General features: G+C 38.7%; 4 protein-coding genes across 39 annotated transcripts; 1 reads left to right on the forward strand and 3 right to left on the reverse strand.

The window, feature by feature from the left end:
* Nucleotides 1-2,244: 2,244 nt before the first annotated feature.
* On the reverse strand, nt 2,245-17,137 carry LOC309491395 (uncharacterized protein). 26 transcript variants are annotated; one of them, XM_082190445.1, is made up of 23 exons: nt 16,105-16,228; nt 14,986-15,031; nt 13,375-14,713; nt 13,022-13,228; nt 12,772-12,915; nt 11,014-12,637; nt 10,725-10,832; nt 10,417-10,503; nt 10,064-10,304; nt 9,764-9,984; nt 9,179-9,341; nt 8,979-9,080; nt 8,568-8,649; nt 7,265-7,448; nt 6,763-6,929; nt 6,564-6,643; nt 6,371-6,466; nt 6,192-6,236; nt 5,735-6,077; nt 4,841-5,664; nt 3,905-4,677; nt 3,717-3,805; nt 2,245-3,377 (listed from the first exon to the last, which is right to left on the reverse strand). In XM_082190445.1, exons 10-13 carry the CDS (start codon nt 9,808-9,810, stop codon nt 8,590-8,592), a joined length of 372 nt encoding a protein of 123 aa, XP_082046571.1. In that variant the 5' UTR covers nt 9,811-9,984; nt 10,064-10,304; nt 10,417-10,503; nt 10,725-10,832; nt 11,014-12,637; nt 12,772-12,915; nt 13,022-13,228; nt 13,375-14,713; nt 14,986-15,031; nt 16,105-16,228; the 3' UTR covers nt 2,245-3,377; nt 3,717-3,805; nt 3,905-4,677; nt 4,841-5,664; nt 5,735-6,077; nt 6,192-6,236; nt 6,371-6,466; nt 6,564-6,643; nt 6,763-6,929; nt 7,265-7,448; nt 8,568-8,589. The 26 variants fall into 26 exon arrangements, 25 of the variants coding, with proteins under 25 accessions (XP_082046571.1, XP_082046574.1, XP_082046564.1 ...); XM_082190448.1 differs by having other exon boundaries at nt 4,841-5,046; nt 5,249-5,294; nt 5,583-5,664; nt 5,735-6,466; XR_014203099.1 differs by adding an exon at nt 8,766-8,876 and having other exon boundaries at nt 5,735-6,466; nt 8,979-9,052.
* Nucleotides 15,146-31,296, forward strand: LOC309491394 (regulator of telomere elongation helicase 1-like). Of its 8 annotated transcripts, none has more exons than XM_082190431.1 (34): nt 15,146-15,811; nt 16,408-16,494; nt 17,088-17,286; nt 17,502-17,595; nt 18,179-18,260; nt 18,369-18,429; nt 18,574-18,643; nt 18,780-18,864; nt 19,342-19,407; nt 19,498-19,639; nt 19,814-19,852; nt 19,981-20,059; nt 20,213-20,310; nt 20,411-20,466; nt 20,541-20,612; nt 21,195-21,276; nt 21,982-22,114; nt 22,201-22,314; nt 24,120-24,160; nt 24,259-24,344; nt 24,680-24,757; nt 24,863-24,940; nt 25,033-25,179; nt 25,643-25,758; nt 25,844-25,967; nt 26,067-26,238; nt 26,576-26,724; nt 27,301-27,396; nt 27,641-27,830; nt 28,234-28,371; nt 28,477-28,581; nt 28,681-28,902; nt 30,957-31,079; nt 31,176-31,296. In XM_082190431.1, exons 2-34 carry the CDS (start codon nt 16,465-16,467, stop codon nt 31,184-31,186), a joined length of 3,378 nt encoding a protein of 1,125 aa, XP_082046557.1. In that variant the 5' UTR covers nt 15,146-15,811; nt 16,408-16,464; the 3' UTR covers nt 31,187-31,296. The 8 variants fall into 8 exon arrangements, 6 of the variants coding, with proteins under 6 accessions (XP_082046557.1, XP_082046558.1, XP_082046554.1 ...); XM_082190432.1 differs by having other exon boundaries at nt 16,456-16,494; XR_014203098.1 differs by lacking the exon at nt 15,146-15,811 and having other exon boundaries at nt 16,247-16,494; nt 28,681-28,728; nt 28,842-28,902; nt 30,983-31,079; nt 31,176-31,269.
* A 3,178-nt stretch (nt 31,297-34,474) lies between these two features.
* Nucleotides 34,475-39,357, reverse strand: LOC309491393 (uncharacterized protein). 3 transcript variants are annotated; one of them, XM_082190425.1, is made up of 13 exons: nt 38,635-39,357; nt 38,242-38,361; nt 38,054-38,098; nt 37,846-37,964; nt 37,635-37,757; nt 37,495-37,560; nt 37,308-37,396; nt 37,105-37,210; nt 36,679-36,784; nt 36,313-36,391; nt 35,969-36,204; nt 35,379-35,600; nt 34,475-35,195 (listed from the first exon to the last, which is right to left on the reverse strand). In XM_082190425.1, the coding sequence occupies exons 1-13, from the start codon at nt 38,642-38,644 to the stop codon at nt 34,786-34,788; spliced, it is 1,731 nt and encodes a 576-aa protein (XP_082046551.1). In that variant the 5' UTR covers nt 38,645-39,357; the 3' UTR covers nt 34,475-34,785. The 3 variants fall into 3 exon arrangements, with proteins under 3 accessions (XP_082046551.1, XP_082046553.1, XP_082046552.1); XM_082190427.1 differs by having other exon boundaries at nt 38,233-38,361; XM_082190426.1 differs by lacking the exon at nt 38,635-39,357 and having other exon boundaries at nt 37,846-37,876; nt 38,233-38,367.
* A 1,032-nt stretch (nt 39,358-40,389) lies between these two features.
* On the reverse strand, nt 40,390-42,371 carry LOC309491397 (uncharacterized protein). 2 transcript variants are annotated; one of them, XM_082190463.1, is made up of 7 exons: nt 42,324-42,371; nt 41,989-42,190; nt 41,793-41,900; nt 41,546-41,679; nt 41,267-41,440; nt 40,923-41,158; nt 40,390-40,693 (listed from the first exon to the last, which is right to left on the reverse strand). In XM_082190463.1, the coding sequence occupies exons 2-7, from the start codon at nt 42,112-42,114 to the stop codon at nt 40,401-40,403; spliced, it is 1,071 nt and encodes a 356-aa protein (XP_082046589.1). In that variant the 5' UTR covers nt 42,115-42,190; nt 42,324-42,371; the 3' UTR covers nt 40,390-40,400. The 2 variants fall into 2 exon arrangements, with proteins under 2 accessions (XP_082046589.1, XP_082046588.1); XM_082190462.1 differs by lacking the exon at nt 42,324-42,371 and having other exon boundaries at nt 41,989-42,292.
* Nucleotides 42,372-72,089: the final 29,718 nt, after the last annotated feature.

A 72,089-nucleotide genomic window follows, 5' to 3' on the forward strand; every position in this document is an offset into this window, starting at 1 on the left:
CCTTGACATGAAGGATCATTAGTGAATTCCTTTATGTTAACAACAAAACATAGTAAAGAACTATATAAAATAACAAAAGTTATTAAAATAATTAATTAGCCTAAATTTGCCTCTTTCCAGAGGCCCACTGTCAAGCACAGACCACTACTTAGTACCATCTATGTGCCTTTCATTAATCAAGAACGAAAGTCGGAGGTTCGAAGACGATCAGATACCGTCGTAGTTCCGACCGTAAACGATGCCGACCCGCGATCCGGTTGGCGTTATTCCCATGACCCGCCGGGCAGCGTGCGGGAAACCACGAGTCTTTGGGTTCCGGGGGGAGTATGGTTGCAAAGCTGAAACTTAAAGGAATTGACGGAAGGGCACCACCAGGAGTGGAGCCTGCGGCTTAATTTGACTCAACACGGGAAAGCTCACCCGGCCCGGACACGGAAAGGATTGACAGATTGATAGCTCTTTCTCGATTCTGTGGGTGGTGGTGCATGGCCGTTCTTAGTTGGTGGAGCGATTTGTCTGGTTCATTCCGATAACGAACGAGACTCCGGCATGCTAACTAGTTATGCGGCCCCGAGCGGTCGGCGTCCAACTTCTTAGAGGGACAAGTGGCACAATCAAAAGGGCAATTACAAAGGGCAATCAAACTGTATTTTATATCACGAGAAAGCTCGTGTTGTGCAGTTTCACATGAGCCCAGTCTCATTAATGCGCCTTGCTCGAGGCCCGAGAAAACTGGGGTCCTGTCAAATAAGTTACAGGTGGGATGTTTTTGTTAAAGTCCCACCTGTAACTTATTCGACGCGGCCTCTAGGCTGTCTGTTTATGAGGTGAAACCTTCTGTACACCACTCAGGGGACACAGACCCACCCACTGATGTACATTGCAGCCATTAATTATGCATAATTTGCATAAAACTCAACCGTCCACAGACAGCATATAGGAGTCCTGTCAAATAAGTTACAGCTGGGATGTTTTGGATAAAGTCCCGCCTGTAACTTATTTGACAGATTCCCTATATGCTGTCTGTGGACATTACATTAAAAGGTCATATTTCATAAATACAGTGCTTTTATCTGGTGAAACCTACTGTACACCACTCAGGGGACACAGACCCACCCACTGGCCAGATTCGGCCAATCAGATGCCATATATGCTAATGAGGGTGGTTACTAATGAGGGTGAAAGTCGTTTTTACCTCCCTACCTAACCCTAACCCTAACCCTAAAAAAATAAATACAATTATAAATGAAAATTTCTAAAGACAGTTAATCTTACATAGAATATCACAAAAATATTAACAACTTGTTTTTTCAACATCTTCAGTGAAAGTGCACACAGTGAACGTTTCAATGGCAAGAACAAAAACAATCTGTGAATGTCCTATTACAGGCGGAAAGGTACAAAAAAGATGTGAAATCTAGCAAGTGCACACATGATCTATAAACAGTACTAAAATGGAAGTGGTGCCATAAGATCGCTAACGATTTCAGCAGCTTTCAGTCCATAATGGCGGACGCGCCTCCACAGCGCCATCTACAAACTGTTACCCATAACACAACAGAGTTTCGCCTCTTGGGCTTCTCTTTAGCTGTGGTAAAGTATGCAAACACCACGTGAGCGGTCAATACGGGAACCAGAAAGTGTCCGACTTCACGTCTCCGTTTGCAGCTCCTCCCCGCCTGCACGCGGCTACTCTCGCCGATCGGTTACATCCAGCCGCAGCCGATGTCGAACACACCTATTGTGTACTGCAGGCTGTGGGTGGGTATATTTATGCTCCGTCTCAGTTCAGTAATATTAATTTGATTATAATGTAAAATAAGTAGAGTTTTAGAGTATTTTATGTTTGTGATTTGGGTTGGCTAATATTTTGACCATTGCATTAAAATATTAACATATATTTTGTTAGTTATATCACCTTTTGTGAACTTGTGAATTTTGTCTGTTTGAGTTTGATAGATGTGATACAGACTTCGACCTCTCTGAGTTTTTACACTGAAGAAGAGCAGACACTTCACTTCAAACAACAGTGACCAACTTGTTCTGTTGGAGAATGGGGGTAATGAATCACTAGATCTGTACAGCTCATTCACATTTATTCGTACAAGTGTCTGTTCTATGTGTGACAGTTTGTGAGTGTTGGGCAATATTCTGTACACCAGTGAAGTGCAGTGCTTATATGTTGTATTATTTATACCTAATGAAAACACTTGTATTAGTAAAAGAAAAGAATGCAATTAAACAATGAGTTAAGGGACATTTTATTCCGGGGACACGAAAGAACTATACACAACAAAGCACAACATAAAAATGAACAATAAATAAAATGATGTCAACAAGAACAAAACTGATGAACTGCCAGAGACTGTGAAAAAATAAATAAGAAAAATATATCTTCTAGAAAATATTATTGAATGTTTTAGTTATGCAATACCAATATAGTCACATCCTCACCTGGTGGTGTTTTAGTTTTTTTCTTTTTTTTTAAACCAAGGATGAAGCAAATACAGTAATTGATAAAACATGTATTCTTTTTAAATTAAGTAAATTATCCAATTTTTCTTGCTTACAAGAAAACAGTTCCCAACACTGTTGAGGGGCGGATCATAAAAAAAATCACTGTCATTATCCACAACCAAACTATTTTCAAGGCCACCCCTCGACTAGGCCAAATATTTAAGAACCCAGAAACCACAAAATCAATTACATGAGTGAGAGAGAAACACCATAATCAAATTTTAGCTGGGTGTCCACACTGATGTCACAAAGTGCCAAAAGGGTTTGTTGGGATCAGGAATCACATTTAGTCTTATTACTTGCCCTGCAATACCTTTCCTGCCAAAACATCCCCTGAATTCCAAATGATGCTCCCCTTTTGGACCACTTATACTTTCTAATATGAAGCAAGCTTTTCCGTGTGAATCTACAGGCTGAGACGTCACTCAGGACTTTATCTTTAACTCTTCATCACAATCTCAAGCCGCTGATCTGTTAAAGGATTTCCCCATTTATCACACAGCTGCATGACCAATGGTGTGTCAAAGCCATGGCCATTTATGACCTGGAAAGGTATATCTGGCTTCTCCAGCAGAATTATCTTTGCCGGATGTCCCACAGTAACTTCAGTTCGCACAAATTCCTTTATGTCCTGATACTTGAAGCAAAAACTCTTTTGGGCCAAGAGAGAATGGCCAGCCCTGTCCAGGTCTGCTCAGACAGGCACTTCATTATGGCCTCATCTGACTCTGTGGCGAGGTTGGAAGCCGGTTTCCACAACCGTTGAATCTCCTCGGGTTTTGGGTAGTTGGACCTCCACCCCTCCTGCCCAATCAGCCTTGACAACTTTGCGGTCGAAGGCTAGTGGACTTTGAAGTGTGCTGAAAGACAAAATCAAATCACTTTACTCAGACGATCACTTTTTTGACTTCAATTTTGAGTTGGGCTTGCTGCGTTTTGATAGAGAACGTGTACGGTACAAAAAGTTTTTTGGTGTATAGTTTGTATAACTAAAAAAAAAAAAAAAAAAAAAAAAAGTGGTTTTGACCAGAAGATCAAACATTTGGCTAACTGTGTGATGTAGGTGTTTGTTGCTGTGTTAAAGGTTTAGAAAAATTACCATAATCATTGGTAAACGCTTGTTGGCGACAAACAAAAAACACCTGCAGTGTCAAGTTAAAATGAGCGACATTGCTGTATTGGTGGATTCGGAGACTTACACAGAAGATAGTCCTGTCTCTGGGCGTACTTGATATCTACGTATATATCAAGACTATGAAATACTTTTTTTCTTTTTCCACTCTGAATCCTAGATAACAACGAAAAATGGTCACTTACTAATGCATACGTGCTGTAAACATTGCATCATATTGCAAGCGTAGAGTCGTTAAAATAGAGATGTACTTACCGTCAAGGATTCCACAGCTCTTGGGCGCTGCATGTGGGCAAAAACCAAGACAGCCTCGCAGTAGTACCTATGCATGGTCCTTTCTCTGTCCCTGAGTTTTCTGCCCAAAACCAGATCATGAGCCATCCTCTTTACTTCCAGCTTTGCCACTCTTAAGATTGTCTGGCAGTACTGCAAGCCCATAAAGAAAGAACCTGTTAGGACGAAACAAAAAACAAGACAGGTTTACTAAAGATACCGCACTCGAGATGATGTGAGACAAGACGGGCGCACACATGGACCCTAAATGCATTAAAATAAAAAAATATATAAACACAAAATGAATGTCTTGTGTCAGGTTGTGTCTTGTCATCATGGGTCTTGTATGACTTTGTTTCAAACCTGTAAGAATTTCTTTTTTCTGCTGAACACAAAAGAAGATATTTTGAAAAATGTCTGTAACCAAACAGTTGATGGACCCCATTGACTTCCATAGTAGGAAAAAAAAATACTATGGAAGTCAATGGGGTCCATCAACTGTTTGGTTACAGACATTTTTCAAAATATCTTCTTTTGTGTTCAGCAGAAAAAAAATTTTTTTTACAGGTTTGAAACAACTTGAGGGTGAGTAAATGATGACCGAATTTTCATTTTTGGGTGAACTATCCCTTTAAACAAGAAGACACAAATTAAGCAATGCTAATACTTATCTTAACAAATAATAATATGTGGTTGCGCTGCTTCTCTCTCCGCAGAGCATGGGCGGTCTGTATCCACAAGGCCAGAGCATCTCCCTAAAATTGGCAAGACAACAGGAACCAAGTATGTAACCACACAAATACATAAATAGTATGTAACACTCTTTGCCGAATGAAGAATGTAGATTTCTTCATCAGAACTGTGAGTAAGAATGAGCTGGTGAGTTAATTATTTATTTTTTAATAACCTTAAACATGCCTGAAGCATAGCAGTTTGGCTGAGGTCCATCAGGTCCCTGGGCCAGTACCTTTTGGTCAGATCTCCTTCAGTCAGTCCGACTGCTGCACTTTTGTAGAGATGTTGTCCAACAGATCGACCATTAGGTTGTCAACCTCATTGAAAGCCGGTGAAAGTTCACCTCCACCTGTTCACATGTTCAAAGGCCAGAGCATCTCTCTGAAGGCCTTAGGGAGACAATACATTACATTTCTGTGGCTGTGGTCTATCTGGTCGGGTATGAATGAACATATTTCCATGAATTTGAACTTCATCAGAGGCGTGCTGTGTCTGCGTCTCACAGTCAGTGTGTATGTGGCAAAGGTTTGTTCCTGCGTCCAGAGCAAAGCGGTACAGTCTGATGAAGTCTTTATAAAGCGGAGCACATACCAGCCATGGCTCTCCAAATCTCACCGCTCCAGTGAAGAGGAACTCGCTGTAAACAATGAACAAAAATACATTAGCAACATAGTAAAAAGTAAGAATGTACAGCATGTATGTCCTCCCTTGGTCCAGCATCTCAGCGCGCACATGCCAGAAGCGCATGTCAAATCACTGGAAAACAAAAACAAGTCTGTGACCTCTGCTTTTTATAGAGATGCAAGAAAGGATTTTAAGATCTAAATCTGTATCGATTATTATTCACCACTATAGCCGTAGTCATATCTTATGCCGTACATACAAGTGGAAGTGTGTGATTTTTTTATTTTATTTTATGACTCACCTGGCCCTGGACCTGTTGAGATGCATAAACAAATGCTCTCCTGCTGGCTTCTTTGAAGGCCCCGGGGGAGCCTCTGAGACATCTTCAGCATTTTAAAACGTTACTTGTAGAATGAATAAACATATTCAATGTTGAGCAGTGGAGAGACTTACCGAATCCCGAACTAGCACTGAATATAGTTCCAGATGGCTCTACGGAGCATGGAAGTGTCCACACCCTGGTGTCTGGCCATTGTGTTGTGTTGCACTGATGAGGGCGGAGCTGCTGGAGTGGGACTCCCTGTCGGTGGAGACACCGTTCCTGCGGGCTTCTTTTCAGACACCATCTTCTCCGACTCACTGAAAACCAGACATTGTGTTAGAATGAATTGTGTCATTTCTAATGACTCACCTGGATGCTGGATGGGTCGAGGAAGCACTGCTCTCTCCTGGGATCAGTAGTGCTTTAAGCACACGGGCTGGTGCGCCTCCTCTTTCTGCTGTGTGGCTGGCTGAGCTGATGTACAGAGACCCACAGAGAAAGAAATCTAAAACGCTCTTTGCCACTTACATGCAGAATGTAGATTTCATCATCAGAACTGTGAGTCAAAATGAATAAAATTTTAATTACCTGAAGCATGGCAGTTTGGCTGAGATCCGTCAGGCCCCACTTGTCCTTTTATTGAGATTAATTTCTCTATCATTTGAGGTAACAATTTGCATAGTTTTGCATGTCCAATCACTTATTTCCTGTAAGCAGTGACCTTTCAAGAATTTGATGCCTTGGAAACAATAGAACTATATTCATACCTGGTTGTGTGGGCAGACAGCATGTCTGTCCTACGCCCGGTGCATTAGCTGAGACGGTCTCCGAGGGCACGCCATCACTGTGTTCCTCTGAAAGTTCTGCGAATGCAGTTATATGACTGACATTTGAGAATGGCTCTAGCCATAAAATGCCATTTTACATCCAGACTTAAATCCACGCCAAAATCCATCTCACCATCATCTGCTTCATTTGTGCAAAAAGGTCAAAATCTGACACAGCGTCCCTCTGCTCAGCTCCTCAGAGAGCTCCAGAACCTGCTTGGTCAGATCATCTTCAGTCAGAGAGCTGAATTTGTCCATGTCACATGGAGGCATAACGTCGCTAAGTTCCAAACTGTCGTTTATTTTCTTTAACATTTCATATCTCTCCTTACCCTTCACCTGCACGATATATATGTCCCCTGATGCTCAGCTTGGCCTTCTTGCTGTCCTCCTTTGGACCAGGCCTACTCGTCCAGCCATTCCAGGTTCAGGCCCTCTCCCCGGAAAGACTTTCTCTTCACACCATTGTCAAGTTTGCCGGAGACCTATTCCATTATTCCTAGTTGTCAATTAAAAAAAGAGGGAACATCTGTAGCATGTTTTTGCATAATAGGGGTTAAAATGAAAAACTACACAGTGAATGCAATAAAATAAAAACCTTAATTTTAAAATGATAAAATTAGCTTTTGAATGTAACTTAAAGCCACTTTGCTTTCAGTCAAATCTCAAGCTTTCTTTTTGTGTTTTGATTCATATTCAAGGTTAGTATTTGTAGTTTAGTTACTATTGTTTTTTCTGTAGTAAAAGAGAGGTGGTCAAACTGGCCTTGTTTCTTTGAGATGTACAAAGTAGATCTCATCATAATCTAAAAATAACTAAAATAATAAGTCGTACCTGCTTTACCTGGGCAACTGGCTTTTCTGTAGTCTGCCTTCAGGATCTGGCAGCATAGCTGAATTAAAAAACACACTGACGGTCTGTTACCATGGAACACAGCGTGGAGCACAGATGGTCGATGTTACAGTGACGCCAGGATCAGAACTTTAGACTGGATGGTGCGTGGGGACCTAGGGGCCATCTGCATGAACATAAATTTACTAAAATGCCTGTACAAAAACTTTTCTTACCAAACAATATTACCAAAGATTATTTCTGTTAATTTCAGAGTTAATTCAACAGCAGTGATGTAGATTCAACATCATAGTGTAACATTGATTCAACAATATTACCATTGATTATTTTTGTTAATTTCAGAGTTAATTCAACAGCAGTGATGTAGATTCAACATCTTAGTGTAACGTTGATTCAATATTACCATTGATTATTTTAGTTAATTTCAGTATTGATTCAGCATCGGTGATGTAGAATCAATCATAGTGTAATGTTGATTCAGTAGCATAACTATTGATTTGTTGTTCAACAGTTTCAACATTAACTGAGGGTGCAAAAGTTATGTTAATAAAATATCACTTTGTAATGTTGAATAAATACTATTACCGTTGATTTTTGGTTGAAATCTCAACATTGCTTCACCATTTACTGAGGGTGCAAGAGTGATGCAAAAACAACATCACTTTGTAATGTTGAAGCAATATTAACACCATTATTTTGTGGTTGAAATCTGAACATTATTTCAATATTAACCGAGGGTGCAAAAGTGCCTATGCATGGTCCTTTCTCTGTCACCGAGTTTTCTGACCATACCCAGGCCATCCTCTTTACTTCCAGCTTTGCCACTCTTAAGATTGTTTGACAATCTTTGAGTACGGCAAGCCCATAAAGGAAGAACCTGCTAGGACTAAACAAAAAACCAAGACAGGTGTAAGGGATCCGCTGGCAAGTGTTGATGAGAACCCAAGTGCAGTTTGTTAATAAACATACCAAGATCAATCATAAAACAAAAGCACAGCGTGGCATGAACTTGGAACAAACCATGACGCTTAACAAACAGTGAAACAAAACTTGACAAAGACACGTGGCAAACAGAGGGCCTAAATACACACAAGACTAATAACAAGACAAGGGACACCTGTGAACAATGAAACAATTAACTAATGACAACATGACACATCAGACAAGGGAACACATGGGTAGATTTTGGTGGGTGGGTGAGATCCTGCCAAGTCAAAACCACCCAAGTCAAAACCTAACTCGCACTCAAGTTGAACACAAGCCCCACCCAAATCTACCCTCTCACCTTTGTGCTTTCAACGTCTGCTTCATTCTTCTGTGGATGGTACATGGCTTGGGCTTTTGGTGTCTGGGAGTGATTTAGGGACCTAATAATAAAAAATATTTTGGAATATTAATATATAAAAAATATTAATATGTTTTGATTCTATGAAAAAATGTGCAACACAGTGACACGGCATCAAATGTGATTTTCTCAACTCGCCGATTATGCCAAAATTCACCGGGGCCCCACACCCAAACCAAACGAGCTAGAGGCACGGCAGCTTCTCTCTGTACATAGTTATTTAGCTTTTCTCTGCCGTGACCATGGAACCTGAAAAAAAAAGTTATGTTGAACTCACCTGTGATTTTGGTTTAATAGATAAAAGGAGTTAAAAATACCTTGTCAACTCCTTGTTGACCTTTTTCAACATACCAGCTCGTATACTGTCCAAAGGACTGATGAAGTCTCTGCAGTCACTGAAGAGACTTTTGTCTTTGGTGTGGATGCTGTTGGACGAGATAATATTTCATGAACCTTAAAGAGAGAAAGAAATGGCTGTTACAGTCAGAAGACAGCCTATCTGATAATTATCAGTTGACAGTTACATGATGTGTTTGTTACACAGTACTGACCTCTTGAGACTTTTCCAATAATTGAGCACTGTCTGCTTTGAGTTTCGTTTCCGTCAGTACTTTTGTCAGTACATTAAAGTACTCTTGCACCTTATCCACCTCTCTAACAAACAACAGGCTCGGCTCATTGGGGTCCAAGCATGAACCTGAAGACAGATTCCACCTGTAATTATACATTACACATTAAAATCTGCAGGGCTGAATGTAAAATAGGTTAACATGTGACCACAACACACAGTTTATGGATAAGATAACAAAATACAAAGTGGGAAAAAAGCCTTTTATGATGGGCATCAGTTCAGTTCTAGAGCTGCTGAAATTAGATCAGTTTATGTTGATATTCAATAGCGACTGGTATTCACATTGTATACACTAAAGGTGCAATCACATTAGTGCTATTTTGGTAAAATTTCTATGGTTGGTCAGCACCACGTTGCCACGTAACCAACTTAACCATGAGCAAAATCTGCGTTGGAAAACTTTTCCACCCTCATGTCAAACTCCCAAACGTGCAAATTCTTATTGAAATTTCACTAGGCAAAGGTAAATGTGACCGCACCTTAGGCGAATATACTTTACACTCACCTCAGAATAAGTGGGGAGTGGGGGAACTGGAATTGGGGTGCGTTCATGAAAATGGGACTGTCTCCTCCATCATAGTCATCCAACAGAGGTGTGAGAGGTTGATCTAGGCTGCAATCACGTCTAATGTCACAGTAGCTTGGTGGGGCGGATGATGGAATTCGCAGGGACAACCTTGTTCATCCATCCTCTGCTCTCGGCTCGTGGACGCAGCAGACTCATGTCTACAAGATCAATGAATGACTGCTTTGAGTAGCAACATTACAAATAACCATCTTGTTCATTAGACTTCAGATTGCTTACCGTGTTCAGCAATCTGCTCTTTTCTCAGCAGCCATCTCAAAGGCCATCCGGGCGTCACTGCTGGATTGTTGTATCTAGAACACAGGGCAACATTAAAATGCAAAATAACAAGCGGACATTTGCAACATGTGCAGTTGCTGGTTCAGTCTTGCCCTGTGACTCTTGACGGGCCTCCTCCAAAAAGGGCACGCAGATTATGACACAGTCTCCCAGCAGCTTCTCTCTGCCGGAACCATGGAATCTGAGGGGAAAAAAAACAAACAAAAAAACAGCATTGTTGAACTCACCTGCAAATTCGGTTTAATAAATAAAGGAATATATTAGAGTATTACACCGTTAGAGTAACTGCTCACATGTCTTTAACAGAAAATATCTGTGATGGAGCTGCTCACTGACACTTTGCTGATTGTAGGGCTAGATGATCTTGATGGAAGCTCAGTCTGAATCAACATAAATTTACTTGAAGACTGTGCTGTCTAAAATGCCTGTACAAAAACTATTGCATTTTTACAAGCATCTTCACAAGCTTCAGATCATATATACACATATTATATGCACTTCTCTCTGGGCTGTGACTCTGACCTGAATGTCACGACTGCACTGAGTAGTCAGCAAATACAAAAACCTCATCCACCGAACACATGGGGGTTTTCGTACTTGCCTTAAACGCCTGACCGAATCCCGAACTTGCATTGGATCTAGTTCCAGATGGCTTTACGGAGCATGGAAGTGTCCACACCCTGGTGTGTGGCCATTGTGTTGTGTTGCACTGCACAAACATATTCATTTGTATAGAGGTTTTTGCAATAGACAGAAAGAAAATAAAAATACACTGTAATCACATTGACTGTGGTATACTAGAGTTTAGAAATATTGGGAGAACAGACTCCTCCACTTGACAAAAGTCCCAGACCATAATGCGATAATAATTGAACAGTAGAGTTTGATACCGTGCTGTGTGGCCATTTTGTTGTTCGTCAAATTGTGGGGATGGATTCCCAGATGATAGCAGTCCCTGGCGAAATAGTCCCATTTATCGACGTCAATGCCATTTCCTGCGACTGCTGTGGATGCTTTTGTTGAAGCAGTCGTGCACGTTGCTGAGCAGGCGTAGTCAGGCCAAAACTGAAAGTAGAAGACTCTTGAAGTCTTCTTCAAGTCCTGAAATATGGGCACAACAACAAGAACCTCATTCATCAAATACATGTGGTTCTTGAATACTTGCCATAAACGCTTTCGTCAACTTGCTTCTTCTGTTGTTCACATCGCTGTGTTCATCAGGCAGGCAGGAGAGTTGTCTGTTGTCCATCATACGGCCACACCCTGCCGACAATGTTACACCTGTACCTGGAACATACAGGGGAACTACAAAAGGACACGACTGAATAAGTATGAGACTGACTCCACGTAATGTGACTGCCTAATCGCTTCAGCCAGAACCATAGAAATAATTAGGTTACCCTTTTAGGATTTTGAAACATTCTTTGCCACGTACATGTGGGATGTACATTTCGTCTTTAGAATAACTGGAGCATTACACTCATTGGACTCTATGCTAGGAGGATGAGAGACTACAAGAATACTATTAAACACAAACAATACATTCTCTTATTGACAATATATCATTGAACTAAAAATACCCATGTCTGAACAGACACGACACAGACAATAGGCACTGCCTCCTGGTTCAACTCTCTTTAGCCCCTGGATCACTGGCTTAACGTCACGGTGTTCATCAGACGGCAGCCTTGTCCAGTCCATTGTACTTGCAGTGCACTTACCTGGTTTTCCGTTGCCCTTGTAGTGTATTCTGATCCTGCAGATCCGACATCCGGCAGAGCTTCAAAAGCGATGGTTAAATGCATTGTGCATAAGTTAGAATGAGTGACATACAGATAGGATGTAGTGAATGATCGTGTTAGCGCGGCGCCAACATGTTTGTTTTTGTTGCAATGCATTATGGGAAGTGACATTTTTTTGTCCACATTAACAATAGCGTGGTAGAAGCAAAGACGTCATATCCCAGAGTGCTTTGCAACAAAAACTTACATGGCTGCGCTCGTAGCACTAAAGAACTATAATCACAACGCAAATATCTCAGCGAAAACTCAACGGAAACAAAACTCAACAGACCGAGCTCGTTGGAACCGTCTTGACGAACTGAAAAGAACGATATAAGTTTCATGATTTCAGTGGGCGCACGGTGACGTCACGATCTCAGAAGAAAATATGTTCACTTGTCGTTTATCTTCTTCAGCATTTCAAATCTCTCCTTACCCTTCACCTGCACGATATAGAATACAGTTTTTGCATCAGACATGAAGATAAGCCGGCCTTTAAACTGATTTCCTATTGATGTGCTACAGCAAAAGACAATGTGATCTATTGTAGCTGAAATGTCTTTTGCTGTAGCACATCAATAGGAAATCAGTTTAAAGGCCGGCTTATCTTTTAAGATTAACATAAAAATCTGCGTGGCTGCGCTGTCTCTCTCTCCGCAGGGCCTGGGCTGCCTGTATCCAGAAGGCCAGAACATCTCCCTGATCTCCTCCTTGGGGTTAGAATGGCCTCTCCCTAAAATTGGCAAGATGACAGGAACCAATGTAGCAACCACACAAATACATAAATGGTGCATAACACAAAATGGCAATTATTACAAACAACTCAAAAAAAAAACCTGAAGTGCATGTCTGAAGTGCATGTCACACCTGGCAGAAGTCTGTCCAAGTGCTGCAGTCTATGCCTCCACCCTGGGAGACGTCCGTGTGCTCCCAAGCTGCTCATCTTCATCCTCACTTTTGGCAGATAATGCACGGTTGAGAGGGAACACAGTCGTCACTTTCGTCCCCAAGCTGTTAAGCAAAGATTTTTAAATGTCTTAAAAGCATGAAAGAAGTCAAAGTACCGGTATAATTTAAAGTGCACTTCACTTCAATCTTAAAGATTAAGGTGCCATACCTGGTTGCGCTTCCGTACTGGGAGACGTCCGCGTGCTCGTCTTCGCTGCTCATCTTCATCTGGACTTGTGCGCCTCATCTTTCTTCTGTGGGTCTGGGCAACTGGAGTACCATCGAACACAGAGTGGAGCACAGATGGTTCCAAATCGAACCCATCCTCCTGGTACCTCCTCTTACTCCTTCCCAAAGGCCTTGGTTGCAACAACTCCTGTGGTCAAAAAGAAAACATCTCTCATCACAATAAGATTTTAGATAGCATCATTTTAATTTTACCCCCTGTGCCTCCTAATAAAAGAAAAAAATGAAGTTAAACCATAAATAAATCAAATAAAAACTTTAAGTCTTGGTACTTGCCATAAAAGCTTTCGTCAACTTGCTTCATCTGTTGCAAGGCAGAAAAGCCTGGCAGGAGAGTAGTATGAGACCGACTCCCCGTTGTGTGACCGCCTGATAGCTTCAGCCAGGACCCGCTTCTGGTTCGACCCGCTTCAGCCACTGGATCACGGGCTTCACGTCGCTGTGTTCGTCAGTGCCTGCACCAGTCGCTTCTGCATTTGCATGTAGAATTGAGATATCTCTCAACATCATCGATGTTATTCCTGTAGACTACCTCCATCCCAGAAACTACCACAGGCCAGGCCACAGATGTGCATCGTGACATGCCACAACCTCGAACGTCAGCCTTTAAACTGATTTTCTATTGATGTGCCATAGCAGGAGACATTTGGGTATTGGTACTTGCCAAAAACGCTTTCGTCGAATCCCGAACTTGCACTGGATCTAGATCCAGATGGCGCTACGGAGCATGGAAGTGTCCACACCCTGGTGTGTGGCCATTGTGTTGTGTTGCACTGCACAAACATATTCATTCATATAGAGGTTTTTGCCCTAGACAGAAAAAAATTCCCAGATGATAGCAGTCCCTGGCGAAATAGTCCCATTTATCGACGTCAATGCCATTTCCTGCGACTGCTGTGGATGCTTTTGTTGAAGCAGTCGTGCACGTTGCTGAGCAGGCGTAGTCAGGCCAAAACTGAAAGTAGAAGACTCTTGAAGTCTTCTTCAAGTCCTGAAATATGGGCACAACAACAAGAACCTCATTCATCAAATACATGTGGTTCTTGAATACTTGCCATAAACGCTTTCGTCAACTTGCTTCTTCTGTTGTTCACATCGCTGTGTTCATCAGGCAGGCAGGAGAGTTGTCTGTTGTTCATCATACGGCCACACCCTGCCGACAATGTTACACCTGTACCTGGAACATACAGGGGAACTACAAAAGGACACGACTGAATAAGTATGAGACTGACTCCCCGTTATCTGTCCCCCTAATGGCTTCAGCCAGGACAATATAAATAATTAGGTTACATTTTGAAACGTTCTTTGCCACGAACATGTGGGATGTACATCTCATTTTTAGAATAACTGGAGCATTACACTCATTGGACTCTATGCTAGGAGGATGAGAGACTACAAGAATACTATTAAACACAAACAATACATTCTCTTATTGACAATATATCATTGAACTAAAAATACCCATGTCTGAACAGACACGACACAGACAATAGACACTGCCTCCTGGTTCAACTTCTGCAGACCCTGGATCACTGGCTTAACATCACGGTGTTCATCAGGCTTGTCCATTATACTTGCAGTGCACTTACCTGTAGGGGTCACCTGCTACAAACACCTGGAAAAGACAAACACGTGTGAGGCTCTAATAACTACATACAATGAATATATCATAAACAGCCCAAATATTATTTCTCATTTCTTTGGATTGTGAGGTGAAAGGTGATATGAATGGACAGCTGAACATATTTCCATGAACTTGAACTTCATCAGAGGCGTGTTGTGTTGTGTCTGCGCCTCTCAGTCAGTGTGTATGTGGCAAGGGTTTGTTCCTGTGTCCAGAGCAGAGCGGTACAGTCTGATGAAGTCTTTATAAAGTGGAGCACATACCAGCCATGGCTCTCCAAATCTCACCGCTCCAGTGAAGAGGAACTCGCTGTAAACAATGAACAAAAATAAATGAGCAACATGCTAAAAAGTAAGAACTTACATGTCTATCCTCCTCTGGATATCGTGATATCTCCATCACGTGGAGACAGAGACTGTAAGAAATAAAGACAGATTACTTTATGTGTGATATTCTGTACACAAAGGTTTGGTATCTGGTGTGTTTCAAGTATGAATATTGACACAAAGATAAACATATATTTGTACATTGGTGCTCTTTTTCACTTTTTTTTAGCCTACTAAAAATTGTCCTTTGGTGCTGACCTGTGAACTTGACATTTAACACTATATAAATACATAAATTATAAAACAGTGATTTCCAATGGGTGAGAAACTGCTATTATTAGAAAGTAAAATGTTTTTTTCACACATGTTTTGTATGTGAATATATAGTCAAATGTATTTTTTTTTTACTCTGATCTAAGCGAAAATAGTTGTGCTGCTTATTTTTTTAAGATTGTCAGTAAATCGGACAAATCACGTGAGACATTGTAATATAAACAAACATGGCCGCACTCATTTACTTTGAGCGAGTCAATGGCGGCCAACATTTCTAATAGCGGCTGGTGGATTTGGGCTCATTTCTCAGCGAAAACTCAACGAAAACGTCTGGAATATACAGCGGGGAGAGTGTTCATCTATACGGTTCGAACGACTTCAGTGCTGCTCGAAATGGTGGAGATTTTTATTTACCTTTTGAATTGTTTCCTCCCCGGACGCAGAAAGTTTTACCTGCCTATCCAGTTGGACAGCGCCATATTTGTCACAGGTAATGTTTTCAGATGTAAAGGCTTTACGCATTATTTGTGAAAGTTTGTATCATTATTTGACTCTTTTCTTCTTTTCATGTCGCGTCTCACAGACCACGGCCAGATTATTTTGTTTACATTCGTTTCAGTAGAATTAGTTTCTGATGACAATTTAAAGTTCATTAAAGTATATTTTTTAAAGTATAAATTTATTTTTTTATTTTTGTTTTGCTTAAAGTTGCTCTAAGCGTTTTTTAAAACATGTATTGTCACATGCAGCAAACATCTCCTCACTATCCACTAGCTAACTTACCTGTCCCCGGAACACACTGTTAAAAGACGCAGTCTGTGGCCCAAAGAAACAACTAACTGGGCTAACAGGCCCTTTGAAACATAATAACAAATTGTTCCAGAAGCAAGAAGGATTTGGGGGTGGGGTTTGTGAGCGGATGAGGAGGAGGAGGAGGGAGGGTCTAGCTAGCCTCTGTTTTTTTTTGACAATACTTCGAACGTAAACAAGAAGTGACGTCACTTAGAGCACCTTTAAGAGTGTTTTGGTGCTGCTCTTTACATGTGAGCGATCAGTGTCTTTTGGTTGATAATGCCTCTTATTAAGCTAAGAGGAGTCACTGTGGACTTTCCCTTCACTCCATACACGTGTCAGGAGGACTACATGAGAAAAGTAATCGAGTGCCTGCAGAATGTAAGAATCTCAGTCACCACACTGTGTGCAACCCTGCATGCACTGCACTGCAAGCAACATTTATTTATACTCAACACCGGTTAAATGTTCTGCCTTAAATTAATACATTATTAGGTAACTGTAAATGTGTATATGTACATTTCTGAAATGCATAACTGATAACTGAATTGCATGCATTTTCTGCAAAGCTGCTTTGAAATGATATGTATTGTGAAAAGCACTATACAAATACATTGGAATTTAATTTAATTTAAAATAAATACGCTCAAAAACTTTAAAAGATTCACCCTCAAAATTTAAAAAAACTACTTTTACTACTAAGGTTATAGCCAAAAAAGACAAAAGTCTGCCACTTTTTGTTGTTTCCAAAAAGTTAAATCACTTTTTCCATCAGAGGTAAAATGCAATGGCAGAATGACATTCTATCAAAGGTAGAATGAGATTTTGTTTTACTTACCCTTTGATTAGTGTATAATATGAAGGCTGTAGTGCTTTAATCTAATGCAATAAATATTTGAAAGTCTTCCTGTAAGGTCACACATGCTCTATTATTCTTCTATTAATAAGAATGACATGCACTTGTTCTTTTCCAGAAAGTCAATGGTGTTCTTGAAAGTCCCACTGGTACTGGTAAAACACTCTGTCTGCTGTGTTCAGCGCTGGGCTGGAGAGAGAACTTCAAAGACACAATCTCTGACCGCAAGATAGCCGAGAGAATGGGCGGTGCGGAGCTGTTCCCTGACAGACCAATGTCATCGAGGGGAACAGCAGTCACCAACAAAGACACTCCAAGTACTGTCCTTCATTTATTGATTCAAAATTGATATGATTTATTTTCATTAACATTTATAAACATTGCTTGTGTTTTCAAAAGTTACATTGTTGTCGAAATTATAAACCAAATCATAGTGACAGTTGACATTACGGACAACCATAGGAATTATATTTCAAGAACCAAGTTTCATTATCATGAGTTTTGTCTTGTCTTTGTTTTTTTTTTACTTTAGCTTATGACACGGACATCCCTAAGATCATATATGCTTCCAGGACCCATTCCCAGCTAGCACAGGTCATAAATGAGCTCAAGAACACATCCTACAGGTCAGCTATCTGAGTTAACATCACATGTTTAAAGGGGTAGTTCACAGAAAGATGAAAATTCTGTAATTATTTACTCACCCTCAAGTTGTTCCAAACCTGTACAAGTTTCTTTCCTCTGCTGAACACAAATGAAGATATTTTGAAGAATGTTGGTAACCAAACAGTTGAAGACATCTATTGACTTCCATAGTAGAGGAAAGTCAATGGGTGCCGTCAACTGTCTGGTTATCATAAAAATTATAACTGATTATTATAAATAATTATTATGTTATATGCATTCATAGATTATTATGTTTGTAAGTGTCCTTTTTGTGTGTGTGTGTAAAAACAATTGACCACAAACAAATATGCTGATTTGGTGCTCATGAAACATTTCGTTTTATTATCATAATGTTAATATTTGTTGAAATTTTTTTTCTCCAGGATTATTTTATCAATAGAAAAAAGAACAGCATTCATTTGAAATGAAGAAAAAAAAAATGTCTTGACTGTCATTTTTGAGCATTTTAATTCATCTTTGCTGATTAAAAGTATTAATTTATTTACAAATATTATTAACAGATGGTACTGTTCTTTATTATAGGCCAAATATTTGTGTTTTGGGATCTAGAGAACAGCTCTGCATAAACCAGGAAGTGATGCGTCAAGAGAGTAACCACATTAAGGTATGCTGATCAGTATCTCACTGTGAGTATGTGTGACGACAGACAGTTAAAATACCAGAGGCTGTATCTCAACACCAAATTAATGAAGGCATTATGCCTTATTTCAAGGTCCACATGTGCAGAGCAAAAGTGTCGTCCCGCTCCTGTGTCTTCTACAACAATGTTGACGGTATGAGACTAACATTGGTGGCCTGTCAATAGAGATTTGTGATTGTATTAGATACAATTTTTTCAATTATAATGGTTTTAGTTGTTAATGTACGACTCTACGAGAAATAGCTGACTATGTTTTTGGGTTTGGGTCTTTATTTAGAGAAAAGCACAGAAATCATGAATACTATCATGGATGTGGAGGATCTTGTGAAAACATGCAAAAAGCAAAGGTGAGACACTATCATTGCCTTACTGAAGCACTGAAAGAAATAGTGGTGTTCTTCGAACTGCTGGTGCTGCATCTGAATTAATTCCAATTGGAGTGTTTGTAAATAGTGACATTGCTCAGACTGTTTATTCCCACAGAGTTTGTCCATACTACCTGTCACGCTCACTCAAACAACACGCTGATGTCATCTTCATGCCTTACAACTACCTGCTTGACCCAAAGGTGAGACATTTTAAATGAAATATTTTAATACATTTCAAAATATGAATCTTGTGATCAAAGCTGAATTTTCAGCATCATTACTCCAGTCTTCAGTGTCACATGATCCTTCTGAAATCACTCTAATATGATGATCAAGAAACATGTATGATTATTGTCAGTGTTGAAAACAGTTGTGCTGCTTAATATTTTTGTGTAAAGTGTAATACATTTATTTGATGAAATAGAAAGTTCAAAAGAACAGCATTAATTTGAAGTAGAAAATATGTAACATTAAAAAGAAATACTGTCACTTTTTATCAACTTAATGTGTCCTTGTTTAATGAAATTATTTATTTAAATAATTTATTTACTGACATTTTAATGACATTGTACATTTAGTTTATATTTTAATTATTATTATTTTTGATTTGATATGTATAGTTTGAGGATAAAAGTTTTTTATTTTATTCACATTTATGATTTCTGTTAATTTCACAGAGTCGAAGAGCACACAACATAGAGCTGAAAGGAGCTGTGGTTATTTTTGACGAGGCTCATAATATTGTAAGTGTTTTGATTGTTGTTTGAGATATCATAGCCGTTCTATATTTTTGTTTGTTTTATATTCTATCTACTGTTTGTGTACATTTTTAGGAGAAGATGTGTGAAGAGTCCACCTCTTTTGACCTCTCCCCTCACGACCTGATTTCTGCCATTGAAGCCGTGGATCGTCTGCTTCAGGAACATGCCTCAGACATTAGCAAAACAGATTTTAATGTGGAATCACTGAATTCTGGTTAGTTTGGAAAAAACCCGTCGATATTTCTATTTAAAATGTATATTTTAAACATTATATAAATAAGTGGTTTATATATTTGTGTGTGTGTGTATATATATATATATATATATATATATATATATATATATCCAATAAATAACTCCATTATTTTTATCCTTTGTTATTTCACAGGATTAAAACTGGATATCACCACAATTGCAAAAATAAAACGTAGGTTAACTTACACTTCAAAAATGGAAATGTATATATTTGATTACAAAATTGAATTTATGTAGTTATTTGGAATACTTTTTTCAGTAATGAAAATCATTTTTGCTGAGAACTTAATAATCTTACAGAAATTTTGATGGATCTGGGATCTTCCATTAACGGTTTTGAAATGCCAGCAAATAATCAAGGAATCACCAAACCTGCCAGGTGAGTGGAGCCTCACTGAACCTGCGATCTGATTCAGTTTAGTGCTGGCAATGAGTATTAGTGACCTTGATTATATTGACTATAAAATCACCAATTTTAGATGCACAACAGCTAAACTGAACTGGTCATTTTCTGTCTCTTCCTCTTTTGAAGCTTCATATATGACCTTTTTCAAACGGCTAATGTAAACTTTGAGAATAAAACGGCTATAGTGGAAGCCATGGAGCAGATTACAGGATATTTAGCAGGGAGTGAGTATTACTCAACTGATCCTCCAATATAATATCACTTTCTGTTTATCGGTTCAACATTGACCCATTTATGTTTTTTTTTTGTTTTGTTTTTTTGCAGGGCCTGGTGTCTTTCTGAACACCAGCGGACTACAGAAAGTAGCAGATATTATCCAGGTAAGAAGTGTAGACCGTGTTAAAAAGATAAGCTGACAATGTTCCGTATGTTTATTGTGTTTGTCCTGAATTAGTTGGTGTTTGGGGCTAAAGCTACAGAGGACAGCAAGACATCACAGATGGGAAACGGCATGAAGGAATTTAAGGTTTGCTCCGACTGATTTTCACATTCATGGAGTTTTCATTGTTAAATATCTGCAGACATCAGGTTTTAGTTGGAGTAAGTGATAATGTGATGTTGCAAATTTTATAATAAAAAGGAAATTAATTAAAAGGGTACATTTTAAGATGTAAAGACATTTATAATGTTACAAAATATTTTTTATTCAAATAAATGCAATCAAAATCAAAGAATCCTGAAAATGGATTTCCATCCACATATTATTATAATAACTGTTTTAAACATTGATTATAAATCATCATATTAGAATGATTTCAGAAGGATCATGTGACACTGAAGACTGGAGTAATGATGCTGAAAATTCAGCTTTGATCACAGGAATAATTACTGGATTAATGTCTGTTTAAAATAAATACATTGAAATTTGCTGTTCTACTGTGTTTTTTGATCAAATAAATGCAGCCTTGTTGAACAAAAGACTTTTTTCAAATGAAAAACTCTTACTGACCCTAAACTAGTGTATGTCAGACGATAGTTCCTTTAATACTCGTCTTTCATCCACCCCGCCCCACTTGCTTCTGAATTACAAATTTGTGTCTGAGATCAGGTCCACATTCATCCATTCACCAACAACTTCACGACGAAACAGCAGACTGATTTATGGGCTTCCTCTTCTACAAAGAAACAAGGTTTGAGACTCTTATTCAACACTTTGCTACACCTCATGTGTTTTGCTATTCATTGCTATTGACTGGAGCACACATTCTGGGTGTTTTTATGTCATTTTTCAGTCATGGAGAATCTGAAATGTATTCCCCTGGTTTCACAGTCAAGGCTTAAGCCTAATCCCAGACTATAATGCATGTTTGAGCTGTTTTAACTGAAAGCAACTTATGAGTGCTGTTGTTTTGTCTCAAAATGCACACCATATTATATTTAATTATATTTAATTATAATATATTAAATATTTAATTTAAGCAATCAATAATACTATTGATCAGCCTTACCAAACGTGGACGTTTTTCCACTAGAAACAAACCTTGTTGTGTTATTTAGATGTAATACTGTGAAGCTGTTTTGATACAATCTGTATTGTGAAAAGCGCTATACAAATATACTTGACTTGACTTGTCCAATTAGTTTTTTTTTTAGTTTTTTTTATGGCGCGTTTATGAATGCCACTTAAATGTCTTGGCCTAATCATGGCTTAATCTGAGCCCTGTCTGCAAACCCAGGCCAAAATGTGTATTATTGCTTCACTATTATATGTTTTGTTTACCTTGGTGCACATGAAAACCACTTCCACAGTGAAATCCTGAAAAAAAGTGATATTGCTCATCAACATTGTATGCCAAAGCTAGGAAAGATTGAAATGGTGTGTGTATATTTTATAGGGAATGTGCTGAGTTACTGGTGCTTTTCTCCGGGGTTCAGCATGCAGGAGCTGCTCGGACAGGGAGTACGCAGCATCATTCTGACCAGTGGAACTCTCTCGCCGCTCTCATCCTTCACCTGTGAAATGAAAATGTTCGTGCTCTTCTCCTCTAGCTGTCCCTGCCGAGGTTTATGAGTTGATGCTGGTAGGATACTAATTCTCTGCTGATTTTCTGCAGTCCTTTCCCTGTATCCTTGGAGAATCCTCATGTCATCCAGCCTGATCAGATTTTCGTCAGTATCATTGAAAAAGGTCCGGACGGCGTGAAGTTGAGCACGGCCTTTGACAGGAGGTGAGTGTTTCAAGTAGTGTAGTGTATCAAGGACTGTTTAGTCACATCAACACCCTCTGTTTTATACTGTCATTTATTATTCACCCACTTTCTATTTCAAACCCAGGTGCTATTATTTTGATCTGAGAAATTTAATATATATTTGACCATAGGCTGTCAAGGTCCAAAAAGTACCATAGAAGAAGTTTATATCAGTGGTTCTCTACTGCTTTGGCCATGGGATCCACATTCTCCCATGGTCATTAAACCCGTGACCCCAATTTTGTAAGAATTTTACATAAAAAAAATACAATCAGACTTTCCTTTACCTGCACATTAATTTTAAGGATAAGACTAATACTGATGAATAAAAAGTAGCCTATAAGGTAAGGCTGTTTAATAGCAGGTTTAAAATAGTTTTTGTTAAAGGGTTATTTCACCCCACATTTTAAATTATGTCATTACTCACCCTCATGTCATTGCAAACCTGGAAGGCTTTCGTTCATTCTTGGAACACAAATGAAGTGAACACAAATGATCTTAATGAAAAACGTTCATAAAGAGATTGTAAAACTAATCCATATGAATTAAGTGTTTAAGTTCAAATTTTCTGAGGAGACAGATTTAATTAGTCTTTTATTCACATATAAACATTGATCAACAGAACATAAACAGAACCTCAACTGAACCTGCTTGACGTGCAAGAACAAACCTCATTGGTTCTAGTAGAAGCTCAGACGTGCTGCTTAACACATGAGAATGAACCTCATTGGTTCTCACGTCAAGTGAACATGCTCGAGCTTCTGTTTACCATATCTGATGTGTGATGAATGTTTATATGTGAATTAAAGCCAATATTCAATCTGTTCATCAAATTAAGCTATTGAGTCTCTTCAGAAAATTTGGACTAAACCACTCAATTCGTATGGATTAGCTTTACGATATCTTTATGGACTTTTTAAAGCGTCAAAGTGGAAGTTGTTTAGACTTGTCAATGGATGGACATAAATCTCTCAAAAAAGATCTCATTTGTGTTCTGAAGATGAACGAAAGTCTTATGGCTTTAGAACAACATGAGTGTGAGTAATGATAGAATGTCCATTTTTGGGGGAACCATCCCTTAAATACAATATGGTGTGAGCCACCACAGTCATTTAACAATATACACAATGACACAAAGTAAAAAACAAAGTGGCATTTTGGGGTTACAGAAACAACAGTTACCATAGTAAATAAACAATACTAGCATAAACTGTTAATGAAATGGAAACTGCTCCTGGTTAATAGAATGAACATCATAGCTGCATGCAAATCCTTCCCAGCTAACACAAGTACCAGTTACGGAATTTACTGGTACTTTTGGGTAATTTTGTGGCTTACTAATTGACAACATAACTATGACGTTACATTTTTTTTTTTTTTTTGTGCTTTATTTATAACCAAGTGATATATAGTGTGTGCCACCGCAGTGCACCCTGTGAGTGCAGTGTAATGGCTGACAGGACAGGAAAGTTAGTTTTTCTGAGGTTCAGAACAAGTCAGAAAAATGGCTCTGACATAGCCTGACAACAGATACTGAAGCAGGACAACAAGTTTTTCTCAGACACGCTTTATTTAAACTGACAGAAGAGTCATCAGCTTTTATGCACGTCTTTCAAAATAAGTCTCGCAACTGAAAAACTAAATTACATTTGTTGTTGTTGTTTATTTGACTGCACATCCCCACAACCTACTCACTCAGTCTTGCGAGCCACGGTTTATATGACTCGGGAAAGATTAAATGTGAGCCATTAGGAGGCTTGTAAACTGCTCTTTTGTTTTGGAAGGTTTCTTCCTGAAAACATGTCGTCTATGGGAAACACTCTTGGTAAGACATCTTTATACTAGCACAGCAGCTGATCTTAAACTCTTATCAGGAATGATCTGATGATCAGCATGATGATATTCATATGATTGGGTTTGCAGTCAATCTGACACGGCTGGTCCCTCATGGACTGCTGGTGTTCTTCCCCTCATATCCGGTGATGGATAAGACTCTGGAGTTCTGGAGGGTAAGTGTGTTCGGTCTGACCGTGTTAAAGATATACAGTATGTTGCTGACGCTGACTGACCAGTTCAAATTGGAGATGATCAGTTTAAGGGATGAGTTGTGATTTTGATTCAGACTGATTCCGAGAAGAAAAAAAATCTTGATGATTTTTTGAACAGAACTAAAAGAATGATTTGTTTAAAAGTTAGACAGCATGTTTCTTACTCTTGCTAGGTTTATTGCTAAATTAATGAAAAAAATTTTTTTTAAGTTTCTTTGAAAATTTCTGTACCTTGTTCATCTTTTGCCAACTTTAGCATTTCATTTACTATGCACCAATCCTCTTCACTCTCTCAGGCTAGTGGACATGCAGGTCGCATTGAGAAAGTGAAGCCCATGTTTGTTGAACCGAGGGGTAAAGGCACTTTTACTGAGGTAACCACTCAGTATGATTTGATATAGATGCTAACAAAATGCTAGCATAGCTTGATGTGCACAAGCTCTCAGTCAGTGCTGCTCTGAAATTGGATTCTCTTGCAGGTGATTGATGGCTATTATGCCAAGCTGAAAGACCCAAACTCCAGCGGAGGAAGCTTCTTCGCTGTATGTAGAGGAAAGGTGAGACTATAAATATTTGATGCAATAAGATTACTTTTATGAACCGACACCAGTAATATCAACACATTTCTTGTTTTCCATCTTTCCCCAAGGCAAGCGAAGGGTTGGATTTTGCTGACACGTACTGTCGAGGTGTTGTTGTCACTGGACTTCCCTTCCCCCCGATGATGGACCCCAGAGTGGTGCTTAAAATGCAGTATCTGGACGAGATGTGCAAAAATAACATTAGTGGGGTGAAGGTACCTGCTCTTCAAAATGCTCAACTGTGTTTTTTAATGGAATGCAGATATTGTACCCATGTACCATTTTATGTTTCTGTTTTATCCTTGTTTGCAAATAAAATGTGTGTGCAGTGAATGCAAATTAATTTAGAGAAAAAAAATCCATATCACAAAATCCTAAAATCTTTTTTCAAAAGAAATTGTTTTATCAAATATGTTATAATAGAGAGGAAGTCTCTTATCAGATAATACCTTTTAATAGATATTATCTGTGGTACAACTCCCCAATACATAGTGATTTTTATGTATTAATAATTCATTGAAAAAACAAAAGAAAATATACCATGATCTTCAAATGTTTTTACAAATATTTTATTAAATAAATATTCTTATTAGTATTATTTTTTTTATTTTTTTTTATTATCTTAATGATGATTAAGATCATGATGTAAAGGTTCTTATGGTCTGTGTTGTTGTTCAGTATCTGTCCGGGCAGGAGTGGTACAGACAGCAGGCCTATCGAGCTGTGAATCAAGCCATTGGCAGAGTGATCCGCCACAGAGAAGACTACGGAGCCATCTTCCTCTGTGATCACAGGTCAGCGCTAATTACTAGAACAGCAATTCCCAATTTGACTGGAGAGCATGCACTCCAATATTAATCTTCTGGAATTGTAATCCAGGTTCAGTGGCACCGAAGCCCGTAATCAGCTTCCTTCTTGGGTGAGGCCATATGTTAAAATTTATGATAACTTCGGTACCATGGTCCGTGATGTGGTTCATTTCTTTCGGACGGCGCAGAAAACAGTATGTTTATTTCTTGTTCGTCTACCCTAAAAATCTGCAAGGCCCTTTTCACACTAATAGGAGCTGACATGCACATTTATTGGTTGATTTGTTTATCAGAGACCAGTTCCTGTTAGGAAAGGAAAAGCAGAGAGCAGTGAGAAACAGGCAGACACCAGGCTGCTCAACAGAGGCTCCGGCGGTCCTCATAAGAGTGTCTGGCTCAGTGACACATCTCGAAAGGCCAAACCAGTAGACTCCCACGTCCCCAGCCTAAAAAGGAAAAACATAGGTGAGATCGCCTCTATTTAACTTTTTTTCTTGGATGAATGTGTTTTTCATTAAGACATAATAGGTCTTGGAAATGTATGTTGCCATTGATTCCCTAATTACTTTTATACATTAATCAATATAAAAGTCAAGTAATTAAGCAATAAGTTATAATTTGGTCTCATTCGGACACTGTTGAACCCAGCTGAGCAAATGAAACATTAACATAAGATAATGCTTGGAGCTTATTCTATCATTTAACGGAAACAGAGCCCTCCGATTTGATCATTCATAATTTGTTTTGACGCATTCATTTTTAACTAATTGACAAGTCAGCAAAAATAATTGTGTTGTTTTAGAGTCAGAAGAGCAGTCTGGAAGTGATGGGGATGCCCAAATTTTCATTCAATATGAGATGGACATTAAAAAAAAACCAGTCAGCCTGCTGGACGTCCTAGATGAGAGACAAAACAAAGGAAGGGAAGACACCATGGTTGGGGAAGAAAGGGTAAGACAAGAATTACATTGCAAAAGATTTTCTTAGGCCCTGTTTACAGCTGGTGCGTTTTGGTCGATCGGATCACAAGTGGATGAGGCTAAATACAGGTCTAAAACTTTTGAGCTTGTCCACTTTCAAACACTTTTTTCCGAACCAGTGTTACTTTCTCTCTACTGTTTAAAATCTAATGAGATGTAATGCAGATTGTCAGAGCAGCTCTTTTCTTTTCCTAATGATGTTGATGTATACCGCCATGGTCCAAAAAAAGTATAAAAAAAGTAGTTCCATGCGAAGTTTGCCCCATTTTCCAGATCTTCTGAATTCATGATAGCTTACTGTGAGAAACCCTTGTCTAGGCACAAGACATCACATTTCTCTGAGGAATTGGAATAACATATGAGATATGTAAAACATTACCCCATAAATCATGATCAGGGACACCTTTGATCCCTTTTTATCTGTTACTCAAATCTTTGTACTTTCTTAAGATTAGCTCATTGTGCTAGTCTGTAAGATTTATCACATGCTGTAACATAACTATGTGGCTAATTTTCTTTTCTCTCATTGGTCTGTGACCTTCTGGAGGCGAGTCGCTTGTCTTCTCTTTCCCTCCAGCATGACAAACGTCTGGGTCGTGAATCGAGGGGTGGGAAACGGAAAATTAAAGTGGTTCAACACCGGGTAAGGCATCCTGACTGAAGTTTTGTGAGCTGTGTGATTTTTAGTTCCATTTGTGTATGTAGACCTAAATATGCTGTCAATAACATGACTATACAGAAACTGGATTATTTTAACAGATGTTCAAATAAAAAATTCACATTCTTTTACAAAATCAGAACGTACTGTAAATATGTTTATCTATCCATCCATCCATCCATCCATCTATACATCTATCTAAGATGTATTCTGTCTTCTGCTTTTTCAGAAAACAATGGATTCCTGTACTGAAAAAGCAGGCAATGTTTTCATGATGGAGCTGAGACGATGCCTGAGTAATGAGAATTTCAGGATCATCATGGAGGCGTTACACTTGTACAAGACAACCGATGACCTGAGTAACTTTCTGGCGAATGTGGTTGAACCGCTCATACGGGACACACACGGATTGCTCAGAGGTGCGGAATCTCATCATATCCATATTTTTTCCCATGTGTTCTCTCTGTACTTTGATTCTTGCAGCCTTTAGCCACTGCCTAAAATGCTCTCGATCGTTCACTGGAAACCGAAAGTAACTCACTCCCGCTAAACATTTACTCTTTAAATTCTTACAACTGGGAGGGAACAATACAAGTTGACACCATTATGACTAAAAGTTTTCTAAGAAGTATTTCCTACTAAAGCAAGGTGCTATTTGACTTTGGTCAAGCGTAACCATAGCAGAATAGTGGGAGTGGCCTTAGCCGGCAACATGCCTAGTGCATTATGGTTGTTGAAGTGTTAAAGGTGAAACAATAGGTGAAATCAACTTTAAGTTTGCAATTTTACCTCTGAGTCTTAACAGACTATCTTTTTATCAAGGTCTTTATCAGTTCATCAGACCACACCATAAGAAAGATTTTGATGAGCGTTGCTTGGAGTTAACAGGTGAAGGTTGTGGCTATAAACCAGAGCATTCACTGTCCAGGGAGGAGCAAGAGGCTCTTGGGCAGAACACAGGTAACATTCGACTAGTAAATAGAGTATAGCCATTACAGGAAACACTTGGGCCTTATTTCACCTATCCATTATTGTTAATAACCTTTGTTCTTGTTACTTTTCTAGCGAAAGCTGAGATTCCACCTGTAAGTCCACCCCAGGAGCAGCTGAAACAAGGTGATCCTCACTTGGAAACCGTAAAACTTGATGGAGGGGATGATAACATTGGAGGTAAATTGGTGCTTATTTATACTAGCTTTTAATAAAAATGCCTATTCCTCACTCTTGATGCAAACATTTTTCTGATTCAGTTTGTGGAATTATTTACAGAGAATGTAAGAAGTGAAGACCAGAATCCACAAACATCCATTAAAGAAGGTCTGTCGTGCTCCTCTCTGTTGTCAGACATAAAACAGACCATCGGTGCTGAAAAAACCTGTCAGATGTTTTTAGCCTTGCAGGCGTATAAAACGTCAAACAATTACCAACAGATGGTGTCGACCGTTGTGAGTCTATTGACTGAGAGGGATGAGGACATAACTCTACTAGAACGTTAGTCAATTTCTTTTGTTTATCAAAACCATTTACTTTTACCCTGGTTAAAACCAGACCCTTCTCAGTCCTACAGTGGGGAGAACAAGTATTTGATACACTGCTGATTTTGCAGGTTTTCCCACTTACAAAGCATGTAGAAGTCTGTCATTTTTATCATATGGTAAATAAATGTACTGTATTTATATAACGCTTTAACATTCATGCACCGACGGCGGTGTCAGCCATGCAAGGCGCCAACCAGCTCGTCCGGAGCAGATGGGGTTAGGTGTCTTACTCATGGAGCCACTGCCGTATCATAGGTACTCTTCAACTGTAAGTGACAAATCCAGAAAATCACATTGTATGATTTTAAGTAATTAATTTGCATTTTATTGCATGACATAAGTGTGTGATACAGCAGAACTTACTGTATTTGGTACAGAAAACTTTGTTTGCAATCACAGAGATCATACGTTTCCTGTAGTTCTTGACCAGGCTTGCACACACTGCAGCAGGGATTCTGGCTCACTCCTCCATACAGACCTTCTCCAGATCCTTCAGGCTTCGGAGCTGTCGCTGGGCAATAAGGCCTTCAGCTCCTCCAAAGATTTTCTATTGGGTTCAGGTGTGGAGACTGGCTAGGCCACTCCAGGACCTTGAGATGCTTCTTACGGAGCCACTCCTCAGTTGCCCTGGCTGTGTGTTTCGGGTCGTTGTCATGCTGGAAGACCCAGCCACGACCCATCTTCAATGCTCTTACTGAGGGAAGGAGGTTGTTGGCCAAGATCTCGCAATACATGGCCTCATCCATCCTCCCCTCAATACGGTGCAGTTGTCCTGTTCCCTTTGCAGAAAAGCATCCCCAAAGAAGGATGTTTCCACCTCCATGCTTCACGGTTGGGATGGTGTTCTTGGGGTTGTACTCATCCTTCTTCCTCCAAACACGGCGAGTGGAGTTTAGACCAAAAAGCTCTATTTTTGTCTCATCAGACCACATGACCTTCTCCCATTCCTCCTCTGGATCATCCAGATGGTCATTGGCAAGCTTCAGACGGGCCTGGACATGCACTGGCTTGAGCAGGGGGACCTTGCGTGCGCTGCAGGATTTTAATCCATGACGGCGTAGTGTGTTACTAATGGTTTTCTTTGAGACTGTGGTCCCAGCTTTCTTCAGGTCATTGACCAGGTCCTGCCGTGTAGTTCTGGGCTGATCCCTCACCTTCCTCATGATCATTGATGCCCCACGAGGTGAGATCTTGCATGGTGCCCCAGACCGAGGGAGATTGACCGTCATCTTGAACTTCTTCCATTGTCTAATAATGGTGCCAACAGTTGTTTCCTTCTCACCAAGCTGCTTGCCTATTGTCCTGTAGCCCATCCCAGCCTTGTGCAGGTCTACAGTTTTATCCCTGATGTCCTTACACAGCTCTCTGGTCTTGGCCATTGTGGAGAGGTTGGAGTCTGTTTGATTGAGTGTGTGGACAGGTGTCTTTTATACAGGTAGCGAGTTCAAACCGGTGCAGTTAATACAGGTAATGGGTGGAGAACAGGAGGGCTTCTTAAAGAAAAACTTAACAGGTCTGTGTGAGCCAAAATTCTTAATGGTTGGTAGGTGATCAAATACTTATGTCATTTTTGTTTAAGATTCCTTCTCTAACATTTGAGGAGTACCTATGGTAAAAATGACAGACTTCTACATGCTTTAAGTGGGAAAACCTGCAAAATCGGCAGTGTATCAAATACTTGTTCTCCCCACTGTAGGACTGAGAAGGGTCTGGGGAAGGTTCATTGACAGCTCATTTCCAAAGGGGCCTCACCAACGGACGTCGTTTAAATGTCTCTGGACGCAATTGGATAAAAAGATTGTCATTGTGTAAAGTCCGCCTCAACGTTTGTGATTGGTGCCTCCATATGGAAAGATTGGAAATGAACATGAATGGGCTCTTCGCCAGACTAACTTCCAGAGTTAAACTAAATTTGCCTGAAATTTGTCTGCGTTTTCCCAGGCTAATTGAATTTATCAAATTGTGTATCTGTTGGAAAAGAGGTTTAACTTGATCGGTTTGGTCTAGGTTTATCTGTGCTCATTCCACCACAGCACAGGAAGCAGTTCAGTGAGCTGTTAAAATCCTTGACTCGAAATGATACAGTGGTGAACCAGGATCCAGCCATGAAATCAAGTCCACAGATTCAAGGTATTTTGTTTTAGTAGTAGTATCAAGTATATATATTTTATGTATAGTATGTAAACATTGTAATTATTCTGAAAAAAAAAATATTTTTCTTTGCAGCGTCTCCGTAATCTGCAGAAAAGACTCAAAGAAGATATCATCCTTTTCATGAATGCTGCTAGGACGTTGAATATATATATATATATATATATATATAAATGTTACAAATAAATGTTTTATACTACAATTACTGAGTTGGGAACTTTTTTTTTTCTTTTACGGCCAGAGATTATTTATACAGGTCATCCGCAGACACACTTAAAGTACTCACACTTTCAGCATTTTGACAGTCTGTTTTATTCTCATAGTTGACCCACAAACAGTCAGGCTCATCTGGACGAGGCACAATTAAGAATGACATGTTGACCGTGTGCTGGTCGTGGAAAGACACATTGTAGTGATGCTCTCTCTGTGCTTGAGATGGGACACATAAATGTGGCAGTTGTAACGTTGCGGTCCAGTTCACCTCTACCTTGATGTTAAGTTTTGGCAGAAGAGGAACCAGTCTATTGCCCTCATGGTACAGTCTGAAGTGCAGGTTTCCTAGTGTGTCTCCTGCCGTCCAATCAATGCGCTCTCAATTTTGCTGTACCATTACAACATCAGATCCCTCTTCCTGTCTGTTACAACCTGGACACAGAAATAAATAAATAAACACTGTAAGATATTATACATAACCACATGATAAATAAATAAACATTATATTATATTATAAGTACTCACCTTTATATTTTCACCGTCTGGCAGACAGCTTGACATTTTTGACCTTTCAGTGTCTACGATGGATTTCAGGACCTAAAAACTTTTTTTTTTAATTAATAATAATAAAAAATTGAGGCTTTCTACCTATTACCATAATCTTTTCTATTTTAAGCGGTCAGCGGAATGGCGGGCCTGTCGATTGGACTTACATAAACCCTAACACTAACTCCCACCAAAGAAAAAAAAACAACCCACATACCAATTGACCCCGGCCCAAACACTAAGTTATGCCCACCTACCCCAGAGACAAAAATAAATAAATAAATGTGTATATATATGAGCAACAGGACAGAATAAAAACAATCACAGGTAGAAGTAAAGTAATACTTATTTCCTTTCTTTATTGTAACTTTAAATTATGTTTTTGTTTAGTTTGTTTTTTTGCTATAGTTAGTCACACCAATTTGCACTTACAAATGGTCCTTTGTGAACTGGGTAATGGCCGAATTTGCATGCCTACCACTACACAATACAGTCATCCATTAGTACAGCTCACTGTTGGTTTTATCTATCTATCTATCTATCTATCTATCTATCTATCTATCTATCTATCTATCTATCTATCTATCTATCTATCTATCATCATGAGTTCAAAAATAAATATTGTTGACTAATAACCTTTAATAAAAAAACATGTGACTACATATTAAAAATTCCATCAATTAAATCTACATAATTAAAATCACACTCTTTAATAATAACTCTTTTATAAATCCATGAATCAGTGCAAAGTTCGCGTGTGAATGCTAGATGGCAGTAGAGCTCCATCTATGATTTTCCCGGTGAATGATTCTAGTTTTCATTTCTAACCCCTCACTCTAACCCTAACACCTGCTCAATCAAGCCCTCTGGTGGAGAACAGTTTACATAACATGGATTAACCTGCTAAGATTTCACAAATGTTAGCAGAAAATCAGATTGTTTTCACTATGCTTTATCTAAACTATTCTATGAACTTTAACCTGACTATCATGAACCTCCATCCATCCATCACTCCACCCATCCATGTAACACAGGCCTAAAAAACATTAACTTTTTTAAACAAAAACATATTTTTACAAAAAAAAAAGTTGTTCATCCATCCATCCATCGAAATAGACACTTACCTGTCAGCACTGGTGCTGATATGCACGGTAAATGCAACCAGTTCCCATTGACAGGTGAACAGCTGGGAAAAACTCAAGTTCACATCCATCCATCCATCCATCCATCCATCCATCCATCCATCCATCCATCACTCCATCCATCACTCCATCTATAGAAATAGACACTTACCTGTCAGCATTGGTGCTGTTTCAGCACTCGTGCTGATATACACGGCAAATGCAACCATTTTGCATTGACAGGTGAACAGCTGGGGGAAAACTCAAGTTCAGTTTGCGTCAGGGCGTCTGCATGGATGCAGGGTCAAAGGCCAAAGGCCTGGCACGCTACCTCACCTAACCAGCTATACCTACCCACCACCTGCACAAAAAAACAGAAAACAAAACCAAAAAACACTGACCACTGGCGGGACCTACACAGACCCTACCCAAAATATACCAGGATAGACCACCCCTATATAAAATAACCCTAGATACAACAGCAATTTATAAAATAGACCCCTGTTAAAAAAAAAAAAAAATCTAAAAAATAAAGTGCAGTACCGTGTCTACACACCTGGTGGCGCTAGAGGCGCACCAAACCACCACCAGTCGACTAGCCATACATCAATTACTATATAAACCAAGTTTCGTACAGATAAAACACACCGTTGCAGATATATGGACAGTTAAGATTCGGCCAATCAGATTCCATATATGCAAATGAGGGTGGTTACTAATGAGGGTGAAAGTCGTTTTTACCTCCCTACCTAACCCTAACCCTAACATGAGATCAACACACAAGATGAAAGATGTCTTAAAAGGCATTTATTTTTCTAACATTTAAAACTTAGACCACAGAGTTACAAATATGTAATAAACGATCAGGAGTCAGCTGACCAATCAGGACGTGGCACCAATCAGACTGCAGGACCAATCCAGTCTTCTTCCTGGACAGAGAACAATACAAACAACTCACACATAGAAACAGATCAAAAGGGACATAACTTGATAATTTTGCTTGTTTTAATGTATTAGCCATCCATCCATCCAGGCCCAGCCAGAGCAGGACAACTGGGCATAGGTGCTCAAATTCATACAAAGCCACATTACATACAGCCATTGAGCCGGTTCAGCACTGGTGCTGATATGCACGCCAAATGCAACCATTACGCATTGACAGGTTAACAGGTGGGGAAAACTCAAGTACACTTTGCGTCAGGCCGTCTGCATGCAGGGTCAAAGGCCACAACACCACTTGTGATTTGCAATAGAAGAAAACATTACATTGAGTTTGTGAATAAACAATGCATTCATTTTGAAATTGTTTTCTGTAAATACACTGGTTTCTGTTGCAATGTTAAGGGCCTACGGAGCATGAGAACTGGACTCAGAGGCTCAAATCAGGAGGGGGGGGGGGGGGCTCACTTTTGTATACACTAAAAAGTAATTTGGTTGTATACACTAATGCATGACATCTCAAATTAAAATATTTATAGAGAACAAGCAGAGAAATTGAGATGGGTAACAGATTTATTTGAAAAATAAAAAAGTGACAAACATTTTACAAAATAACATCTTAAAAAGAAACAATGTAAACATTAAAGAACTATAAAATAAAAACTATAACAGAACTATAAAATTGAGACAAAACAACTGGCAACGAAATCAAGCTCTGTGGACTGAGGGGAAAGGGGAGACAAAAAAACCCCGGCAGGCAGCCATCTTCGGCACAAGATCCACATACAAATTCATCCAGTCCTCGGAACCAAGCTTCGCCTGTGTCGAAAAGTGACAGGACAGATTTTTTAGGTGCAAGTCCTGGCCTACTCATCAAGCCATTCTAGGTTTAAGCCCTCGCCACGGAATGAGGTCCTCCGAACACCATAATCGAATTTGAGCTGGGTGTCGACAGGTATGTCAGAGAGCGCTTTGAACAAAATTACATCCGTTTTCACTCCACTCAGCTTAACGGAGCAGTAAAACGGCTTTAAGTTTGGCATCTTTGCAGAATGATTTATGAGTCGGCCAAACGTGTCCGAGTTGGGATGGCATGTGCAGGGAAAGGTCTGCGCGTCGACACATAGGTCTCTTTGGCCCGCCTTAAAAAAAAACAAGTAGCCAGCCTGGTCACCGAGGTCCCGCATCATCTCCTTCCCAACTGATGCTGGAATCACCTTCCCGTGATAGTCACAAACTATTTCCCCTTTAAGAAAGGGCCGTGTTGCAACCACTCCTACAATAGAACAAAACATTACATTTTGAGTTGGTTGAATAAACATTGCATTCATTTGAAAAATGTGTTCTGTAAAAAAAAAAAAAAAACCTCTACTGCCTATGCTAATAATTCACTGCAGTATACGTTGCATGGCCCACGTTTCATTTATAGAACAAACTAATGCCACAGTTTTACCCTTACCACGACCTTGCTTGGCACCGAAGTCCTTAATAGCCAGCCCCGTCCAGGTCTGCTCAGACAGGCACTTCATTATGGCCTCATCCGACTCTATGGCGAGGTTGGAAGGAGATGGTTTCCACAACCGTTGAATCTCCTCTGGCTTCGGGTAGTTGGACTTCCACCCCTCCTGCCTAATCAGCCTCGACAACTTTCCGGTCGAAGGCTTATGGACTTTGAAGTGTTCTGAAAGACAAAATGAAACCACTTTACTCAAAAGAAGTCAAAAGTGATCGTGTGAGTCGGACATTGCTGCGTTTTGATAGAGATAGTGTGTGGTAGGAAAAGGTGTTTGGGTTTGGAGTTTGTATTAAAAAAAAACAAACAAAGGTTTAGTTTTGACCAGGAGATCAAACCCTTGGCTAATTGTGTGATGTGGGTGTGTTGCTGTGTTAAGGGGTTTAGAAAAAAAAAATGCCTTAAGCATTGGTAAAAACTTGGCGGCTGTTTACAAAAAAATTGTAAAAAAAATTAAAAAAAACACCCACAGCAACCTGCAGCGTCTGCATGTTAAAATGCGGGACAATGCTGTATTGGTGGATTCGGAGACTTACCCAGAAGATATTCCCGCCTCTGGGCGTACTGCGAGACCCGCCACTTATCATAGAAGGTGCGGTCTTCAGGAAACCCATACTTCACACGCTGTTTTTTCGATGGAGGCTGCCCATCCAGTGAAATGGGAAAACTGGTCACAAATGCAGAGAAGTCTTTGCGGGCAGTTGGCAGACTCGAACTGCCTCCGGCTGTAGCCAATTCAGCAAATGACTGGTGGTCGTCGTCCGAAGAATTGCTTTGTAGGCGAGGAACAAAAAGGTTTGTTACTTGGGCAAAATTATGGCTACTCGGATGTAAAGATTGTTTGTGACATGTTAGGTCCTTGCTGCGTGAAGAGACATACACGCACAAAGAGTCCAGCAGCACAGCTGCGTCAACAGCGTCCTGGCACAACCAGAATGAGCACAACCGGGTTAAATCATCTAGAAAACAATACAGAATAAAAGAGAGAAAAAAAATAGGAGGCCAAAAACAATTTATATAGATGTAATGCTCTCCCTGTGTCATGTCTGGGAAGAACTGCAATAATCATTACGAACATTTTTATTAGCTTCTCGAGACATTCACAGCTCAAGGATTTTACTGCCATAAGGTCTACTCTACATACTAAATCATAATTTAAAAAACTGGTTATGCATCAGTGATTTAAACGATGTGTACTAAAATGAATGGTGCTCTGTCTGAACTTGAGAACTTCCGTGAAACGTACCACTGTCTTGTAGAAGAGTGACAGCTATGTGTTTCCTGAGGTTGTTAACTGATTCTTCATCACTGGAAAAATCAATTGGCTGCTGACGGAGAATACATTCGGCAAACTACAAAAAATGTAATAAAAAAAGATGTGTGTATATATATATATATATATATATATATATATATATATATATATATATATATATATATATGTTGTCATTTTAGGACAGTGCTATTAGAAATTACTATATGATGTCCATGGCCACCATCATATAATCATCCTTATTTTTTTATTTATTATTCAATCAAATTGGATGTTTAAGTCATTGAAACTTGAATTCATCAAACTGACTTAAAAAAATAAGTTGAATCTTATATGTCAGGAAAACATATTACATTAACTCATCAAAATAAGTTGAGCAGTTTTTTACACCTTTGATACCTTCAGTGCAAAAACTCCACAGGACGAGGAATCCCTCTGTTTGGGATGAGGAACCGTCTCGCACGTCCAGGCTGAGGCGTCGTATCCTCTCTGAAGCATCAGTGCTCTTATATTGACAAACAACAATGTAACAAATGACAGCGCTATGCATTGTAGTTTCAAATACATTACTGTAAAAAGCCTTTGATTTTATTTATTCATACCTTGTCACCTTCTGGCACTTCATTATATCGATTTGACTTTCTCCCATTGGGTCTAAAAACAATGCCTTCTTCTGTGATGGCAGGATAACCTTTCAGTATTTTAGAATATATAGAAACATAGTTATGCACACTAATGGTCCATTTTAGTTTGGTTTATTTCAAAAACAAAGCAAGTTCCATCTTATACCGTAACTGTCCAGTGGTTGTGCTTGTTTGTGATGCCAATGATGAAGTGGTACACTGAGGGGTCAATCTGAAAATATTTTTGTTGTTGTTAGAATTCAAAGCCTTTGTGACCTTATCGTATTTACACTGAATAAAACCAACCTTCAGCATTGTTAAATGTCCTCGCCAAATTTTTCTCATTTCAAAGCTGTCTATGTAGAATGCCTGCTCTGCTGACCGAATGTTGAATTTCTGGATTTCCAGATAGATGAAGGCATTGATGACCTGCTGACAATGAGGTTCACATGAGGGTGCATACATGTTGTGTTTATTATACATAATAATAAAGTCAAGCGACTGTTTGTTTGTGTACCTCACTCTCGAGCTCCAGACCTGGAGAAGTACTGTAAAGGTCAAAAAAGAAGACTTTGTATGGCCCAATTTTGGAGACCATCACAAAAACATTCTTTCCTCTCCATGCATCTGTAATGCCTGTATTTGAAAACATACTGAGTGTATAATGTCACTTTTCAAAGAGCCTTCCCATAGTTCACATCACAGACGCAATATTTCTAACTTACACTGTTCTATGCGTGGGCTGACTTGAGTTTCTGACACAGTTTCTGCTGTGGAAGGGTGGATAACACAGTGATAGATTATTTGTTTATTTAGTTTGACAACACAACTACAATTTTAAATGTGTCTTGCCTTATACAAAATAAATATAATGTTAAAAAAAGTATGTGAATTGATATTTTACTGTTTGTACATGTGCCCAGATCCAGCAGACGATGCTCTAGCCTCCTCATGTCTTCCTTGCTATCTATAATGAGTTGGACAACATGTCGTCTTACATCCTTGTATTGCCTTCTGATGCGTCTCACAGACTCTAGAAAGAAATAATGAATGTGAATTATGAGATGGGTTATTGTCCCAGTGCTAACTTATTCCATATGGCTATCACTCAAAGCAATTGTCTAATAAAAGGACTTGAGGATAGAATCATTTGATCTCTCTCTCTCTCTCTCTCTCTCTCTCTCTCTCTCTCTATGTATATATATATATGTAATTAAATTATTCATTCATTGACGATGTCCTTAAAGACACTTGATGAAGTGGGACCAAACTTTGCATGGCAGTTTTCTAGTGAATCGGGCCTTACCTTCTTCCATTGTCACACGTCAAAAATCAGTCTCTTGCAATAACTGATTCTTTTTAGAAAACCTACAAATAATCATTCAAAAAGTATAAATTAAAAAGAGCCAAAGATGTTGATAAATACACAATCAAAAATACAATTTAAACAAGAGAACAATAAAGACTACAAAATTAATCATTGTTTCGCTACATGACGTTCAAGCATGGTATTTTTTTTAGTAAAAAAATGTTCATGTCCAAATGGTTTTATATATGGCAGAGAAAAAAAAAAAAGCTATAGCAAAAGTGTTACAAGGTAACAACACAGCGTATAAACGCTCGATCACTTCAAAGCCACATGAAACTGTTATTTATCCACTCAGTAGCCCAGTTTCGAAACCGCTCACGTGATGTCATAAGTACAGGCATAACTTGAAATATCATGCAAATAATTAAAAAAGTGGAAAGACTGTCACCTTGATCAGCAGAAGATCGATCTCACACGGTGTAAAACAACAGGTTTGATTGACAGTAAGACGTCACAGGTCACAGAGGGGGATGGGAATTAGTAGAGTAGCGGTGGCCATACAGTAGGCTATAATATCTCTAATTTACACTCGTGGCCACTGATGTTTTGCCCCTCGTAGCAAAGGCAAGGCACGTTATTTATATAGCACATGTCATACTCAATGGCAATTTAAAGTGCTTTACATGAAAAGGAAACATAACAATATAAAAAGTAAAAAATAAAAAAAGAGAAAAAACTACTTAAAGCACATGTGCATTTCATTTGAGACCGAAGGACAGTGGGGTCGATTGAACATATCATATCATTTTGTCTATTCATAAAGATTGTCAGACACGTTGCCCCTTCATTTTTAATATTCTGCATCTATAATAAACTTTAGGCCATAACTGAGAACAGAATAAGGAGCGGGACTTCTCATTTAAAAAGGAATCTGCTGCCCTCTGCTGGACAACTTGAGACAACTTCCACTTTAGCAACAGATATCCTCCTGGGACCCAGAAAAAAAAAGTTTTTTGAATTTAGTTTTTTTCCAGGTTATCACACTGTTTAGAGCACAATAAACAAATGGTAAAAAAAAACATTTTTGAAAAATAATATTTTATTCATACGTTATGCTATGTCCTCTGTAGTGGACGTCAGGACTAAGTTGTTTAAAAAATAAAATGACATGAAATTATATGTATAGGCAAAAACAATGGGATTTTTTTTTTCAATCACCAATAAATTTGGGGGTTTCAGGATTTTTTCAACCAAAATTTGTATAAAGATTATTCTCAACTATGTTATGAAAGAAATAATGGAATGAATTGATACACCATTTTACTTTATGCAATATGTGGGTAAAATGTCCATAAATTAATATTCCCATTCAATGCAATGTATCTATAAACTGTATCTAATGTGCACATTAATGTGTTCTTGGAGCAACATTTAATGAAAAAAGAAGTGTAATAATTGGAGTAATAATTGGCAACATTTGAATAATAATATCTAATATTTCATAGAAATATTGATGTATAATTTATTTCCATATTCACTTGTTTCGTCTCACAAAATGCCTGATAAACATGATTTAAGTCCTGGTGTCCTCTACAGTGGACACGTATGAAATCAATGCCCTGTTCTGTAACAGAATTTTTTTTTTTTTTTTTAAACCCCTTAACATTTTCCTGAGATGTTGTTTTATGAAATACAATCTGAAAAGTAGTCCAATTTACTTTTTTTTTACCAAAAAAAAAACCTCTACTGCCTATGCTAATAATTCACTGCAGTATACGTTGCATGGCCCACGTTTCATTTATAGAACAAACTAATGCCACAGTTTTACCCTTACCACGACCTTGCTTGGCACCGAAGTCCTTAATAGCCAGCCCCGTCCAGGTCTGCTCAGACAGGCACTTCATTATGGCCTCATCCGACTCTATGGCGAGGTTGGAAGGAGATGGTTTCCACAACCGTTGAATCTCCTCTGGCTTCGGGTAGTTGGACTTCCACCCCTCCTGCCTAATCAGCCTCGACAACTTTCCGGTCGAAGGCTTATGGACTTTGAAGTGTTCTGAAAGACAAAATGAAACCACTTTACTCAAAAGAAGTCAAAAGTGATCGGTGTGAGTCGGACATTGCTGCGTTTTGATAGAGATAGTGTGTGGTAGAAAAAGGTCTTTGGGTTTTGGGTTTGCATAAAAAAAATAAAAATAAAAAAAAACACACAACCCCACAGCAACCTGCAGCGTCTGCATGTTAAAATGCGGGACAATGCTGTATTGGTGGATTCGGAGACTTACCCAGAAGATATTCCCGCCTCTGGGCGTACTGCGAGACCCGCCACTTATCATAGAAGGTGCCGTCTTCAGGAAACCCATACTTCACACGCTGTTTTTTCGATGGAGGCTGCCCATCCAGTGAAATGGGAAAACTGGTCACAAATGCAGAGAAGTCTTTGCGGGCAGTTGGCAGACTCGAACTGCCTCCGGCTGTAGCCAATTCAGCAAATGACTGGTGGTCGTCGTCCGAAGAATTGCTTTGTAGGCGAGGAACAAAAAGGTTTGTTACTTGGGCAAAATTATGGCTACTCGGATGTAAAGATTGTTTGTGACATGTTAGGTCCTTGCTGCGTGAAGAGACTTACACGCACAAAGAGTCCAGCAGCACAGCTGCGTCAACAGCGTCCTGTGGTCCGACATCACGAGCGCCACGGTCCAGGTAAAACTGCACCGCCTGCCGTTGGGGCTCCGTTAGCTTCTGCGCAGCAATGCCAACCGCCCTGCGCACATCCTGGCTAGTAAAGTGGGGAAGTTTGTGCCTGCAGAAACAAAATGGAACACAAAGGGTTGCCTGTGAAATGACTGTGACTGACAAAATGTAGTTAACGGTGTGCACTCACACACGCATATGTGCAGGTACATACAGATCGTGTAGGCATTTGAGGTCTCGCGATACGCTGGAGACCGCCTCACCGGAGGACACAAGAAAGAAGGCATTGCATGGTTTCTCGTGACAGATGTTCCCTGGCCTTATCTTGCTGAAGTAGACCTGCAAACACTATGGGAAACAAAAACAAAAAAGGGAAAAAATGTCTGTGCGAACAAAAGATTATTAAATGGTATAAACAATGGTAGCAAGTCATCGGCTGTTTATGTCATACTAAAACTCACAGCTTCCTCCCATTGGGTCAGGGCAAGCAGCGTGTTGGTATCCGTGCCCCTCCCTACGCCGATCACCACCCTGCCACTATGCTCAAACCGATCAAGCCAATCTGAATCCTGGATAACGAAAGAGCGGTCACTAATGCATACGTAAACACTGCATCATATCATGAGCGTAAAGTCTTTAAAGTAGACATGGACTTACTGTCAAGGACTCCACAGCAATCGGGCGCAGCATGTGGGCAAAAACCAGTGTAGCTTCGCAGTAGTACCTATACATGGTACTTTCTCTGTGCCCGAGTTTTCTGCCCATCTCCAGATCTTGACACATCCTGTTTATTTCCGGCTTCGCCACTCTTAAAATAGTTTGACAATCTTTGAGTGCAGCAATCCCAAAGAGGAAGAACCTGTTTGGACAAAACAAAAAACAAGACAGGTGTAAGGGATCTGCTGGAGGCAAGTATAGATGAGAACTCAAATGCATTTAGAAACATATCAAGATCAGACATAGAACAAAAGCACAGCGTGGCATTAACTCACAACAGAAGGATGGGACGGCATGACACTCAGCAAACACGGGTACAGTGAAACAAAAAACTGACAAAGACACGTGGCAAACATGAGGGCTTAAATACACACAAGACTAATGACAAGACAAGGGACACCTGTAAACAATGAACCAATGACAACATGGCACATTAGACAAGGGAACACATGGCAGGATCATACTCAACACCAGACAAACAGCTGACAGACACTGTGTCGAGTTGATGAGGGTGATTGACTGATTGATTGCAGAGTGTTTGCAGGTGAGAGCCAAGAGCATTTCTTGGCATTGTGACTTTATCATCTCAGGATAAAAGTGTGGTCGCACATGTCAGTGAGTTTGTTTGTTTGTTTTATTCAGTTGCATTGTCACCTTATGGTAGGTAACATCCACACTACATTTCTCATGATTGATGTTCTTAATTAGTACTTTTGTCTTGTTTCCAGTACAAATGGCTAAATAATCTCAAGTCGAAATGCATTTACTAGAGGAGTAGATTTGTATAAGATGCTGCACTGCAAAAAACAAACATTTTCTTACTTAGTATTATTGTCTGGTTTCCAGTCCAAACATCTAAAAATTCTTACATGAAGATGCATTAAAATGAAGTGGGTTTTTACTCAACACAAGCTAAACTATCTGTCCATGGATTAAGAAAAAGAACCTTAAATTCAATAAGAAACCATATTTTTCTTACCCCATGGACCGATAGTTTTGCTTGTGTTAAGCAAAAAAACCCTTCATTTTAATTATTTCCACAGAAAACCAGACATAATATAGCATTTTACTACTTTAGTAAATTCATCTTGATTTTAAGAAATTCTTTTGATATTAGGACTGGAAAACAAGACATGGATACTAAGTAAGAAAAGCATTTTTTGCAGTGAATGTCTTTGTTAACAACTCCCTTCAATCTGATTTACTTATCACAGAAAACAGGACCCACTATAATTATGACATCTAGTGAATGCATCCTGATTTAAGAATTGTTAGATATTTGGACTGGAAAACGAGACAAGGATACGGAGGGGGAATAACACTCTTTTTCTTTTTGCAGTGTAGCACACGGTTTACTGCACTTACTTTTGAGTCGGACCAGACGGGACTACGCGGGTTGGAGATGGAGCTTCAGCATCGGTCTCCGAGGGCTGATTGGCAACGAAGAAGCCGCGGCGAAGAAGTTCATTGACCAAGTTGGCCTGGGAGCATCTGTCAGGAATGAGCTTGCAGATGACATTGTAGTCCCAGTTTCTGCCGTAGCGGACCCAACCCTTGCTTGAGGCCTTTGCGCTCTGCACCTCGGCTGCTCTCTCCTCTGGAGTGCTGCTCCTCATGCACACACGAGCCAGGTGAACGGAGATGCACTCCTGAGGCTTGTGGCACCGCAAGCAGTGGACAAGATGACGATCAGGAGTCCTGGGAGACAAACAGACACGTGAAAGAAATTATTTCAACGATTTTAAAGAACAATTCATGATTTGAAGAAATGTAATTAAAAAAAAAAACCACACTAAATGAGCAGCAGCACAACAGGGCCTGCCCTGCACTAATGCCATTTGCATTGTGAGGGCCTTAGTCTGTGCACGCTCACACCCTTTAATGACAATGGTCATCTTAAACCTAAACGTTGTCTTTAAACGCTGAGAAACACACAATGAATTCGCTTAAACTTGGTTTTAAAAAAATAAAATAATTTGTTTGTGCAATTGTTGTAGTAATTGTTTGTTCTTCTAAACAACTCGCTTTGTTTGTATTCTTTCCAGAAAACAAGACATTGCATCTTATTCCGTTTTACTCCTCTATTAAATGCATAATTATTTATATATAGTGTATATATATTTTTCAATATTTGGACTGTTTTAAAAAAAAAAGACAAACACTAAGTTGGAAAATCATTTTTGGTAGTGTATTTGCAGTCCAGTTTAAACTAAGAATATAGGTGGAAAATGCCTGGTGATCGGGTGTCTCTTAAATTGAAAACACAATAGGTTTGCTTTGAAACGTTGTTAACATGAGTTTTTTGTTTGTTTGTTTTTTTTTGGTTGAGAGAAATTGGTTTCTCTGTAACCACCATGACCTCTGACCTCAATGAATTGATTGTAGCTTATTCACAAAAAACAAGTCGAAGTTGAAAGCTGGATTCTAACTATACATTTTCTTTACATAAAGGCTTTACTTCAAAACTTTGGAACTACACTACCGTTTAGCAGTTTTAGACCTGTAAGACGTCTTAATGTTTTCAAAAAATGTCCCGTTAGCGCTTACCACGAAGACCACGCCCATAGCACCTATAGCACCTTGAATACTTAATGTTTATATATATGAGACACTTCAGAAATCAATCGCATGCCGAATAGCCGATCAAAAAACATTGATTATTATTACCATAAATGTTGATACTCGGAGACTATGTTGCTGCAAATAAGTCGGAGGAACGCGGGCGCATTCGTCGACCTGGAGCTGACTAGAGGAAACCGATATAACACAAAAAAATAATGTTTAGAAGCATTACCTTTTCTGTACTGTATCAGCCATGGAAAAATCAGTCAGGGAATAATACGTATTCGACAAAGTCTAATAAGTAAAAGTTGTTCGATAAAGTCGTTTGGTTTCCGCTATTCAAAGTGGAATTTAAATCCAATGGGGTGGGGCCTAACTTTTTTCCAACATCACTACATGGAATAAAAGTCTGGAATGAAAGTGTGTTGATCAAACATTTAATAACCTAAGGTCAACGATGTGTAATACAATTTTTTAAAAATATTTTTAAACCAATATGTAAAAAGAAGATATATATATATTTAGTACAACTGTTTGTAAGTATTCTTATTTATTTTCTACACATTATTATTTTATTGCAGGAATGATTGATCATTAGTTACATTGACAAGCAAACAACTCCAAATGCATAATTGCATATCATAACTCACAATTTATAAGGACAAAACAGAACTGCTATTAATAACTATGTTAATACTTATTTGAGAGAAATAAATCTGAATTACTAAAGTTATTGGTTGTAACTACAATATAATAACATTATAGAAATGAAGATTACATGTTTTTTGTAAAATACATTCATAGAACCATGTATATATGAATAAAAGGAACATTTGCAGTGAATAGTATCACATAAGCTGAAGGAAGTCACAATTTTTTTTTTCAAATGCATAATTGCATCCTGTGTTTCTACTTAAATCCTTCAATTATGAATTTATAGAGGTTACTAACTGTTTCATAACTCGCAATTTATAAGGACAAAACAGAACTGCCATTAAAAACTATGTTAATACTTATTTGAGAGAAATAAATCTGAATTACTAAAGTTATTTGGTAATGTGTTTGATCAATGTCACAATGTGACGTTGATTCTAAATAATTTTTTTTAAACACTGGTAATACAATGTCGCTGTCTGATGTACCAAGTTAATGTTGAAATAACATTAATATGTAAACTGCACTTCAATGGTGTGTCAACAAATTGGCATTATAAGGCATTAAGTTGCTTTGATTCTAGGGGGGACTTTATAAAAAAAGGAAAAAAAAAGAAAAGAAAACAAGCTTATTTGTATATGTACCTTCATATTTATTAAATTCACATTGTTATGGTGACATTTTCCAGAGCAGCATTGATAGGTTTGCTGTGCAGATGTTTCTCACTGGCCCACCCTGTTCAGGCAGCACAACCACTGTACATACTGGAAAGACGTCTCCTGCACATAAGGGGACAGCGCTGTCATATTCATGGTGGGGAAGGGGTAAAAAAAATCTGGCAGGCTCTGGCATCACTCCAACAGATATTTGATCTGTTTATATCCATATAAACAACTAATTCATACAGTCCTCGGAACCGAGCTTCGGATAAGCATGAAATCAAAATAGTACTTGCAGCCAGTAGTGTTCGCAGGGTGGGTGTGGTGTTGGGTTTTGTGGGGGACGGACACGTTGAGCACTTGTTTGCACAGGACAGCTCCTAGGTGCTGACAGTGGAAAAAAGTGCAGTGACTTACATTTTACACAGGGTGGCGCCAGTACTCATCAAACCCTGAAGCACACAGAAGAAAAACTTTATGCCAAACCTCACTTACTGAGGTGAAGCACACGATGAGGCTCTGGTAATCAGTCAAAAAAAAAAAAAAAAAAAAACTGAAATAACATTCCCACATTTCCATTGCTTTACAGGTGCTATATTCACGGTGCTATATTCACTCTCACTTGCAACATGATTTAAAAATTAATAATGATGTTAAACTAGTTCTCATGAATTATGACATTAATCAGAATAATAAGATGTCTGAATAGAGATGTCTGAATAATAAGATGAATGAATGTATATTTGAATATTTTATTCATATTTCATATTATTAACCATCACAATTAAATAAATAAATAAATATTAACAAGTATAATAAATGTCTGTTTTGATTCTATAAAAGATGTGCAACAGAGTGACGCTCCATCACAAGTGATCTGGCATCAAATCTGGTACTGCATCAGTCCAAACCTAACCCAAATCAAAACCTAACTCACACACAAGCTGAAAACAAGCCCCACCCACTCAAGCACAATCCAAATCTACCCAAGTCCAAACAACCAAAAGTCTAACTCCATCCATCCATGTGACACAGGCCTAAAAGACATTCACTTTTTCAAACATAAAAATATATTTTTTAACAAAAGTTGTTTAAACTCATGTATCTATATATTCATCTATTCATCTATCTATCTATTTATCTATCTATCCATCCATCCATCCATCCATCCATCACTCCATCACTCCATCCATCCATGTATAACACAGGCCTAAAAACATTCACTTTTTCAAACAAAAACATATTTTTTTTAACAAAAAGTGGTTTAAACTCATGTATCTATATATTCATCTATTCATCTATCTATCCATCCATCCATCCATCCATCCATCACTCCATCACTCCATCCATCAATGTAACACAGGCCTAAAAAACATTCACTTTTTCAAACAAAAACATTTTTTTTAACAAAAACATTTTTTTTAACAAAAAGTTGTTTCAACTCATGTACCTATCTATCCATCCATCCATCCATCCATCCATCCATCCATCCATCCATCCATCCATCCATCCATCCATCCATCCATCCATCACTCCATCCATCAATCTATCTATAGAAATAGACACTTACCTGTCAGCATTGGTGCTGTTTCAGCACTCGTGCTGATATGCACGGCAAATGCAACCATTTTGCATTGACAGGTGAACAGCTGGGGGAAAACTCAAGTTCAGTTTGCGTCAGGGCGTCTGCATGGATGCAGGGTCAAAGGCCAAAGGCCTGGCACGCTACCTCACCTAACCAGCTAAACCTACCCACCACCTGCACAAAAAAACAGAAAACAAAACCAAAAAACACTGACCACTGGCGGGACCTACACAGACCCTACCCAAAATATACCAGGATAGACCACCCCTATATAAAATAACCCTAGATACAACAGCAATTTATAAAATAGACCCCTGTTAAAAAAAAACAAATCTAAAAAATAAAGTGCAGTACCGTGTCTACACACCTGGTGGCGCTAGAGGCGCACCAAACCACCACCAGTCGACTAGCCATACATCAATTACTATATAAACCAAGTTTCGTACAGATAAAACACACCGTTGCAGATATATGGACAGTTAAGATTCGGCCAATCAGATGCCCTTTATGCAAATGAGGGTGGTTACTAATGAGGGTGAAAGTCGTTTTTACCTCCCTACCTATATGCCATTTTAACCCTAACCTAACCATAGCCCCAAACTAACCCTAAACCCAAACTAACCATTAGTCCAAAGACTACTTTCAATATTTAACACAAAACAATAAAAAAATATGAACAAACAGTCGATCAAACTCATCTATCCATCTATCCATCTATCCATCTATCTATCCATCCATCCATCCATCACTCCATCACTCCATCACTCCATCCATCCATGTATAACACAGGCCTAAAAACATTCACTTTTTCAAACAAAAACTTTTTTTTTTTTAACAAAAAGTTGTTTAAACTCATGTATCTATATATTCATCTATTCATCTATCTATCTATTTATCTATCTATCCATCCATCCATCCATCCATCCATCACTCCATCCATCCATGTATAACACAGGCCTAAAAACATTCACTTTTTCAAACAAAAACATATTTTTTTTAACAAAAAGTGGTTTAAACTCATGTATCTATATATTCATCTATTCATCTATCTATCCATCCATCCATCCATCCATCCATCACTCCATCACTCCATCCATCAATGTAACACAGGCCTAAAAAACATTCACTTTTTCAAACAAAAACATTTTTTTTAACAAAAACATTTTTTTTAACAAAAAGTTGTTTCAACTCATGTACCTATCTATCCATCCATCCATCCATCCATCCATCCATCCATCCATCCATCCATCCATCCATCCATCCATCCATCCATCCATCACTCCATCCATCAATCTATCTATAGAAATAGACACTTACCTGTCAGCATTGGTGCTGTTTCAGCACTCGTGCTGATATGCACGGCAAATGCAACCATTTTGCATTGACAGGTGAACAGCTGGGGGAAAACTCAAGTTCAGTTTGCGTCAGGGCGTCTGCATGGATGCAGGGTCAAAGGCCAAAGGCCTGGCACGCTACCTCACCTAACCAGCTAAACCTACCCACCACCTGCACAAAAAAACAGAAAACAAAACCAAAAAACACTGACCACTGGCGGGACCTACACAGACCCTACCCAAAATATACCAGGATAGACCACCCCTATATAAAATAACCCTAGATACAACAGCAATTTATAAAATAGACCCCTGTTAAAAAAAAACAAATCTAAAAAATAAAGTGCAGTACCGTGTCTACACACCTGGTGGCGCTAGAGGCGCACCAAACCACCACCAGTCGACTAGCCATACATCAATTACTATATAAACCAAGTTTCGTACAGATAAAACACACCGTTGCAGATATATGGACAGTTAAGATTCGGCCAATCAGATGCCCTTTATGCAAATGAGGGTGGTTACTAATGAGGGTGAAAGTCGTTTTTACCTCCCTACCTATATGCCATTTTAACCCTAACCTAACCATAGCCTCAAACTAACCCTAAACCCAAACTAACCATTAGTCCAAAGACTACTTTCAATATTTAACACAAAACAATAAAAAAATATGAACAAACAGTCGATCAAACTCATCTATCCATCTATCCATCTATCCATCTATCCATCTATCTATCCATCCATCCATCCATCACTCCATCACTCCATCACTCCATATCCATCCATGTATAACACAGGCCTAAAAACATTCACTTTTTCAAACAAAAACTTTTTTTTTTTTAAAACAAAAAGTTGTTTAAACTCATGTATCTATATATTCATCTATTCATCTATCTATCTATTTATCTATCTATCCATCCATCCATCCATCCATCCATCACTCCATCCATCCATGTATAACACAGGCCTAAAAACATTCACTTTTTCAAACAAAAACATATTTTTTTTAACAAAAAGTGGTTTAAACTCATGTATCTATATATTCATCTATTCATCTATCTATCCATCCATCCATCCATCCATCCATCACTCCATCACTCCATCCATCAATGTAACACAGGCCTAAAAAACATTCACTTTTTCAAACAAAAACATTTTTTTTAACAAAAACATTTTTTTTAACAAAAAGTTGTTTCAACTCATGTACCTATCTCATCCATCCATCCATCCATCCATCCATCCATCCATCCATCCATCCATCCATCCATCCATCCATCCATCACTCCATCCATCAATCTATCTATAGAAATAGACACTTACCTGTCAGCATTGGTGCTGTTTCAGCACTCGTGCTGATATGCACGGCAAATGCAACCATTTTGCATTGACAGGTGAACAGCTGGGGGAAAACTCAAGTTCAGTTTGCGTCAGGGCGTCTGCATGGATGCAGGGTCAAAGGCCAAAGGCCTGGCACGCTACCTCACCTAACCAGCTAAACCTACCCACCACCTGCACAAAAAAACAGAAAACAAAACCAAAAAACACTGACCACTGGCGGGACCTACACAGACCCTACCCAAAATATACCAGGATAGACCACCCCTATATAAAATAACCCTAGATACAACAGCAATTTATAAAATAGACCCCTGTTAAAAAAAAACAAATCTAAAAAATAAAGTGCAGTACCGTGTCTACACACCTGGTGGCGCTAGAGGCGCACCAAACCACCACCAGTCGACTAGCCATACATCAATTACTATATAAAAAAACACACCGTTGCAGATATATGGACAGTTAAGATTCGGCCAATCAGATGCCCTTTATGCAAATGAGGGTGGTTACTAATGAGGGTGAAAGTCGTTTTTACCTCCCTACCTATATGCCATTTTAACCCTAACCTAACCATAGCCTCAAACTAACCCTAAACCCAAACTAACCATTAGTCCAAAGACTACTTTCAATATTTAACACAAAACAATAAAAAAATATGAACAAACAGTCGATCAAACTCATCTATCCATCTATCCATCTATCCATCTATCCATCTATCTATCCATCCATCCATCCATCACTCCATCACTCCATCACTCCATCCATCCATGTATAACACAGGCCTAAAAACATTCACTTTTTCAAACAAAAACTTTTTTTTTTTTAACAAAAAGTTGTTTAAACTCATGTATCTATATATTCATCTATTCATCTATCTATCTATTTATCTATCTATCCATCCATCCATCCATCCATCCATCACTCCATCCATCCATGTATAACACAGGCCTAAAAACATTCACTTTTTCAAACAAAAACATATTTTTTTTAACAAAAAGTGGTTTAAACTCATGTATCTATATATTCATCTATTCATCTATCTATCCATCCATCCATCCATCCATCCATCACTCCATCACTCCATCCATCAATGTAACACAGGCCTAAAAAACATTCACTTTTTCAAACAAAAACATTTTTTTTAACAAAAACATTTTTTTTAACAAAAAGTTGTTTCAACTCATGTACCTATCTATCCATCCATCCATCCATCCATCCATCCATCCATCCATCCATCCATCCATCCATCCATCCATCCATCACTCCATCCATCAATCTATCTATAGAAATAGACACTTACCTGTCAGCATTGGTGCTGTTTCAGCACTCGTGCTGATATGCACGGCAAATGCAACCATTTTGCATTGACAGGTGAACAGCTGGGGGAAAACTCAAGTTCAGTTTGCGTCAGGGCGTCTGCATGGATGCAGGGTCAAAGGCCAAAGGCCTGGCACGCTACCTCACCTAACCAGCTAAACCTACCCACCACCTGCACAAAAAAACAGAAAACAAAACCAAAAAACACTGACCACTGGCGGGACCTACACAGACCCTACCCAAAATATACCAGGATAGACCACCCCTATATAAAATAACCCTAGATACAACAGCAATTTATAAAATAGACCCCTGTTAAAAAAAAACAAATCTAAAAAATAAAGTGCAGTACCGTGTCTACACACCTGGTGGCGCTAGAGGCGCACCAAACCACCACCAGTCGACTAGCCATACATCAATTACTATATAAACCAAGTTTCGTACAGATAAAACACACCGTTGCAGATATATGGACAGTTAAGATTCGGCCAATCAGATGCCCTTTATGCAAATGAGGGTGGTTACTAATGAGGGTGAAAGTCGTTTTTACCTCCCTACCTATATGCCATTTTAACCCTAACCTAACCATAGCCTCAAACTAACCCTAAACCCAAACTAACCATTAGTCCAAAGACTACTTTCAATATTTAACACAAAACAATAAAAAAATATGAACAAACAGTCGATCAAACTCATCTATCCATCTATCCATCTATCCATCTATCCATCTATCTATCCATCCATCCATCCATCACTCCATCACTCCATCACTCCATCCATCCATGTATAACACAGGCCTAAAAACATTCACTTTTTCAAACAAAAACTTTTTTTTTTTTAACAAAAAGTTGTTTAAACTCATGTATCTATATATTCATCTATTCATCTATCTATCTATTTATCTATCTATCCATCCATCCATCCATCCATCCATCACTCCATCCATCCATGTATAACACAGGCCTAAAAACATTCACTTTTTCAAACAAAAACATATTTTTTTTAACAAAAAGTGGTTTAAACTCATGTATCTATATATTCATCTATTCATCTATCTATCCATCCATCCATCCATCCATCCATCACTCCATCACTCCATCCATCAATGTAACACAGGCCTAAAAAACATTCACTTTTTCAAACAAAAACATTTTTTTTAACAAAAACATTTTTTTTAACAAAAAGTTGTTTCAACTCATGTACCTATCTATCCATCCATCCATCCATCCATCCATCCATCCATCCATCCATCCATCCATCCATCCATCCATCCATCCATCACTCCATCCATCAATCTATCTATAGAAATAGACACTTACCTGTCAGCATTGGTGCTGTTTCAGCACTCGTGCTGATATGCACGGCAAATGCAACCATTTTGCATTGACAGGTGAACAGCTGGGGGAAAACTCAAGTTCAGTTTGCGTCAGGGCGTCTGCATGGATGCAGGGTCAAAGGCCAAAGGCCTGGCACGCTACCTCACCTAACCAGCTAAACCTACCCACCACCTGCACAAAAAAACAGAAAACAAAACCAAAAAACACTGACCACTGGCGGGACCTACACAGACCCTACCCAAAATATACCAGGATAGACCACCCCTATATAAAATAACCCTAGATACAACAGCAATTTATAAAATAGACCCCTGTTAAAAAAAAACAAATCTAAAAAATAAAGTGCAGTACCGTGTCTACACACCTGGTGGCGCTAGAGGCGCACCAAACCACCACCAGTCGACTAGCCATACATCAATTACTATATAAACCAAGTTTCGTACAGATAAAACACACCGTTGCAGATATATGGACAGTTAAGATTCGGCCAATCAGATGCCCTTTATGCAAATGAGGGTGGTTACTAATGAGGGTGAAAGTCGTTTTTACCTCCCTACCTATATGCCATTTTAACCCTAACCTAACCATAGCCTCAAACTAACCCTAAACCCAAACTAACCATTAGTCCAAAGACTACTTTCAATATTTAACACAAAACAATAAAAAAATATGAACAAACAGTCGATCAAACTCATCTATCCATCTATCCATCTATCCATCTATCCATCTATCTATCCATCCATCCATCCATCACTCCATCACTCCATCACTCCATCCATCCATGTATAACACAGGCCTAAAAACATTCACTTTTTCAAACAAAAACTTTTTTTTTTTTAACAAAAAGTTGTTTAAACTCATGTATCTATATATTCATCTATTCATCTATCTATCTATTTATCTATCTATCCATCCATCCATCCATCCATCCATCACTCCATCCATCCATGTATAACACAGGCCTAAAAACATTCACTTTTTCAAACAAAAACATATTTTTTTTAACAAAAAGTGGTTTAAACTCATGTATCTATATATTCATCTATTCATCTATCTATCCATCCATCCATCCATCCATCCATCACTCCATCACTCCATCCATCAATGTAACACAGGCCTAAAAAACATTCACTTTTTCAAACAAAAACATTTTTTTTAACAAAAACATTTTTTTTAACAAAAAGTTGTTTCAACTCATGTACCTATCTATCCATCCATCCATCCATCCATCCATCCATCCATCCATCCATCCATCCATCCATCCATCCATCCATCCATCACTCCATCCATCAATCTATCTATAGAAATAGACACTTACCTGTCAGCATTGGTGCTGTTTCAGCACTCGTGCTGATATGCACGGCAAATGCAACCATTTTGCATTGACAGGTGAACAGCTGGGGGAAAACTCAAGTTCAGTTTGCGTCAGGGCGTCTGCATGGATGCAGGGTCAAAGGCCAAAGGCCTGGCACGCTACCTCACCTAACCAGCTAAACCTACCCACCACCTGCACAAAAAAACAGAAAACAAAACCAAAAAACACTGACCACTGGCGGGACCTACACAGACCCTACCCAAAATATACCAGGATAGACCACCCCTATATAAAATAACCCTAGATACAACAGCAATTTATAAAATAGACCCCTGTTAAAAAAAAACAAATCTAAAAAATAAAGTGCAGTACCGTGTCTACACACCTGGTGGCGCTAGAGGCGCACCAAACCACCACCAGTCGACTAGCCATACATCAATTACTATATAAACCAAGTTTCGTACAGATAAAACACACCGTTGCAGATATATGGACAGTTAAGATTCGGCCAATCAGATGCCCTTTATGCAAATGAGGGTGGTTACTAATGAGGGTGAAAGTCGTTTTTACCTCCCTACCTATATGCCATTTTAACCCTAACCTAACCATAGCCTCAAACTAACCCTAAACCCAAACTAACCATTAGTCCAAAGACTACTTTCAATATTTAACACAAAACAATAAAAAAATATGAACAAACAGTCGATCAAACTCATCTATCCATCTATCCATCTATCCATCTATCCATCTATCTATCCATCCATCCATCCATCACTCCATCACTCCATCACTCCATCCATCCATGTATAACACAGGCCTAAAAACATTCACTTTTTCAAACAAAAACTTTTTTTTTTTTAACAAAAAGTTGTTTAAACTCATGTATCTATATATTCATCTATTCATCTATCTATCTATTTATCTATCTATCCATCCATCCATCCATCCATCCATCACTCCATCCATCCATGTATAACACAGGCCTAAAAACATTCACTTTTTCAAACAAAAACATATTTTTTTTAACAAAAAGTGGTTTAAACTCATGTATCTATATATTCATCTATTCATCTATCTATCCATCCATCCATCCATCCATCCATCACTCCATCACTCCATCCATCAATGTAACACAGGCCTAAAAAACATTCACTTTTTCAAACAAAAACATTTTTTTTAACAAAAACATTTTTTTTAACAAAAAGTTGTTTCAACTCATGTACCTATCTATCCATCCATCCATCCATCCATCCATCCATCCATCCATCCATCCATCCATCCATCCATCCATCCATCCATCCTCCATCCATCAATCTATCTATAGAAATAGACACTTACCTGTCAGCATTGGTGCTGTTTCAGCACTCGTGCTGATATGCACGGCAAATGCAACCATTTTGCATTGACAGGTGAACAGCTGGGGGAAAACTCAAGTTCAGTTTGCGTCAGGGCGTCTGCATGGATGCAGGGTCAAAGGCCAAAGGCCTGGCACGCTACCTCACCTAACCAGCTAAACCTACCCACCACCTGCACAAAAAAACAGAAAACAAAACCAAAAAACACTGACCACTGGCGGGACCTACACAGACCCTACCCAAAATATACCAGGATAGACCACCCCTATATAAAATAACCCTAGATACAACAGCAATTTATAAAATAGACCCCTGTTAAAAAAAAACAAATCTAAAAAATAAAGTGCAGTACCGTGTCTACACACCTGGTGGCGCTAGAGGCGCACCAAACCACCACCAGTCGACTAGCCATACATCAATTACTATATAAACCAAGTTTCGTACAGATAAAACACACCGTTGCAGATATATGGACAGTTAAGATTCGGCCAATCAGATGCCCTTTATGCAAATGAGGGTGGTTACTAATGAGGGTGAAAGTCGTTTTTACCTCCCTACCTATATGCCATTTTAACCCTAACCTAACCATAGCCTCAAACTAACCCTAAACCCAAACTAACCATTAGTCCAAAGACTACTTTCAATATTTAACACAAAACAATAAAAAAATATGAACAAACAGTCGATCAAACTCATCTATCCATCTATCCATCTATCCATCTATCCATCTATCTATCCATCCATCCATCCATCACTCCATCACTCCATCACTCCATCCATCCATGTATAACACAGGCCTAAAAACATTCACTTTTTCAAACAAAAACTTTTTTTTTTTTAACAAAAAGTTGTTTAAACTCATGTATCTATATATTCATCTATTCATCTATCTATCTATTTATCTATCTATCCATCCATCCATCCATCCATCCATCACTCCATCCATCCATGTATAACACAGGCCTAAAAACATTCACTTTTTCAAACAAAAACATATTTTTTTTAACAAAAAGTGGTTTAAACTCATGTATCTATATATTCATCTATTCATCTATCTATCCATCCATCCATCCATCCATCCATCACTCCATCACTCCATCCATCAATGTAACACAGGCCTAAAAAACATTCACTTTTTCAAACAAAAACATTTTTTTTAACAAAAACATTTTTTTTAACAAAAAGTTGTTTCAACTCATGTACCTATCTATCCATCCATCCATCCATCCATCCATCCATCCATCCATCCATCCATCCATCCATCCATCCATCCATCCATCACTCCATCCATCAATCTATCTATAGAAATAGACACTTACCTGTCAGCATTGGTGCTGTTTCAGCACTCGTGCTGATATGCACGGCAAATGCAACCATTTTGCATTGACAGGTGAACAGCTGGGGGAAAACTCAAGTTCAGTTTGCGTCAGGGCGTCTGCATGGATGCAGGGTCAAAGGCCAAAGGCCTGGCACGCTACCTCACCTAACCAGCTAAACCTACCCACCACCTGCACAAAAAAACAGAAAACAAAACCAAAAAACACTGACCACTGGCGGGACCTACACAGACCCTACCCAAAATATACCAGGATAGACCACCCCTATATAAAATAACCCTAGATACAACAGCAATTTATAAAATAGACCCCTGTTAAAAAAAAACAAATCTAAAAAATAAAGTGCAGTACCGTGTCTACACACCTGGTGGCGCTAGAGGCGCACCAAACCACCACCAGTCGACTAGCCATACATCAATTACTATATAAACCAAGTTTCGTACAGATAAAACACACCGTTGCAGATATATGGACAGTTAAGATTCGGCCAATCAGATGCCCTTTATGCAAATGAGGGTGGTTACTAATGAGGGTGAAAGTCGTTTTTACCTCCCTACCTATATGCCATTTTAACCCTAACCTAACCATAGCCTCAAACTAACCCTAAACCCAAACTAACCATTAGTCCAAAGACTACTTTCAATATTTAACACAAAACAATAAAAAAATATGAACAAACAGTCGATCAAACTCATCTATCCATCTATCCATCTATCCATCTATCCATCTATCTATCCATCCATCCATCCATCACTCCATCACTCCATCACTCCATCCATCCATGTATAACACAGGCCTAAAAACATTCACTTTTTCAAACAAAAACTTTTTTTTTTTTAACAAAAAGTTGTTTAAACTCATGCATGTATCTATATATTCATCTATTCATCTATCTATCTATTTATCTATCTATCCATCCATCCATCCATCCATCCATCACTCCATCCATCCATGTATAACACAGGCCTAAAAACATTCACTTTTTCAAACAAAAACATATTTTTTTTAACAAAAAGTGGTTTAAACTCATGTATCTATATATTCATCTATTCATCTATCTTCCATCCATCCATCCATCCATCCATCACTCCATCACTCCATCCATCAATGTAACACAGGCCTAAAAAACATTCACTTTTTCAAACAAAAACATTTTTTTTAACAAAAACATTTTTTTTAACAAAAAGTTGTTTCAACTCATGTACCTATCTATCCATCCATCCATCCATCCATCCATCCATCCATCCATCCATCCATCCATCCATCCATCCATCCATCACTCCATCCATCAATCTATCTATAGAAATAGACACTTACCTGTCAGCATTGGTGCTGTTTCAGCACTCGTGCTGATATGCACGGCAAATGCAACCATTTTGCATTGACAGGTGAACAGCTGGGGGAAAACTCAAGTTCAGTTTGCGTCAGGGCGTCTGCATGGATGCAGGGTCAAAGGCCAAAGGCCTGGCACGCTACCTCACCTAACCAGCTAAACCTACCCACCACCTGCACAAAAAAACAGAAAACAAAACCAAAAAACACTGACCACTGGCGGGACCTACACAGACCCTACCCAAAATATACCAGGATAGACCACCCCTATATAAAATAACCCTAGATACAACAGCAATTTATAAAATAGACCCCTGTTAAAAAAAAACAAATCTAAAAAATAAAGTGCAGTACCGTGTCTACACACCTGGTGGCGCTAGAGGCGCACCAAACCACCACCAGTCGACTAGCCATACATCAATTACTATATAAACCAAGTTTCGTACAGATAAAACACACCGTTGCAGATATATGGACAGTTAAGATTCGGCCAATCAGATGCCCTTTATGCAAATGAGGGTGGTTACTAATGAGGGTGAAAGTCGTTTTTACCTCCCTACCTATATGCCATTTTAACCCTAACCTAACCATAGCCTCAAACTAACCCTAAACCCAAACTAACCATTAGTCCAAAGACTACTTTCAATATTTAACACAAAACAATAAAAAAATATGAACAAACAGTCGATCAAACTCATCTATCCATCTATCCATCTATCCATCTATCCATCTATCTATCCATCCATCCATCCATCACTCCATCACTCCATCACTCCATCCATCCATGTATAACACAGGCCTAAAAACATTCACTTTTTCAAACAAAAACTTTTTTTTTTTTAACAAAAAGTTGTTTAAACTCATGTATCTATATATTCATCTATTCATCTATCTATCTATTTATCTATCTATCCATCCATCCATCCATCCATCCATCACTCCATCCATCCATGTATAACACAGGCCTAAAAACATTCACTTTTTCAAACAAAAACATATTTTTTTTAACAAAAAGTGGTTTAAACTCATGTATCTATATATTCATCTATTCATCTATCTATCCATCCATCCATCCATCCATCCATCACTCCATCACTCCATCCATCAATGTAACACAGGCCTAAAAAACATTCACTTTTTCAAACAAAAACATTTTTTTTAACAAAAACATTTTTTTTAACAAAAAGTTGTTTCAACTCATGTACCTATCTATCCATCCATCCATCCATCCATCCATCCATCCATCCATCCATCCATCCATCCATCCATCCATCCATCCATCCTCCATCCATCAATCTATCTATAGAAATAGACACTTACCTGTCAGCATTGGTGCTGTTTCAGCACTCGTGCTGATATGCACGGCAAATGCAACCATTTTGCATTGACAGGTGAACAGCTGGGGGAAAACTCAAGTTCAGTTTGCGTCAGGGCGTCTGCATGGATGCAGGGTCAAAGGCCAAAGGCCTGGCACGCTACCTCACCTAACCAGCTAAACCTACCCACCACCTGCACAAAAAAACAGAAAACAAAACCAAAAAACACTGACCACTGGCGGGACCTACACAGACCCTACCCAAAATATACCAGGATAGACCACCCCTATATAAAATAACCCTAGATACAACAGCAATTTATAAAATAGACCCCTGTTAAAAAAAAACAAATCTAAAAAATAAAGTGCAGTACCGTGTCTACACACCTGGTGGCGCTAGAGGCGCACCAAACCACCACCAGTCGACTAGCCATACATCAATTACTATATAAACCAAGTTTCGTACAGATAAAACACACCGTTGCAGATATATGGACAGTTAAGATTCGGCCAATCAGATGCCCTTTATGCAAATGAGGGTGGTTACTAATGAGGGTGAAAGTCGTTTTTACCTCCCTACCTATATGCCATTTTAACCCTAACCTAACCATAGCCTCAAACTAACCCTAAACCCAAACTAACCATTAGTCCAAAGACTACTTTCAATATTTAACACAAAACAATAAAAAAATATGAACAAACAGTCGATCAAACTCATCTATCCATCTATCCATCTATCCATCTATCCATCTATCTATCCATCCATCCATCCATCACTCCATCACTCCATCACTCCATCCATCCATGTATAACACAGGCCTAAAAACATTCACTTTTTCAAACAAAAACTTTTTTTTTTTTAACAAAAAGTTGTTTAAACTCATGTATCTATATATTCATCTATTCATCTATCTATCTATTTATCTATCTATCCATCCATCCATCCATCCATCCATCACTCCATCCATCCATGTATAACACAGGCCTAAAAACATTCACTTTTTCAAACAAAAACATATTTTTTTTAACAAAAAGTGGTTTAAACTCATGTATCTATATATTCATCTATTCATCTATCTATCCATCCATCCATCCATCCATCCATCACTCCATCACTCCATCCATCAATGTAACACAGGCCTAAAAAACATTCACTTTTTCAAACAAAAACATTTTTTTTAACAAAAACATTTTTTTTAACAAAAAGTTGTTTCAACTCATGTACCTATCTATCCATCCATCCATCCATCCATCCATCCATCCATCCATCCATCCATCCATCCATCCATCCATCCATCCATCACTCCATCCATCAATCTATCTATAGAAATAGACACTTACCTGTCAGCATTGGTGCTGTTTCAGCACTCGTGCTGATATGCACGGCAAATGCAACCATTTTGCATTGACAGGTGAACAGCTGGGGGAAAACTCAAGTTCAGTTTGCGTCAGGGCGTCTGCATGGATGCAGGGTCAAAGGCCAAAGGCCTGGCACGCTACCTCACCTAACCAGCTAAACCTACCCACCACCTGCACAAAAAAACAGAAAACAAAACCAAAAAACACTGACCACTGGCGGGACCTACACAGACCCTACCCAAAATATACCAGGATAGACCACCCCTATATAAAATAACCCTAGATACAACAGCAATTTATAAAATAGACCCCTGTTAAAAAAAAACAAATCTAAAAAATAAAGTGCAGTACCGTGTCTACACACCTGGTGGCGCTAGAGGCGCACCAAACCACCACCAGTCGACTAGCCATACATCAATTACTATATAAACCAAGTTTCGTACAGATAAAACACACCGTTGCAGATATATGGACAGTTAAGATTCGGCCAATCAGATGCCCTTTATGCAAATGAGGGTGGTTACTAATGAGGGTGAAAGTCGTTTTTACCTCCCTACCTATATGCCATTTTAACCCTAACCTAACCATAGCCTCAAACTAACCCTAAACCCAAACTAACCATTAGTCCAAAGACTACTTTCAATATTTAACACAAAACAATAAAAAAATATGAACAAACAGTCGATCAAACTCATCTATCCATCTATCCATCTATCCATCTATCCATCTATCTATCCATCCATCCATCCATCACTCCATCACTCCATCACTCCATCCATCCATGTATAACACAGGCCTAAAAACATTCACTTTTTCAAACAAAAACTTTTTTTTTTTTAACAAAAAGTTGTTTAAACTCATGTATCTATATATTCATCTATTCATCTATCTATCTATTTATCTATCTATCCATCCATCCATCCATCCATCCATCACTCCATCCATCCATGTATAACACAGGCCTAAAAACATTCACTTTTTCAAACAAAAACATATTTTTTTTAACAAAAAGTGGTTTAAACTCATGTATCTATATATTCATCTATTCATCTATCTATCCATCCATCCATCCATCCATCCATCACTCCATCACTCCATCCATCAATGTAACACAGGCCTAAAAAACATTCACTTTTTCAAACAAAAACATTTTTTTTAACAAAAACATTTTTTTTAACAAAAAGTTGTTTCAACTCATGTACCTATCTATCCATCCATCCATCCATCCATCCATCCATCCATCCATCCATCCATCCATCCATCCATCCATCCATCACTCCATCCATCAATCTATCTATAGAAATAGACACTTACCTGTCAGCATTGGTGCTGTTTCAGCACTCGTGCTGATATGCACGGCAAATGCAACCATTTTGCATTGACAGGTGAACAGCTGGGGGAAAACTCAAGTTCAGTTTGCGTCAGGGCGTCTGCATGGATGCAGGGTCAAAGGCCAAAGGCCTGGCACGCTACCTCACCTAACCAGCTAAACCTACCCACCACCTGCACAAAAAAACAGAAAACAAAACCAAAAAACACTGACCACTGGCGGGACCTACACAGACCCTACCCAAAATATACCAGGATAGACCACCCCTATATAAAATAACCCTAGATACAACAGCAATTTATAAAATAGACCCCTGTTAAAAAAAAACAAATCTAAAAAATAAAGTGCAGTACCGTGTCTACACACCTGGTGGCGCTAGAGGCGCACCAAACCACCACCAGTCGACTAGCCATACATCAATTACTATATAAACCAAGTTTCGTACAGATAAAACACACCGTTGCAGATATATGGACAGTTAAGATTCGGCCAATCAGATGCCCTTTATGCAAATGAGGGTGGTTACTAATGAGGGTGAAAGTCGTTTTTACCTCCCTACCTATATGCCATTTTAACCCTAACCTAACCATAGCCTCAAACTAACCCTAAACCCAAACTAACCATTAGTCCAAAGACTACTTTCAATATTTAACACAAAACAATAAAAAAATATGAACAAACAGTCGATCAAACTCATCTATCCATCTATCCATCTATCCATCTATCCATCTATCTATCCATCCATCCATCCATCACTCCATCACTCCATCACTCCATCCATCCATGTATAACACAGGCCTAAAAACATTCACTTTTTCAAACAAAAACTTTTTTTTTTTTAACAAAAAGTTGTTTAAACTCATGTATCTATATATTCATCTATTCATCTATCTATCTATTTATCTATCTATCCATCCATCCATCCATCCATCCATCACTCCATCCATCCATGTATAACACAGGCCTAAAAACATTCACTTTTTCAAACAAAAACATATTTTTTTTAACAAAAAGTGGTTTAAACTCATGTATCTATATATTCATCTATTCATCTATCTATCCATCCATCCATCCATCCATCCATCACTCCATCACTCCATCCATCAATGTAACACAGGCCTAAAAAACATTCACTTTTTCAAACAAAAACATTTTTTTTAACAAAAACATTTTTTTTAACAAAAAGTTGTTTCAACTCATGTACCTATCTATCCATCCATCCATCCATCCATCCATCCATCCATCCATCCATCCATCCATCCATCCATCCATCCATCACTCCATCCATCAATCTATCTATAGAAACACTTACCTGTCAGCATTGGTGCTGTTTCAGCACTCGTGCTGATATGCACGGCAAATGCAACCATTTTGCATTGACAGGTGAACAGCTGGGGGAAAACTCAAGTTCAGTTTGCGTCAGGGCGTCTGCATGGATGCAGGGTCAAAGGCCAAAGGCCTGGCACGCTACCTCACCTAACCAGCTAAACCTACCCACCACCTGCACAAAAAAACAGAAAACAAAACCAAAAAACACTGACCACTGGCGGGACCTACACAGACCCTACCCAAAATATACCAGGATAGACCACCCCTATATAAAATAACCCTAGATACAACAGCAATTTATAAAATAGACCCCTGTTAAAAAAAAACAAATCTAAAAAATAAAGTGCAGTACCGTGTCTACACACCTGGTGGCGCTAGAGGCGCACCAAACCACCACCAGTCGACTAGCCATACATCAATTACTATATAAACCAAGTTTCGTACAGATAAAACACACCGTTGCAGATATATGGACAGTTAAGATTCGGCCAATCAGATGCCCTTTATGCAAATGAGGGTGGTTACTAATGAGGGTGAAAGTCGTTTTTACCTCCCTACCTATATGCCATTTTAACCCTAACCTAACCATAGCCTCAAACTAACCCTAAACCCAAACTAACCATTAGTCCAAAGACTACTTTCAATATTTAACACAAAACAATAAAAAAATATGAACAAACAGTCGATCAAACTCATCTATCCATCTATCCATCTATCCATCTATCCATCTATCTATCCATCCATCCATCCATCACTCCATCACTCCATCACTCCATCCATCCATGTATAACACAGGCCTAAAAACATTCACTTTTTCAAACAAAAACTTTTTTTTTTTTAACAAAAAGTTGTTTAAACTCATGTATCTATATATTCATCTATTCATCTATCTATCTATTTATCTATCTATCCATCCATCCATCCATCCATCCATCACTCCATCCATCCATGTATAACACAGGCCTAAAAACATTCACTTTTTCAAACAAAAACATATTTTTTTTAACAAAAAGTGGTTTAAACTCATGTATCTATATATTCATCTATTCATCTATCTATCCATCCATCCATCCATCCATCCATCACTCCATCACTCCATCCATCAATGTAACACAGGCCTAAAAAACATTCACTTTTTCAAACAAAAACATTTTTTTTAACAAAAACATTTTTTTTAACAAAAAGTTGTTTCAACTCATGTACCTATCTATCCATCCATCCATCCATCCATCCATCCATCCATCCATCCATCCATCCATCCATCCATCCATCCATCACTCCATCCATCAATCTATCTATAGAAATAGACACTTACCTGTCAGCATTGGTGCTGTTTCAGCACTCGTGCTGATATGCACGGCAAATGCAACCATTTTGCATTGACAGGTGAACAGCTGGGGGAAAACTCAAGTTCAGTTTGCGTCAGGGCGTCTGCATGGATGCAGGGTCAAAGGCCAAAGGCCTGGCACGCTACCTCACCTAACCAGCTAAACCTACCCACCACCTGCACAAAAAAACAGAAAACAAAACCAAAAAACACTGACCACTGGCGGGACCTACACAGACCCTACCCAAAATATACCAGGATAGACCACCCCTATATAAAATAACCCTAGATACAACAGCAATTTATAAAATAGACCCCTGTTAAAAAAAAACAAATCTAAAAAATAAAGTGCAGTACCGTGTCTACACACCTGGTGGCGCTAGAGGCGCACCAAACCACCACCAGTCGACTAGCCATACATCAATTACTATATAAACCAAGTTTCGTACAGATAAAACACACCGTTGCAGATATATGGACAGTTAAGATTCGGCCAATCAGATGCCCTTTATGCAAATGAGGGTGGTTACTAATGAGGGTGAAAGTCGTTTTTACCTCCCTACCTATATGCCATTTTAACCCTAACCTAACCATAGCCTCAAACTAACCCTAAACCCAAACTAACCATTAGTCCAAAGACTACTTTCAATATTTAACACAAAACAATAAAAAAATATGAACAAACAGTCGATCAAACTCATCTATCCATCTATCCATCTATCCATCTATCCATCTATCTATCCATCCATCCATCCATCACTCCATCACTCCATCACTCCATCCATCCATGTATAACACAGGCCTAAAAACATTCACTTTTTCAAACAAAAACTTTTTTTTTTTTAACAAAAAGTTGTTTAAACTCATGTATCTATATATTCATCTATTCATCTATCTATCTATTTATCTATCTATCCATCCATCCATCCATCCATCCATCACTCCATCCATCCATGTATAACACAGGCCTAAAAACATTCACTTTTTCAAACAAAAACATATTTTTTTTAACAAAAAGTGGTTTAAACTCATGTATCTATATATTCATCTATTCATCTATCTATCCATCCATCCATCCATCCATCCATCACTCCATCACTCCATCCATCAATGTAACACAGGCCTAAAAAACATTCACTTTTTCAAACAAAAACATTTTTTTTAACAAAAACATTTTTTTTAACAAAAAGTTGTTTCAACTCATGTACCTATCTATCCATCCATCCATCCATCCATCCATCCATCCATCCATCCATCCATCCATCCATCCATCCATCCATCACTCCATCCATCAATCTATCTATAGAAATAGACACTTACCTGTCAGCATTGGTGCTGTTTCAGCACTCGTGCTGATATGCACGGCAAATGCAACCATTTTGCATTGACAGGTGAACAGCTGGGGGAAAACTCAAGTTCAGTTTGCGTCAGGGCGTCTGCATGGATGCAGGGTCAAAGGCCAAAGGCCTGGCACGCTACCTCACCTAACCAGCTAAACCTACCCACCACCTGCACAAAAAAACAGAAAACAAAACCAAAAAACACTGACCACTGGCGGGACCTACACAGACCCTACCCAAAATATACCAGGATAGACCACCCCTATATAAAATAACCCTAGATACAACAGCAATTTATAAAATAGACCCCTGTTAAAAAAAAACAAATCTAAAAAATAAAGTGCAGTACCGTGTCTACACACCTGGTGGCGCTAGAGGCGCACCAAACCACCACCAGTCGACTAGCCATACATCAATTACTATATAAACCAAGTTTCGTACAGATAAAACACACCGTTGCAGATATATGGACAGTTAAGATTCGGCCAATCAGATGCCCTTTATGCAAATGAGGGTGGTTACTAATGAGGGTGAAAGTCGTTTTTACCTCCCTACCTATATGCCATTTTAACCCTAACCTAACCATAGCCTCAAACTAACCCTAAACCCAAACTAACCATTAGTCCAAAGACTACTTTCAATATTTAACACAAAACAATAAAAAAATATGAACAAACAGTCGATCAAACTCATCTATCCATCTATCCATCTATCCATCTATCCATCTATCTATCCATCCATCCATCCATCACTCCATCACTCCATCACTCCATCCATCCATGTATAACACAGGCCTAAAAACATTCACTTTTTCAAACAAAAACTTTTTTTTTTTTAACAAAAAGTTGTTTAAACTCATGTATCTATATATTCATCTATTCATCTATCTATCTATTTATCTATCTATCCATCCATCCATCCATCCATCCATCACTCCATCCATCCATGTATAACACAGGCCTAAAAACATTCACTTTTTCAAACAAAAACATATTTTTTTTAACAAAAAGTGGTTTAAACTCATGTATCTATATATTCATCTATTCATCTATCTATCCATCCATCCATCCATCCATCCATCACTCCATCACTCCATCCATCAATGTAACACAGGCCTAAAAAACATTCACTTTTTCAAACAAAAACATTTTTTTTAACAAAAACATTTTTTTTAACAAAAAGTTGTTTCAACTCATGTACCTATCTATCCATCCATCCATCCATCCATCCATCCATCCATCCATCCATCCATCCATCCATCCATCCATCCATCCATCACTCCATCCATCAATCTATCTATAGAAATAGACACTTACCTGTCAGCATTGGTGCTGTTTCAGCACTCGTGCTGATATGCACGGCAAATGCAACCATTTTGCATTGACAGGTGAACAGCTGGGGGAAAACTCAAGTTCAGTTTGCGTCAGGGCGTCTGCATGGATGCAGGGTCAAAGGCCAAAGGCCTGGCACGCTACCTCACCTAACCAGCTAAACCTACCCACCACCTGCACAAAAAAACAGAAAACAAAACCAAAAAACACTGACCACTGGCGGGACCTACACAGACCCTACCCAAAATATACCAGGATAGACCACCCCTATATAAAATAACCCTAGATACAACAGCAATTTATAAAATAGACCCCTGTTAAAAAAAAACAAATCTAAAAAATAAAGTGCAGTACCGTGTCTACACACCTGGTGGCGCTAGAGGCGCACCAAACCACCACCAGTCGACTAGCCATACATCAATTACTATATAAACCAAGTTTCGTACAGATAAAACACACCGTTGCAGATATATGGACAGTTAAGATTCGGCCAATCAGATGCCCTTTATGCAAATGAGGGTGGTTACTAATGAGGGTGAAAGTCGTTTTTACCTCCCTACCTATATGCCATTTTAACCCTAACCTAACCATAGCCTCAAACTAACCCTAAACCCAAACTAACCATTAGTCCAAAGACTACTTTCAATATTTAACACAAAACAATAAAAAAATATGAACAAACAGTCGATCAAACTCATCTATCCATCTATCCATCTATCCATCTATCCATCTATCTATCCATCCATCCATCCATCACTCCATCACTCCATCACTCCATCCATCCATGTATAACACAGGCCTAAAAACATTCACTTTTTCAAACAAAAACTTTTTTTTTTTTAACAAAAAGTTGTTTAAACTCATGTATCTATATATTCATCTATTCATCTATCTATCTATTTATCTATCTATCCATCCATCCATCCATCCATCCATCCATCACTCCATCCATCCATGTATAACACAGGCCTAAAAACATTCACTTTTTCAAACAAAAACATATTTTTTTTAACAAAAAGTGGTTTAAACTCATGTATCTATATATTCATCTATTCATCTATCTATCCATCCATCCATCCATCCATCCATCACTCCATCACTCCATCCATCAATGTAACACAGGCCTAAAAAACATTCACTTTTTCAAACAAAAACATTTTTTTTAACAAAAACATTTTTTTTAACAAAAAGTTGTTTCAACTCATGTACCTATCTATCCATCCATCCATCCATCCATCCATCCATCCATCCATCCATCCATCCATCCATCCATCCATCCATCCATCACTCCATCCATCAATCTATCTATAGAAATAGACACTTACCTGTCAGCATTGGTGCTGTTTCAGCACTCGTGCTGATATGCACGGCAAATGCAACCATTTTGCATTGACAGGTGAACAGCTGGGGGAAAACTCAAGTTCAGTTTGCGTCAGGGCGTCTGCATGGATGCAGGGTCAAAGGCCAAAGGCCTGGCACGCTACCTCACCTAACCAGCTAAACCTACCCACCACCTGCACAAAAAAAACAGAAAACAAAACCAAAAAACACTGACCACTGGCGGGACCTACACAGACCCTACCCAAAATATACCAGGATAGACCACCCCTATATAAAATAACCCTAGATACAACAGCAATTTATAAAATAGACCCCTGTTAAAAAAAAACAAATCTAAAAAATAAAGTGCAGTACCGTGTCTACACACCTGGTGGCGCTAGAGGCGCACCAAACCACCACCAGTCGACTAGCCATACATCAATTACTATATAAACCAAGTTTCGTACAGATAAAACACACCGTTGCAGATATATGGACAGTTAAGATTCGGCCAATCAGATGCCCTTTATGCAAATGAGGGTGGTTACTAATGAGGGTGAAAGTCGTTTTTACCTCCCTACCTATATGCCATTTTAACCCTAACCTAACCATAGCCTCAAACTAACCCTAAACCCAAACTAACCATTAGTCCAAAGACTACTTTCAATATTTAACACAAAACAATAAAAAAATATGAACAAACAGTCGATCAAACTCATCTATCCATCTATCCATCTATCCATCTATCCATCTATCTATCCATCCATCCATCCATCACTCCATCACTCCATCACTCCATCCATCCATGTATAACACAGGCCTAAAAACATTCACTTTTTCAAACAAAAACTTTTTTTTTTTTAACAAAAAGTTGTTTAAACTCATGTATCTATATATTCATCTATTCATCTATCTATCTATTTATCTATCTATCCATCCATCCATCCATCCATCCATCACTCCATCCATCCATGTATAACACAGGCCTAAAAACATTCACTTTTTCAAACAAAAACATATTTTTTTTAACAAAAAGTGGTTTAAACTCATGTATCTATATATTCATCTATTCATCTATCTATCCATCCATCCATCCATCCATCCATCACTCCATCACTCCATCCATCAATGTAACACAGGCCTAAAAAACATTCACTTTTTCAAACAAAAACATTTTTTTTAACAAAAACATTTTTTTTAACAAAAAGTTGTTTCAACTCATGTACCTATCTATCCATCCATCCATCCATCCATCCATCCATCCATCCATCCATCCATCCATCCATCCATCCATCCATCACTCCATCCATCAATCTATCTATAGAAATAGACACTTACCTGTCAGCATTGGTGCTGTTTCAGCACTCGTGCTGATATGCACGGCAAATGCAACCATTTTGCATTGACAGGTGAACAGCTGGGGGAAAACTCAAGTTCAGTTTGCGTCAGGGCGTCTGCATGGATGCAGGGTCAAAGGCCAAAGGCCTGGCACGCTACCTCACCTAACCAGCTAAACCTACCCACCACCTGCACAAAAAAACAGAAAACAAAACCAAAAAACACTGACCACTGGCGGGACCTACACAGACCCTACCCAAAATATACCAGGATAGACCACCCCTATATAAAATAACCCTAGATACAACAGCAATTTATAAAATAGACCCCTGTTAAAAAAAAACAAATCTAAAAAATAAAGTGCAGTACCGTGTCTACACACCTGGTGGCGCTAGAGGCGCACCAAACCACCACCAGTCGACTAGCCATACATCAATTACTATATAAACCAAGTTTCGTACAGATAAAACACACCGTTGCAGATATATGGACAGTTAAGATTCGGCCAATCAGATGCCCTTTATGCAAATGAGGGTGGTTACTAATGAGGGTGAAAGTCGTTTTTACCTCCCTACCTATATGCCATTTTAACCCTAACCTAACCATAGCCTCAAACTAACCCTAAACCCAAACTAACCATTAGTCCAAAGACTACTTTCAATATTTAACACAAAACAATAAAAAAATATGAACAAACAGTCGATCAAACTCATCTATCCATCTATCCATCTATCCATCTATCCATCTATCTATCCATCCATCCATCCATCACTCCATCACTCCATCACTCCATCCATCCATGTATAACACAGGCCTAAAAACATTCACTTTTTCAAACAAAAACTTTTTTTTTTTTAACAAAAAGTTGTTTAAACTCATGTATCTATATATTCATCTATTCATCTATCTATCTATTTATCTATCTATCCATCCATCCATCCATCCATCCATCACTCCATCCATCCATGTATAACACAGGCCTAAAAACATTCACTTTTTCAAACAAAAACATATTTTTTTTAACAAAAAGTGGTTTAAACTCATGTATCTATATATTCATCTATTCATCTATCTATCCATCCATCCATCCATCCATCCATCACTCCATCACTCCATCCATCAATGTAACACAGGCCTAAAAAACATTCACTTTTTCAAACAAAAACATTTTTTTTAACAAAAACATTTTTTTTAACAAAAAGTTGTTTCAACTCATGTACCTATCTATCCATCCATCCATCCATCCATCCATCCATCCATCCATCCATCCATCCATCCATCCATCCATCCATCACTCCATCCATCAATCTATCTATAGAAATAGACACTTACCTGTCAGCATTGGTGCTGTTTCAGCACTCGTGCTGATATGCACGGCAAATGCAACCATTTTGCATTGACAGGTGAACAGCTGGGGGAAAACTCAAGTTCAGTTTGCGTCAGGGCGTCTGCATGGATGCAGGGTCAAAGGCCAAAGGCCTGGCACGCTACCTCACCTAACCAGCTAAACCTACCCACCACCTGCACAAAAAAACAGAAAACAAAACCAAAAAACACTGACCACTGGCGGGACCTACACAGACCCTACCCAAAATATACCAGGATAGACCACCCCTATATAAAATAACCCTAGATACAACAGCAATTTATAAAATAGACCCCTGTTAAAAAAAAACAAATCTAAAAAATAAAGTGCAGTACCGTGTCTACACACCTGGTGGCGCTAGAGGCGCACCAAACCACCACCAGTCGACTAGCCATACATCAATTACTATATAAACCAAGTTTCGTACAGATAAAACACACCGTTGCAGATATATGGACAGTTAAGATTCGGCCAATCAGATGCCCTTTATGCAAATGAGGGTGGTTACTAATGAGGGTGAAAGTCGTTTTTACCTCCCTACCTAACCCTAACTCTAACCCTAAC

Source organism: Leuciscus leuciscus, assembly GCF_965113295.1.
Source record: "Leuciscus leuciscus genome assembly, contig: HAP1_SCAFFOLD_202, whole genome shotgun sequence".
NCBI lineage: Eukaryota > Metazoa > Chordata > Actinopteri > Cypriniformes > Leuciscidae > Leuciscus > Leuciscus leuciscus.

Coding starts and splice junctions, on each gene's coding strand:
- LOC309491393 (XM_082190427.1), bottom strand. Junction 37,965..38,053: donor CAGCCCACGCATAGAACAGT/GTAAGTTAGAAA, acceptor TTTCAAATACAG/GCATTACAGATGCATGGAGA. Junction 35,196..35,378: donor CGGTGCCAAGCAAGGTCGTG/GTAAGGGTAAAA, acceptor GTTCTATTGTAG/GAGTGGTTGCAACACGGCCC.
- LOC309491395 (XM_082190457.1), bottom strand. CDS start 9,810: ATGAACGCACCCCAATTCCAGTTCCCCCACTCCCCACTTATTCTGAG. Junction 9,342..9,763: donor CACTCCCCACTTATTCTGAG/GTGAGTGTAAAG, acceptor GTATAATTACAG/GTGGAATCTGTCTTCAGGTT. Junction 9,081..9,178: donor TATTGGAAAAGTCTCAAGAG/GTCAGTACTGTG, acceptor TCTCTCTTTAAG/GTTCATGAAATATTATCTCG.
- LOC309491394 (XM_082190428.1), top strand. CDS start 16,393: ATGCCTCTTATTAAGCTAAGAGGAGTCACTGTGGACTTTCCCTTCACT. Junction 19,640..19,813: donor TGTGGAATCACTGAATTCTG/GTTAGTTTGGAA, acceptor GTTATTTCACAG/GATTAAAACTGGATATCACC. Junction 27,397..27,640: donor TTAAAGTGGTTCAACACCGG/GTAAGGCATCCT, acceptor CTGCTTTTTCAG/AAAACAATGGATTCCTGTAC.
- LOC309491397 (XM_082190462.1), bottom strand. CDS start 42,267: ATGCATTTGAGTTCTCATCTATACTTGCCTCCAGCAGATCCCTTACAC. Junction 41,901..41,988: donor TTGCTGTGGAGTCCTTGACA/GTAAGTCCATGT, acceptor TTCGTTATCCAG/GATTCAGATTGGCTTGATCG. Junction 40,694..40,922: donor GAGGCGGGAATATCTTCTGG/GTAAGTCTCCGA, acceptor TTTGTCTTTCAG/AACACTTCAAAGTCCATAAG.